General features: G+C 38.2%; 3 protein-coding genes across 10 annotated transcripts; 2 read left to right on the top strand and 1 right to left on the bottom strand.

Moving 5' to 3' along the window:
• Window positions 1-22573: 22573 nt before the first annotated feature.
• LOC116256735 (casein kinase 1-like protein HD16) lies at window positions 22574-32420 on the top strand. 8 transcript variants are annotated; one of them, XR_007573755.1, is made up of 20 exons: window positions 22574-23332; window positions 24080-24211; window positions 24320-24393; window positions 24502-24571; window positions 24672-24727; window positions 24823-24894; window positions 25063-25157; window positions 25267-25333; window positions 25495-25624; window positions 25872-26090; window positions 26187-26329; window positions 26433-26607; window positions 26691-26781; window positions 26877-27034; window positions 27126-27314; window positions 27395-27493; window positions 28610-29380; window positions 30402-30515; window positions 30586-30654; window positions 31561-32420. XR_007573755.1 is itself a non-coding variant. In XM_031633198.2 (17 exons), the coding sequence occupies exons 1-16, from the start codon at window positions 22982-22984 to the stop codon at window positions 27452-27454; spliced, it is 2082 nt and encodes a 693-aa protein (XP_031489058.1). In that variant the 5' UTR covers window positions 22575-22981; the 3' UTR covers window positions 27455-27493; window positions 31561-32420. The 8 variants fall into 8 exon arrangements, 3 of the variants coding, with proteins under 3 accessions (XP_031489059.1, XP_031489058.1, XP_031489056.1); XR_004173189.2 differs by lacking the exon at window positions 28610-29380 and having other exon boundaries at window positions 30402-30480; XR_007573756.1 differs by lacking the exon at window positions 30402-30515.
• A 1991-nt stretch (window positions 32421-34411) lies between these two features.
• Window positions 34412-44856, top strand: LOC116255990 (kinesin-like protein KIN-14C). Its single transcript, XM_050078495.1, has 24 exons — window positions 34412-34808; window positions 35832-35995; window positions 36087-36396; window positions 36522-36694; window positions 36881-37036; window positions 37145-37205; window positions 37295-37474; window positions 37743-37870; window positions 37975-38049; window positions 38161-38238; window positions 38327-38428; window positions 38545-38574; window positions 38939-39280; window positions 39380-39461; window positions 39542-39637; window positions 39723-39902; window positions 40359-40465; window positions 40625-40804; window positions 41430-41593; window positions 41725-41978; window positions 42090-42253; window positions 42541-43088; window positions 44523-44617; window positions 44690-44856. The coding sequence occupies exons 3-24, from the start codon at window positions 36162-36164 to the stop codon at window positions 44755-44757; spliced, it is 3498 nt and encodes a 1165-aa protein (XP_049934452.1). The 5' UTR covers window positions 34412-34808; window positions 35832-35995; window positions 36087-36161; the 3' UTR covers window positions 44758-44856.
• A 12921-nt stretch (window positions 44857-57777) lies between these two features.
• LOC116255559 (heat stress transcription factor C-1-like) lies at window positions 57778-61425 on the bottom strand. The gene is made up of 2 exons (XM_031631424.2): window positions 60980-61425; window positions 57778-59980 (listed from the first exon to the last, which is right to left on the bottom strand). The coding sequence occupies exons 1-2, from the start codon at window positions 61199-61201 to the stop codon at window positions 59132-59134; spliced, it is 1071 nt and encodes a 356-aa protein (XP_031487284.1). The 5' UTR covers window positions 61202-61425; the 3' UTR covers window positions 57778-59131.
• Between the last annotated feature and the right edge of the window lie 10306 nt (window positions 61426-71731).

Here is a 71731-nt window from a genome sequence, read left to right as displayed (position 1 = left end):
GACGATATGAATTTTTGACTTCTTTGAAATTCAATGTTCAATCAATATGTTCAGTTTTTGGAACACATTCATGAAACACTGTGCTATATATGCAGTGTTCATGTTACCAAACGCTCCAAACAAGAACTCGTGAGCTCCACACACATTTTGCAAAACAGATTATCCTCTAATTAAATTAATGGCAGCTCAATAGTTTTAGAACTTTCAAGGAAAGAACATATTTAGACTAGCGGACACCGAGTCGTGCTTTTCAAACAGCCATATTAATGTAAACATATTTATATTGCCAGCTTCCCCATCTTGGATAGCAACTTTTACCTAACTTTCCATGTCCTTCCTAAAAGTACTACAAATGTGTTGCATGGTGTATTTTTTTTATCCTTAATGTTAAAGTTATTTTTCTCTCATCGATTTCCAAGTTTTGTGGGGCAAATGTAGGTCTTCTTTGCATCCCATGTTTGCAGATAGTAATTTTCTCCACAAAGTCTTACTGCAGGGTTAAAGGAAGTCTTGCCGGTTTTACTGCAGCTAGTTCTTTGCATAAGATACTCAAAAATTTCACACTGGGCTCAATCGACGTGGGCAGGGACCGAACCTCGTTATATGCATCATACTGGTCCATAAATTTATATAAAAAAAGAGAAAAATAAAAATAAAAAATAAAAAACCAATAAATGACATTTCTGTTCAAAATTACAAAAAATGTCCCCTCTACTCTTACGGCACATATGGGTTGCATGCAGGATTTGTTTTTTTCCAAATTTACTGGGAACTGACCTTCTCACTTTTGTAACTTCCGCACAGTGAGTAAACCTGCCTCCTCCATTCATCCATCAAAATTTCAATCTTTTTATAACAGTTGCTATAAAGAAAGTGGTTCAGCAACCCATCATACACCTTTTACAATAGTTTTTAACAATACAACATAAAAGATAAATGTCCAACCACAAAGTTATTTCAGTTTTGACAGAAGTCAGATAATATTATTGGATGGTTCAATTTTAAAAACTTATGTGCTAAAAAGTAGTTGATATATTGATAATAACAACTGTTTATGGTGAGACGATAATTTATAGTGTTTTTAGAGATGATTTATTGACCTTTTAGTGATGAATTTTTAGAATTAAGTCATTCGGTAACTATCTGACATCCGGCAACATTAATTTTATATATGTACATACATAGGTGTGTGTTAGGAAAACAATCATTTAAGTTTTATCAAAATATAGTGGCAACATTAACTTTTCATATGTATATATATATGTGTGTGTGTGAGGAAAACAATCATTTAACGTTTATCAAAATATAGTGGTAGTAAATAAAGTTTAAATACATGTGTGTGGGCGCGCTGCATTGGAACACGGCAGATATTATTAGGGTCGTCGTGATATAAATGGCATAGGGACAGGCAGTACGTGGTAGGAATGAAGCCCTAAAATTCAAGGCCATCAATTTTACTTAGTTAGGGACGACTCACGTCTGGCGTGAAATGCATCACAAGTTGGTGAGGCAAATGGAAGGGAACCAAGTGGAAGAAGAGAAGATGGGAGAGACAAAGACAACGACGTTCATAAGTTGGGGGTAAATGGAGGAGGACTCATTAATGGAGATATTGAGAAGTCTCCCTCCGGTCGGCGAAGTCACCGGAGAACCTGCCGGTTCAAATGCGTAAAACTCGTCCCCATCTGGTGCCCACAGGCCACATCCAATCTTCATGCCGTCTCCATATTGGTTACTGGTTAGACATAGAGGGAGGAAAATTCTAAGCCAAAGAAAGAAAGGACAGGATGAGGGCAGGTTGGAACAAGAAAGTTAAGTGCTCCGCGCACGGTATGCAGTTGAGGGAGGAAAAAATATTTTGGTAATTTGTTAACAAAATATGTTTTTTATGGTCTTTTTACTTTTTTTTATTTTTATTTTTACATTTACAAAAAAAATTAATATAAATTAAAAGTATTTTAATATGTCGTATGGATTTTTTTAAATGTGAATTAAAGGTATTTTAGTCATGATGCACTAAAAATTGGTTGCACCATTTTAGGAGTAACTATGGGTTAACTAGAAATTTCTGGTTTTACCACCAGAATAGTAGAGTCGGAAACGGCAAGAGGTCATGACCCAAGAATCTACCCCAATTTTGAAAAAAAAAATACTATATCAAATTTACAAAAACTTAGTCTTTGTAAAATGAGGGGAAAATGATTTTTTTTTTCTTGGTTTAAGCCAGCTGCCGACCCGGGTCTCGTAGAGCTGCTCTATATAACTGGACTCATAACCACTAAAATTAAGCTTTCAGAGAAGGGGGCTTCATGGGCTATATGTTCCATGGAGACCTCATGCATCTCCACCTCTGATTCAATGAATTACTAACCAGGTGGAGGATTAGCCTGGCTTCTTTTTTTTTTCATTTTTAATGGATTCATTATAAACAGAACTAACAAATGTGATGTGACAGATGATGAAGAGAAAATAAATACTCAACAAATTTATTAAACCCTTAACTCGCATAGTAATTAAGAACTTCGTCTTGTAACTTCACTGCCAAATTTAGAGTCCCTTAAATGAAAAACTATGGGATAAAAAGAAAACTTGGTTAATTTTCGAAATCTTTCGCAAGAACATGACACTTTCCGTCCCCTCCTTTGAGTCCTTGACGATCGCTTCTCACCCACTTCGTTTAATCTTGTTGAATTGAATGGCATGATACTCCAGTTCTTTTCTTCAAATGTTACTCCCATTTTTCGTATTTCAGGTTGGTCGTACATTATGTTACATGGGTGCGGGTACGATACGGGTATGGGTACGGCGATATTGAACGGCAATTTTGAAAGTTTTAGATACACTGATAAGGCAAATTTTATATTCTCAAAAATGATAAAATAAAAAAAACATTAAATTAATAGTTCACTCTTACAATATCTTAAAATGAAACGATTGTTCATCGAAATAATATGATGCATCACAAAAAAATAATAAAAATAAAAAACATTAAATTAATAGTTTATTTTTTAGCATGCCCCACCCATGTCCCATATTTGGATCCACGTGTCGAACGGGTGCGTGGGCTAAACCCACGTATCAGTGTGATAGAGGTGGTAGGTATAAAGTCTGTCATCAGTTTGATTCTCATGGGTGTTAAATTTATCGAGTTGACCTGCATCTCCCTCTCTCTCTTTTTTTTCTCTTGACTCTCTCTAACTATTAGGCTACTTAACAAACTTGGACCTTCAATAAGCTGAATGTGCAATAACTCTATCCCCAGCATCAACCCAGTTCTGAACCCAAGAAGCTTCTGCCCTCTAAAAAAAGAACTTACTGCACCAAGGTCTCTCTTTCTCTCTCTCTCTCTCTCCCTCTCTCTGCATAAAAATCACATTAATATTTCAACTTTCACAAGCAAGTTACATAATAGTCCCTATTTATTGCCAGACTATTCCTTTTACCAGCAAAATCTGAGATTATCATGCCCTTATTGACCTTTTCTACACGAGAAAACTACATTCAAGTTAAGAAATTAATTTGATCACTCACCGACAGCATACACACTAAATTTGAAAGAGAAAAAGTTGCGGGAGCCATGCGCACGACATGCAATAAAGGAGAAAAAAATATTTTGGTAATTTGTTAAAAAGAAATATCCCTTATAATCTTTTTACTTTTTTCATTTTTATTTTTGTCTTTACAAAAGGTTTTCTTTAATGTGAACTATAGGTATTTTAGTTATTAACTATATTAGTGCACAAAATTTCATGCAGGCATTTTAGTTATTAACTATATTGGTGCACAAATTTCATGCACTGGATATAACCAGGTTTGATTTTGAAAGTGGTGTAGGCCCATGTTTGAGAAGTCCCATTTTTGAACAATAACTTTGTAACAATCTGATCCACTCTTAGGCTCAGGCCAATGTTAGCTTGCGCCATGAACCGACATAAACAACTTTATATTGACACCGGCTCCGGGCCTAGAAGACTCCTGCACTAAGGGCAAGGAAACTGGAGCAAATGTGTTGTCATGTATGGTCCTGTAATAAAGTTTGCATGAGTCCAATCCCTAGACGAACTTAAGGACCAAATGCAAACCCGTTAGGCTGTGGCTGTCATGGAATTTGACTTTTCATTCCAGCATTATTTTGTTTTCATTGCACTTGTGAGTGAGTGTTGAAAAGCAGGCACTTTCTTGGACAGCAAAGGCACTTTCTTGGACAGCAAACACGGTTTCTGCATGATGAGGGGGCTGAGCCAGGATTTTTTCTAGGGTCAGGTCAAAACGGTTTGCGGGCCGGGCCAGGGTTGGCCCAAGAAGAGCGATGAGGAGCGATCGGTCGGACCAAACTAAAAAAATTTGATTTTTTCAATGTAAAAAAAAAAAATTCTAAGCTCACCCGGGCAGGCCCCCCCTCCCTCCGCCCTGGTGCATCGCAACACATAAACGTGTGTTCCCTTCAAACTCATTGCCAATCAAACCAACCCCCTCCTTGCGGACGCGTTTGTTACATATGTACATCAGCATATATGCTCCTGCATCGCAACAAAGGAACAGGAATGAAACACTCTTCTACTACTCTGACAAGAAATCCTGAGATTCTCTCTCTCTCTCTCGCGTAGGTCTTGGACGGTACATATGATTATTCTTAATAAATAAATATATCTACATTTGTTCGTATATAGTTCCCATTGGTTAAGTGAAACCACCCGCCTGCTGGATCGCCATGCAAATATAGTTGCTATTGGTTAATTGAATCGGCTATTATGGATAGCCGGAACGTATTATTGTGCATTTTTTGAAAAATGAAAAAGAATAAAAATAGTTAAGGTAAAACCATTTGAAAATGTTATAAAATTAATGAATAATAAACAATGTACATATCGCACCCTTGTCTTGTAAATATTGAGTCTAGTTTTGACATAGTAATTACATACGCTTTCTTCTTTTTTTGGACTTTTAGGTCAGATATTTTGGCATAAAATATAAAAAAATTATACTGAATTTTTTAATTGTACTAGCTTATAAAAAAAAATGGGGGCGAGCTGTGGTAAAACTCCCGGTGGAGGCCTTTTGGTTGCAAATTTCAAAAAAAAAAGTTATCCAATATATATGATTGGATTGGAATTCGTATTTAATTAAAATAAATATCCTATTATATATTATCCATTCATTTTCAAAGTCAGTTCTTTCCATTTCCATATTATAATGTGGTTTGGTTTCAGTTTAAAAGTAAGATACAGATTCAGTTGTGGACGTAAAAATTCAGATTGTAAGATTCGGATTCGAATTGGAATATATTCTCGACAGTTGTTCATTGATATTCGAATTCAAATATGTGAACATCCAATAGTTAAGAGGATATCATAAAGTGTACATATGATCCAATTCCGATTCTTTGACATCCCTAACCAAAATCCCCAGCCTTTTGAAATGGGAAGGTTGCTAATTTCTTCTTTCTCAAAACTCCATTTATTTCCCTCCAAAACCCCATATTTAAATTTGCATGTGGCAGAATGCACCGTACATGTTTTGGAATGATCAAGAAAACAAAGCTTTGAATGTGTTGGAAAACAAAATTTCTCGAGCTCATATCAATTTTTCCAGATTTGATGAACAGAATTTTCAATAAAGATATAAAATCACAGCGCAAACATTGTGCAGCTCATGGCAAGTTCTTGCGTGCATGTTAGTGAAATAGATTCAAAATTGATGCTAAAGTATCCAACCAATCTGATGGAAGTCACGTGGTTTCTCTTGTGAACAATGCATTCTTTACTTGTTCTGCCTATTCTATAACAACTCATAGTTTGGTCACATTAGTTGATATTATGCCTTTTATATAGGCCAAGAAAAGTATAGCTCTGGTTGGTTGTCTCTCAAGAATGTATCAACCTGATCGCCCTTAACAAGAAATCCTACCAAAAACTTTTGGGGTCAACGGAGCCCCACTAGAGTATGAGTTAATTTTTCTTGTTTATGTATTAAATACTTTCTAAGCAAACTCTACATTGGATCTCAAATTCATGGGTTTACGCGAGCTTATTCATGTGGTTATGCAGTACTCTTCAAATAAGGTACTCGGTTTTTTTAATGTGTTAAGTTCGGAATCCCTTTGATGTTCACTGACGTGTCTTCCTTTCAAGAAAGTAAATCTATTCCCTTTCTTGAATGATTCATGTCCCTTCTGCTTTTATTCTTATAATCTTCTTTCAAGAATTAGGAACAACACAATAAACTCTCCTCTCACACTCTCAAGAAGGGGTTAGAAGAAACAAGGAAAAAGACAACGATTTACGTGGTTCGGAGCAATAATCTCCTACGTCCACGGTCGCACAGATCTCTTGTATTCTCTCTCTCAGAAGAACACACAGACAGACACACAAACAAGCGGCGGCCATCCTCAAAACATAAGGATTAGGGCAAACCCGTATTTGTACAAAATGACATATATGCCCTTACATAAGGAAAAATTTCCAGTATGGATCAAGTTCCATACACCAACAATCTTCCTTTCAAGAAAGTAAATCTATTCCCTTTCTTGAATGATTCATGTCCCTTCTGCTTTTATTCTTATAATCTTCTTTCAAGAATAAGACTCCGAGAATACCCGCTCTCCACCCAGGTCAGTCCTAAGACTTCAGAAGTAGGTAGTAAGGAAGAGTTCATGTTGAGGCAGTTGATCTTCACCTTCGAAAGTGCACTTAGATACTAATTAAAACTGACCTCTGCTAACAAGTTTTGACTGACAAGATGCATGTAGTATCTCCACTGCAACCCGTCCTCATCTTGCATTTTTCCCGTACACTTGCCGGGACTTGAATTCACGAAGTTCCGTCAACTAGGCAATGTTATGGGCACTGATGTTTTGGTTGGGATCCACCATTTAGCAAATTCGACCTAATTAGACCATCTCTCTGATTGGATTCAGACCCAGACTCGAAATGGAATCTGGAATTTTGTAGTCCAATCAGGATTCAATAAGGGTGAATTTGATTCAGTTTTAGGTTCAGATTCAGTCGTCTCCACTGCATGCATACTGAATCCCCAGCCCCATTTGTATCAGATCTTGGGTCCTAAACAAGTCCATGTTTGTCGGTAATTGAAGAAAATTATATGTTGAAGTGGGATGGGGGGCATTGTTATTAGATATATCACATTAATTTTCATTCTTCTCCAAAAAAAATCAATATGAAACTCCAAGTTTATCATACTGCCTCGTGTATTCAGGCTGTATGATATTCTTTGACCTGAAAAATAAAAAAAATGACCATACACAACATTAAAAAATTGTTTTAGAACGTTATGTGGATATAGAAAGTTGATTTCTCTTGATAAGCGAGACGATGCAAAGAAGTTAATCCAAGGCTTGTTGGAGGTCATAATACTTTTTTAACACGATGCTTTCTTTGTTGGCTAGAGCTTGTCGATTTTATGATATTCTTCCATGAAAGTTGAAATGCGATGAACTGTGCCGATTCGATTCTTGAAGTCTGAAATGCCCGTGTAGAAGTTTATCCTTGCGTTGCCAAATAACATGAAATTGTATCCTGGCCTCTAAAAAAGTACTGCCACATTATTGATCAGGATCACATATTCGGTCCAAAGTTGAGATCTACATTGTAACTATATCGTTCATCTTAAGTGATGAAGTGAATAAATATGATGACCACGCAAATTAATTATAAATCACTCAATCTACCGATTCATGATTCATAAGATATCATATAAATCTACTATAAGATGTCACTGAAATCTACTTTCTCACGTTTAAATACTAATTTGTATATATTTTTTGAAAAAAAAAAAGTAATTTCATTTGTAGCACTTAGTGAATCATAACTCAAGTATATATTAGGCGGAGAATTCAAATGGACCAAGCCTTGCAGCAAGACATGTACTCTTAAGCATGTATTGAAAATGAGTCAAATCAACTGGTTTTACAGGTCTTGTCTCATTCTAAAGGTTTAAAAAAAAGGACTGTGGAGAGAAAAAGTGAACCAAGAGAGAAAGCACGAGCCATAACTCATGAGTACTTATTAACCTTCCAGCTTACCAAAATTTGACTTCTAAGTCGGATATATATACATATAGTCGGATATATATATATATGTGTGTGTGTGTGTGTCCGATTAAGAAACTGGATTGGATTTGGATCAAGAAATGGATATCTAATAAGATTTATTTCCAAGTATTCAGATAGATATCTGATGGGATTCCATTGATTTTGAAATAAAAATCTTATATTCAATATCTATATGTTTTGAAATTTGGGGGGTTCTAGCATTTAATAATGCATGTTGGATTCCGTTGTTTATTTAAAAATCAGATCCTGATTCATATATATGTACAAATAAAAGCTTGGATTTGGAACGGATTCTGATTGTGAATTTAGAATCGGACTTAGATATGGCTTAAGACTTTTTCATTTGCTTCCAAATGTGAATTTAGATTTGAATATGTAAACATTCAGCATATTGGATATGGTAAACGATATGTCCAATTTGGATCCAATCCATTGACATCCCCAGATTTGGGAGGTATTGGATTTAATAACCTGGTAAACAGAAAATAATTTGAAAAAAAAAATCCTTATGTGCATATCCTGACAGTATGATACCCAAGACGTTTTTTAAGTATTTCAACATTTAATCGACCCAAAAGAAAAAAAAAATCAAAATTTGTGAAATTTTTTCTCTTTAGTCTTTTCCAATTTTGTTAATTAAATGTTTATTTTCCCCACATGATGCTCTATTTCATAGTTGGTAATATATGTGCAGGAAGTCAAGCATACTTGCATATGCATTAGACCTAAAGGGGCTTTGGTATAGGCTATAGCAGGTGAATGATTTCTAATCCAAGGGCCAAAACCCACGAAAATCATTTGGTGACAAGAATGATGCATTCTTTGGAATGTAGTATTGGAACAGATCTATGAAATACTATGTTTTCCGGTTATCAAATTTGCCCATCTCATGAAAAACAAAAATTTTTCTTAGATCCATTCAAAAAAAGAACGAACGCAACAAAACAAGCAAATAGAAATGAAGGAAAATACTCTAAATAGGAGAAAATAATAAGGTATCCTAGAAGTACTGTCGATACTCTAACATATTTCCTTACTATAACAACCTAAAGACCCTAGGATCTTAATATTCTATCTTTAACCCTAAAATGCCCAAATATAATAAAAATTTAGGCCAATATGTGAAAATAAATCCAAAAATCAAGAAAAAACTTTTAAAAAGTCTGTTTTTAGTAGAGTAGAAACCAATAGAATTTTGTACTGTTCAGCAGGATTGAACTTTCTATAATTTCAACCAAAATCTTTAGTCATGTACCTGTGAAATACGTTCGCAGCTAAGCCGCTACTACCTCTGCTCTTGGAATTGGCTCTAGCGAGGAACGAGACCGCTAAAAATTGCTACGCCGGTGATCTTTGTCGCCCGTATAGTTTTATATCGGCAGTGCACATCAAAGCTCTCTATTGGTGAATCTTTACCTAGCGAAATATGTATGCTAGTGTTTTTGTCAATGTTATGGCCTTCTTTCTCGTGCAACAAAATCGTCCTGTAGTGAAAAGAACTTTTGTCAGCAACTCAATATGGTGTTGCATTCAATATAATCAGCACATGGATGCATCTGAATTTTGGAACCTTACATTATATACATACAGATCTATATACAAATATACTATTTGAATTGTCATTCAAAGATAAATTTATATTTTACATTTCATTCCATGAAAACTGTAGAAATGGAAAAATAATAATTCAAGGATTTAAGAAACAATGTCATTTTTTTAATCATGTATCATCAAATGTTATCAGTATCGGTTTCTGAATAGAATCAGAAAGCCAAATGATTCAGCAAATTGAATTAAGTCAGAACCAAAATTGTTTATGAATCAGTTGATTAAAACTGCATTTTAAATTTAAAGATTTTGAAAACATTTAAATATATTAAAAAATTCAAAAAAAATATCCCGTGCTAGATCATTGTTTGGCAGATTTTGCCACAATATAGAGTTCAATGTAATATATAAAAGATAATACTTTCCAATTTCTATATAACATAGTGGATGGTGCGCAGTGTTAGAGTATGGAGCCTGATCCATACTTGTAAAGGCATTTATGTAATCTTACATATTGCAGGTTTGCCCTAATCCCCATGTTTGTGAGGGGTGGTTTCTTTGTACTTTTTTTATTCTTTTGTGGTAGTGAAAAAACTTTTGTGCGGCGGCCATGGATATATGATAACTCTATCTCCAAAACATGTAAACATTTGTGTGTTCTTTCTTTTTCTCTTCTTTGATTTTCTCTTCTCTTGGTGTGTTAAGAGAGTGTGAAAGAGCCACGTTCCTAACGGGCACTGGCTTTTCATAAGCAAACACATAGAACACCACACAATATACCAACAAAATTTAAAGTGTATGCATTACTTTCACATGTAGCATACCATCAGCAACAATATTGTATTCACAATGTTCATTCTCAATGGCACCTTCAGTTGTCCACACTGCACTCAATCAAGTGTGAATAAAGAGAGTAAATGGAAATCAAACAAGTAACATGCAATTGAAAAGAGCAAAAATCTCATGTTGTGAAATCAAATAGTGCTCTTTTGACAAACCATTTAGCCTGTAGTCAAATCTATATCTTATGACAAAGCATTTGGCCACTTGACATTGAACAAAGAAAGAAACTAAAGAAAAAAGGCTCAAACGAAATCCATCATTGTGCAATCGAATAAAAAGTAAAAACAATATAATTGAGCACTTTTTGAGAACAGTAAAATAGTAAAAAGAAAGCTTAACCAAAGTTAGAGTTAACAATGAACAAGTTAAATAATAAAATCATGGGAACATGAACAAAAAATGCAAAATGAGAAAAGTGAATGAAAAACCCCATGGGCACATGAATAAAGAAGGAAAAATGAGAAATCCAATGAAAAATCCCATTAGGCACATGAATAAAGAATTGAAATGAGAAATGAAGCGGTTGCCAATGAGCAGTGCTTGTTGGTTGAAAAGAAGAAAAGGGAAAGGGTTTCACCATTAAAGAGAATACAATACCTTTTCTAATGCTGCTATTGGCCAAGTTATTATGCCAGCATGGAACTGTAGGTGGCTACCAAAATTGGAGATGCTTGCCGAATGGGCTGTAGGAACATCGGGCTACTGTTTTGCTTCAGCAAGCTTCAACTTGCAAAACATAAAGTTGCAAAATCAACACAAAGAAAAGTGTTTGAGCTTTCGAAGGAGGAATAAAGACTCTAAGTGAAAAAGGATGCCTCAAGGGGCATAACGCAGCTTGTCAGTTAGGGGCTGTAAATAAGCAGGTCATTAGTTTGATTCCCTTGAGCGTTATGACCTTGCGCTAAAGTTGTGGGGCATGGTAACTAAAGTTGACGGGTGCACCATTGCCATCATCAACATCGATTTTCGCTGTCCCTTGTATCACCCTTCCAAGCGAATTGAGCAAAGGCCGATTTTGTCTGATATTAACGACACTTATGTCATATATATGCATGCATCATTAAAGGAAATCCTAAAAGGCTACTCTTTAGTAGTAAGTATTTACTCCATTGCATTTTTTAAGACTTCCATTATTCAAAAGAGGGTTGAATCCTATAAAAGCAAATTTTTGAGATTTAGATTTCTCAAATCTTACAACTTCCTTTCCCTAGACAGCAAGCCCTTCTTGAATGATTAGCCTCTCAAACATTTAGAAGGGATGTTGATACTTACCATATACAAGCAATTTTAATTTTAAATGGATGCATATGGATGGCACTAGATGCATGTGGATAGTATTGTCAAATAGACAAAATTGGAAGATAGCCATTGATAGACAAATATCAAAAGGAAATTAAATGAAGGAATGATCCTTTATTTTTGTAAAACAATTGATGGTTTTCTTCTTCTTCTTTGTTCTTTGCTTTTTATTATGTAGCAATCAGTGTTAATTGTTGTTACGTTGTTGTTGCCATGCTTTAACTCAAACATTGAAGATGCAAGGAAATAGGTAATAAGGAAGATGGTTGAAAATATGTTGTTTTGTGTACTATATTGTTGTTATGTGTTTCAAATTTGGGATGTATTAATGCACATCATAATGTAAATGTGCAAATATTATTGTACCTTCCCATTGTTAGGAACTAATTAATTTATATAAATGTGAATATACATATGTTGTCGTATGGTCATGTTGGATGTAGTAATTTATATACATAAATGAACTTAGTGTTATATGTTCCCAAAATAGAGATATATGATTTTAAACTTATGTAAAAGAACAGTTATTTGTTGTACCCTGGTCAGTCATGCCACTAAAAAGTTAAAATATTTAGTGATGCATAGCAAAATGTTACTAGAGATCTTCAGTAACATAGCAAAAAATCTCATTGAAATCTTAAGACTACAAGGACCAACAACTCCTTATACAAATATTGGGGCATTGTTCACAAACTTCAATGGTGGTAGAGAACACCAGTGAAAGCACACATATTAACTGATGCACATGTTGCATCGCTAAAAAGGTAATTGTGAATAACAACTTGTAACCTTCTTCAATTTTTTTCCTTTTTGCATTTTTTATAATGTGATTTTCATACCAGTGAATGGCTTCTTCACTAGCGCATGCATTTCTTGCTCTTAAACCATTAGCAGCACCAGTTTATTTGACATCATTTATTTGACATCATTTTTTATGCCACAAGTCATGTTAGTGTTACTTTTCCTAATGTTTTTAAACATCTTTGCCCACGTTTTTGCATGCCAATGAATACATGATTTCTTGCAGTGTATTGATATGTTTTGTATAGCACTTTTAAAATAAGAGATTTATAGCAACACAACCATTTGATCATCACAAAGAAAATGGTGGGTTATGTTTGAGAGACATGTAAGTTAGTTGGTTAACATCATTTTAAGACACTCAACAATGGCCATAATTTCATATTTCCAACTTAGCAAGTGAATGGCAAACATCTACTTGGTTCTTTGTTTCCCAAAATGTTGGAGTTGGTATGTCCCAAAAACATGCAATAACTAATGACTATGCTTTGTGACCTAAGGGGTATAGTGCAGTTGGGTGCCAATGCAGCTCACACTTGAGAGGTCCGAGATTTGAATATTGTGGTTGCCATCATGCTTTAGTATGTTATTCCTTTGGACTGCAAACCATCGCATGCATGACACTCGAGTTGAAAGATGTATTATAGGTTCACCTGAGCCATAAAGCAAACTAGAACCTTGGAGACATAAGGATATGACCTTGAAGGTTTTACGTCGAAAATTATTTCTCCTAAGTAAACATTTTAAAAAATGACTTCATAGTGATAATATACCTTGTCCCAAGTCTACTTTCAAATATGAACCACTTTGAGAGCAGCATAAACATGTACTTGTGTTGCATGAACTGTAATACAATGGCAAACTGATTGTATAATCATGTGATGCTTAAGTAGATTAGCCTCCTAGCTAGACACTGATAGCCACTTGGATCATGCATGAGTTCACCTTGTTCAAGATCTAATCCATTTCTGTCCTTCAGGGGGCGTTTGACGGGCGGCAAAATATTTCCAGCGTAACAAACGGAGAAATATTTTTTCGACCGTTCAGGTCGATTCCGGAAATATGTTTCCACCGGGAGGGGTGGAAACATATTTTCGGAATTTTCTTTTGGCCCATTAGGGCTCGCCCGCTCGCGTTCTCGAGTTCCTCACCCAACCACAGCCGCTGCTCGCTCGCGTTCTGCCTCTTTCCTTCCTGCCGCGAGTTCCTAACCCAGCGGCTCGCTCACGTTCTGCCTCTTCCTTCTTGCCGCGAGTTCCTCACCCAGCTGCAACCACTGCTCGCTCACGTTCTACCCCTTTCTTCCTGCGGCGAGTTCCTCACCCAGCCGCTCGCTCGCGTTCTGCCTCTTCATTCCTGCCGCGAGTTCCTCACCCAGCTGCAGCCGCTGCTCGCTCACGTTCTGCCCCTTTCTTTCTGTCGCGAGTTCCTCACCCAGCCGCTCGCTCGCGTTCTGCCTCTTCCTTTCTGCCACGAGTTCCTCACCCAGCTGCAGCCACTGCTCGCTCACGTTCTGCCCCTTCCTTCCTGCCACGAGTTCCAACCGCTTTCCTTGCTAACCACGTTCGTCCTCGTGGTCTCCCTCACACTCGCCTGCTCCTGCCACTCACCTTCTCCTGCCACTCGCCTGCTCCGGTGCATAAGATCAATACCATAGCGCTTTTGTTTTTCATCTTGTTGATTTAGTCATGGGGCTTGGAAAGCCTTCTGCGCCTTGGCTTGAACGTTTTTGAGAAGATCCTTTCCGTTGTTTCAGCATGGTTTGAAAATTTTAGAGTTCATCATTTCCATTGTTTGAATATGGTTAACATCTTTGACGGTTTGACCCTTTTTCCTGCTATATGGCTCTGTACAATCGTACACAATCATGCGTTTCCTTGATCCTATTTGCTTTTTTGGGTGCTTTTGTGTTGGTTGATTACTGTCACCGGATTGTCCATCGGATTAGGCATGTCATACACAGTGAATTGTGTCTTTCTGGTAATCATGCTTCACCTTTCATTGTCCTTCATAATAAAACGCATCGCTCATATGCAGTTGCGACAGGGGTTTGAATGAGAGGTCGAGTTTCCACTACCCTTCCATTTTCTGATCAGATCCTTGATGTTCACTACTAGAGGCACTTGCTCTTGAAACTTACTGCACCAAAATTTCCATAGTTCCTTAGCTCTAGGATAGAAAAGAAGCAAATGGGAGGACGATTCTAAACCCAATCCACAAGCAGGACACCTACTAGCCAGGAAAATACCAAGCTGTTGGGGTCTAATCTATGTTCCACAGCTAGGAAAAGGAACCAAGAGGCTGAAGGCGAAACATGCCTGGCCCATATGGTGGATCTCCAATCTTCGAAAAGGAAATTTTTTTTCAAATTCAGATTGTTTGTAAAACCCGATCAACAGAGTTTTGAATTAGGCCAAAATCTTAAAACAACATTTCCAGATCAAGTTCCAGGTATGCCACTACTTCTCATCGGGTCTAAAAATTAGTGCATTTCTCAACTTGTTACGAGATAATTATATATCGTCTTACAGTTCAACAGATCGTTGGAAGGGCTCCCGTCCAGCACTACTTTAACTGTATTATTTTCTTTCAGAATATATATTTAATTGGTTGCAGTTTTTCAGTCAACTCCTATTTCCTGTTTGTATTTCTAGTAGCTATAACTGATGTCGTTTGAACAGGACTGAAGATATTTTCTGTACTATACAGAAATGCACCAGAACTGTGAGATGTTTTTTGCTTGACCTCTTTGGTTTTGTGGTCCATTTGGCAAACTGCGTAGAATCTCAAGTACTGCCATGCCTTCCCATGTGGTTTTGGAGGTGTAGTTTGTGGTATGTGAACCAATTGGTTCCTTGGAACTACTACAACCATGATCGGTTACCACAGTTATTTAATGATGATTCCTACAGATCTACTACCTTGTGTGCTACAAGAAATTTCTGTTCCGCAGAATACTTGTGTGTATTTTTTTTTTCATTCCCCTGCAAACAGATATTACTTTATAAATATTGGATCTAATTTACACATACAGGTCTTTCTTCTCTCTTTTTGGTTGCCATGATGAACATCGTGCTATGCAGATAACTAGCGTACTCTACCCATTTTTCCTATGTCTGGATCTAGCCTTCCTTGCTTTGGTTTTCATCATGTCATTTGCATAGCATTTCTACAATTTCTCAAACTGTTGTTGTTCCACTAAAACTGACTACAGAAATAAGTGACATCTTTAATTATGTGTTTTTTTAGTGTTATGGCCTATGGGATCTTCATGAACAAGCAAGCTACTTCTGTTAGAACAAGAATTAATCTGGCAACAAGAAGATGATAACTATATTACCTCTTTAGGTTTTAGCAACTTGTGACAATCGTTTCATTTACTTGATTAGTGATGATTCAGTGCATGTAGATAATGGAGTATAGCTTCCTCATCATTTTCCTGTCTTAAAAGATGTAATGCCACCTACTTGGCACTGACCTCCAAACATTAAATACTACTTCCTTTCTGTTCTTGAAATTCCTATCCACCTGTTGTGTTACTTGTATTTCAAAATGCATGTGTTTCCTATGTGAGACCATGCATGAATATCCATAATTATTAGGCCTTTGTTCAGAGCCTTGACCTACTAAGGAACAGATCAAAAGTGATCCCTACTGGCATTCATGGATATTATAAATTGCTGGCAACATAAAGCCTAGGAACTTATGTGAATTACCAAGCAATGCTTATTGGAAGATGTTGTAGGTGGATGAAGGTATGATTTGGACACATATCGGTGTATGATATGGTGTCAGAACCCTACTGGGATTCACGGCAGTTCACTGAGAAAAATTTTCCCCATGTTTAGATTTCATTGTTTCCCCTCAAATATGAGCTTTTGTGATGCTTCTAAGTCCTAGCAGAGGGTGAGTTCCTAAGATGATGTAGCTATAAAATTTCAAGCACTTTATTCTCAGTTATGCACTCAATGGTGCAGTTTTGAGTATATAGCTTTAGACTTGGTGAAGTATATCATAGTTTCTGCATTGCAGGTTGAGGGTTCGGAAATCTTGGAAGAACAGAACAAGCATTTTATGAACATTTCTTTCTGCATAAACCAAAGCAGGATGGCCTCCAAGCATACAGTTATTCATAAAGTTGCAGCTTTTAAGTTTGTCGACCTTGTTTCTTGAGCATATTCTTTCGTCTAGAACGTAAGTAGAGACATCTCGTTTCACTTGGAAAATGTTGTCGGGTTGTTCTAGTTGAACGGTGGAAGCCTTTAGTCTGTGTTCTATTTACACAAATTCTGGAAATAAGTTTATGATATCAAACTAAGAAATATATTTCTGGAAATCTGGAAATATGTTTCTTAAAAATCAAACACAGAAATATGTTTCTGGAAATATATTTCTTAGTTATCAAACACTCATCAAAATGGGAATCGGAAATATTTTCTCATTCCCTTTTTCCAGGAAATATATTTTCAGAAATATATTTCCAATTCCATAATTCCATGCTATCAAACGGCCCCTCAAGGAAAATCAATGAGTTTGACCTTAAGAAGTTTTGCCTCATTCATGATATCTGAACTACATTTTTGTAAAGAAGGATACATTCCTTTATTTGAACAATGAACCTTAAAACACCTAGATCTCTCATCTAAAACATTTTAAGAAGTATGTCTTCAAAATATTAATTTCACTTGGGTTGCTTCTAGAATTAATTAGATCATCCACATGGGCTAAAATAACTATAAAGATATGACTTGCACAAAAATAAAGAAGGAACAATATGTATTCTTTTATTTGTGCAAGAAATCTTGATACCAAAAGAATACCTCAGAACACCTAGGCTTCTCATGTAAAACTATTTTAAGAAGACTATCTTCAATTTATTATTTGCACTTAGATTTTTGCCAAAAACAATTGGATTATCCACATAATCTAAACTAGCCATGAAGATATAATCAATCTTGAACAAAATTTAAAAAAAAAATATTTATTTTGGATTGCTTAAAGTTGTCTTTTTCAAGAATACCAAAGGATTTGTGTAACTATTTCAGTGTAATTATGTGTTTCAAGCCATAGAATAGTTTATGTAATTTACAAGCATCATTCTATTCATTTTTGGCATATCTGGGAGGAATATGCAGATAAACATTCTCATGTAAATTTCTAGGAAGAAATGTACTTAACACATCAATTTGATAAAGAACACCAATTTGAGGTAGCGGCCACCATAAATAGAATACTTACCTTAACCACTTTAGCAAGTGAAGCAAATGTCTCATTATAATCTAACAGCTCTTGATGTGAATATCCTTTAGGAACAAGCCTCACTTTGTGTCTTTCAATGGGCTCATCAAATTGATATTTCACTTTGTATTTCCACTTACGACCAATAGTTTTCACGATCATGTGAGGTGGGACCATGTCTTGTTTTCTTGCAAGGCCTCTAGTTCACTTTTGGGTTAAATCATTTGTTTGAGAGCATTGATTTGATAGGTAGAAGTAATGGAGGCTAGAAAGCAAAAACATTTACTTGAAAATTTGTTGAAAGAGACAAACCTTGATAATACAAAAGAATACACATCTTGGAAACTTGTGTTAAAGTTAAACCTGAACTTAGTGAAGAATTGATTAATAGCCAATGGAAATCATTTAACCACTAGTTGGGCTTCCTTGGTCGAGTTAACCCTCTGAGATCACCTCCAAAGGACAATATGGGTAAGGAGTTCCATTGGTAGACTTTGATGGTAATATTTCTTATACAAAACGAGACATTGCAATAGTTTTTGAACATCAACATGAACTATAAACATAGGTCATAATGATTACATCTTCATTTTATTTGACAAAATTATAACCAAAACACATTTTCACGAGGGATCACATCTCTAATAGTAAAAATTTGATGACTTATATGTGCCCCTTATCTCTCTAGATACGCAAAGAAAAGATAACAACTGGACAATATAGTTAACAGGAAAAAAATCTCATTGGATGCCCTTTTATGGTAACAAATTTTCCAAAAGCATTTTCCATCAAGTTTAGGTGTTGGTGTTCAATTGATTAAGCAATGATAGAACACATTCACCCCAAAACTTTGTAGGTAAATCTGATTGAAACAGAAATGTTTGAGCCACTTCAAGATTAAGGTGTCGACATTTGTGTTCAATGGATGCATTCTTTAGGGAGTGTGACTTGGTTATCTTTTGTTTTGTTTTTTATTTGGAAAGATGATTTCCATCCTTTTGTAAAAAATATTCTCTTTAAGGCACTACTTTTGTCATGGTTTATTCCATTACTTTTTTTCTCATGTTAGTGGCAAGAGAGTCAAAATAAAGTAGTTGTAATTTCTAATTATCTAAAATTATGAATTGATTGTGTGCTTTTCATTGAAAAAAAAACCATTTTGTTGGCAGCAAGAAAACTCCATTTTTTAAGTTAAATATAACTTTTTAAATCAGTGATAACATTTATTTCAGCAACAATTTTCATCTTATTTTATCAAGCAACATAAAACTTTTTAAGAATTGTTTTCCTCACATCAAATAATGAAAAATTTCTTCATGAAAAACATTGTCGTCCCTTTTTTTCTAGAATAAGTTTCTAAGAAGGTTTCTTCAGGCCCGTTAAGTGACTATTGATATTTATTTAAGCCTATTGACAAGTGAATAGCTCTTTTCCTTGGAATTTTATCAAGAAATGCTCCTCCATTGAACCATATTTTTTCATTAATATTTGAAAATAGGATCTACCCACAAGGACTGCATTTTGAAAAAATGTGATGTGACAAACATTTTTTATTGATGAAGATGATAAATAAAACTTTGTATTTGTAGTGCTACACTTTGATGATATGTTTGTCTCATACTCAAGGAGATCTCATATGAGTATTGTTGCTTGTTAAAAATCATGGAGTTGAGATCTGTAGTGATCTTAGGTCTCTATAGATCTTGGCTCCATGACAAACAAATGTAGCATGAGTTTATGATCTTGTAGGTATCTCCATATACATCATTGGTGGCAGTGTAGACTGTACTACTAGCAATGAATTTAAAATCCAAAATGGTTACCATGTTATTATTATAGTGTACCCAAATTCAGTTGACGATTAAATGATCCTTCTTTGTTTTCGGCAACATAGCCAACATAAACCCAATTTCACTTCTTAGAGACATTCTCAAGACTCTACTCGAAGTAGGGATGTACAACAAGTTGAGGCTCGACTCAAACATACACATGTAAGCTCGACTTAGAACTCGACTTATAAATGAGTCAAGTTCGAGTTACATGAGCTCAATCCATTTAAACTCGACTCGACTTGTGTCTCCCTTGTTTGTTAATCTTCAAGGCCATGTCAATAATTTTTGATGAATTTCAATGCCCTTTGTGTGGTTCTCATTTTCATTTAAGGAAAAGAAATATGAATCAAATGATACAAGCTTAAATGAGTCGAGTTGGAGCTCGGACTCTGTTTACCGACTTGAGTTCGAGCTGGCCTTGGAAAGCTCGACTCAAGCTCGAGCCGAATTCAAACAAAGCAATATGTGATTTGAATTGAGCTTGTGCTGGCCGAGCTTGAACTCCACGTACTCATTGTACATTCCTAACTCCAAGTGCAATAGTTATTGATAGTCGACTGCTAAGAAAACTAAGACATTGCCTAGACTACCAAAATGATAAGTAAACAATGGCTTAAAATATTTTGTTTCAAATTTTGAAGAATTGCATTTCCTTGAGACATTAACATGAAGGACCGAAGTTAGGTAACCCTTAGCATAATTTGCAAGAATCATCTCTCTCTATGCTTTGCCTTGATGATTTTCAAAGAAGATGAGGAACCAAACCATTGTGGGTGGATGTCACAAGGGGATCAAAGAATCAAGTTGTTCTTACCTTGGTTAGCTTGCTAGAGCAAGGTGATTTGATGAACATTCCCCTTGTTCTGGAAGCAACCATGAAGCAGTTTTTGTAGTTAGTGAAGTAAATCCTCTCAACCCAAACGTAAAATGAATCTTTACTCGGGGGGCATAGCATAGCTGGTCAGTCTGGCAAACTAGTGAAAACCTAGTCCCGCTTTCCACCTAGGTTTGAAAGCAGCCATGAACATTGGGAGCAGTGAAAAGGGGAGACACTTCAATATCTTAGGGCTATCTTCAAACAAAAATGAATCTTTTGGTAACATCAATCAACAATCAACAATCTAATAGTGAAACTATAGTCCACTCAAGAGTATTTTTTGTAGTTTCTTTTTAAGATGGCCAACACTGGAAATCAGTTCCTTTTCTTTAAATTCTACCATCTCATGAGAAGAAAATTTGGGATTTATCATAGATAACTAACTTTAGGAGAGTGGGAGGGAGCCCATTGCTTGAGTGAGAGGCTGAAGCTGTCATCCTTCCCCTTGCCCTCGAGGGTCTATAGTTGCTTTAAGATCTGAGTGGTCAAGTATTGCAAATACTAGCATTTGCAATATAAAGGAATAGTACCTACTGAAATCAAACTTACATGTTACAACTGCCACTCAAGCTGACCAAATGTACTATGTGGGGCACAGATAAATAATGAAAGCCATCAAACTTCACCTCAAGTATAACAACCCGACCCACTCCTAGGCTCAGGCCCCTGGTTCGGCAGATCCAACACGCCCCCTAGTAGTTTCGGCTCCAACCTTAAGAAGTTAGAAACCAGGATAATCATCTCATTAATGACCCTCTTTATGAATATTTGAAGATCTCTCACAATCTTCAATACAAGACTAAACTTTTGAAGCATTATACCAAGTGTTTGGAGACCTACATATGCAAAGTGAGAAGACCAAGAATAAAAGCAAGTGGTTCTTTATTGAGGTTCTAACGTTTCTGCTTCTAATAAAAGATATTACAGGTCTCAGTTTGAGACCCTCAAACTAATCTCAACTTTACAATTTGTCACTTCAGTGTCAAAACACTTATTAAAATCTTGACAGAAAAGGTCTTGACCCAACATGCTTGCACTTAATATAATAAAGAACTACTTTATTAGGATAGAAACCAACTCATTGGAACATGCCAACATAAAACTTTTCCTTGATTATCCAAATGATGCCTTTCTTCAATTCCGAGGTCATGTTTGATTTACCGGATAAGATGTCTTGAGAGAGCAGACATATGCACCATGCAACACACTAAAATCATAAATCATGGTTACAAGTTTTCTCAAAGCGTGGTCCGATGCCAGCAAAGAAGGATAACTTTTCCACGTTTGAAAGTTTTTAGGAAAAACAAATCGAATGTTCTGTGGAGACCAAAAAGCGAAAATAGTAAATCTCGTGACGCAGCGAATTTCTCACATTAAAAACAAAACTGTAATTTCTTTATGAGATTTTGTTAAAGAAAATGCCAAACAGATCCCTGTGCTGGCAATAGGAACGTTTTTTTTTTTAAAGCAAGATTATCGTGATTTTCACCTCCTTAAAGCTATCAGCCGATATATTAGCTACTAGGTTAATACAGCAGTGGCCTGGGAGAGCATACGTGGCCCAAATCCGTCCACAGGATCGCCGGGATCCACAATCGACATCACGGCCCTACCCAAGATATGTGGGCACGACGCTCACGCAACCAACTCTCTCGTTTGGGAGCTGCGAGGGCATTTTCGTCCATCGGGGAATGCCAGGTAAGCTATCAAGAGCTAGGGTTTTCATTTTTAAACCTTCCCTGTTTTTGCTAACAATAAAAAAGAATTAAAAAAAAAGGGAAATCTGTAGGCGCTCGATGCGCGGTACGAGTCGATCTAGACCGTCAGATGTGGATTCAATGAACGGTGAGGATTCAGTTTTATTTCTCCGGTCCATACGGAGGGAATACGTAGAGTTCAGTCGGGAAGTAGGGAATGTGCGCGCCCCTTTTGAGGAGACTTGTATTGCTGGTCGTTCATCTCGTCGATCGGACGGCGGAGGATTGTCTTGCGTATGCGAGGAGGGTATGTGGAATGTACGGCCGGGTATAAGGCTAAAAGGAATGGTCGTGGGCAATTTAAACGTGTCCGTCTGCGGAAGCTGCATGAGCAAAGCCAAGCCAAGCCCTTTGCCCTGTTGTCGTCGTCGACACCGTTATCCTCCCCCCTCGCACGAATTTTCCGGCGATCATCCGGCCGATCAGGGTCTCGGCGAAAGGTGCTAAAGTTCTGGGCAGCGATCGGCGCGCGGCTGGTCCCGTGGGTTTCTGAGTTACTGGGTGCGAGGTTCGAGGGGATTCGGTGCCGATCGGCGGCGGGTTCTTCGACGAGGGGCGGGAAGCCGGCTGGGAAAGGTTCTTCGGGCCGGTGCTTCCTTATTTTTGGTGTTTCTTTCTTACCGCTTGGCGCGGGAGGAGAGCGCGGGCGATCGTCAGCGAGAGAGAGGGAGAGAGAGAGAGGGTTCTGAGAAGGATGAGATTGGATGGGTGAACGATGCCGGTTCTGCGCAGTGGAGTGCGCAAGGGCCGTGCACAGCCACGCGCGGATTTGAACGGGAAGGCGGCCGGAGGCGGGGGAGGAGGAAGGAGACGAGGAGGGAAGAACAATGGAGCCGGTGCGAGGTTGAGATCAGGAGCAGCAAGGGGCGGAGGAGCAGCAGCAGGGGGGAGTGGGGAAAGAGAGGTTCTGGAGAACAGCGATCGGGGGGAGAACTTGGGTCTCGAGAACAAAGGGAAAGAATTGGTTGAGGAAGCCAAAATGGAGGATTACGACAGCGGCGGGAGAAGCGCAGATAAGGTTCCTGCTGCAGAAGATGAGGGAAGCACGGCACCCCTTCCTGAGAAGGTTAGGCTTGGTGGTTCTTCTATTTAGCTTCCGATTTTGTTTTCTTTTTGTTTTTTTTTTTCGCAGGGGGAAATGTACATAAGCCCTTTTTTGATGGTTATTTGCGGCCTTTTTTCTTTTCCCTGTTTGTGTCGCTTGAGAATGTCTTTCGTTTTGGCTTTTATGCATTTCTTCATTCAATTCTTTAGTTGTTGGTGGTGAATGGCCTCTTAGCTAGTCATCTGAAGGCTATGATTTTTTGGGATTTTTTCCCACGTCTTTACGAAGAAGATTATGTGCATTGTTTTGTATTCTAGAAACCAGTCTGTTCTGAAAATCTTGTTAAGGGCTGAAGGCGGTTTCTTAGTCGTTGCTTATTGATGTTGCCTTTATTTTAATGCTCAAGTTTCTCATGTTATGATTTTAGGATTGCTGTTAGTACTTTGGATTATTGTCCTTTTTTGATGGCCTCTATAAACTTGAAAACTGTTTGGGGCAACGCTATGGCTTTTATGCATCCTTGAACATGTATGAGGTCTAGTTTATCTCTGGTTTATGCTCATGGTTACTAGAACTAGAAGACTCTCAGAATGGCTGCTTTCTTGTTTAGTCGTTTCTATAGGAGTGTGTGGTTATGACATCGGTTGTGAGATCGTGTCAGAATCCATCACGTCGGACTGTTAAAAACTTTTCGGTGCATTTTTTTTTCTAATTTACTCGAGTAAGATGGCTGATGATAAAATGAAGCTCTTTGTTATCCTATCTCAGGTCCAGGTTGGCGGTTCGCCAGTATATAGAATTGAAAGGAAGTTAGGGAAAGGAGGTTTTGGACAAGTTTATGTTGGTCGCCGTGTATCTACTCCAAATTCGAGTGGGGCAACTGGTTCTGGTGCCATCGAGGTAAGACATTTGTATGACGGTTCCTCCATGCATTATTAGATGCATATTTATTGGTCGAATACTGAATTTATATACTTCGTTTGATTTTCCTTGTTGCTGTTACTATAGGTGGCTCTCAAATTCGAACACAGAAGTAGTAAAGGTTGTAACTACGGGCCTCCTTATGAGTGGCAAGTCTACAAGTAAGTTGTTTGTGTATGTCTTCTCTGCATCATTCCCGATAATTGTTAAGACTTTAGGCATGTTTTCTTTGTTGTTTCACTATATCTTTATCTTCCTTGTTTTTGTAGTGCACTTGGTGGCAGTCATGGCGTTCCTCGGGTTCACTATAAAGGCCGTCAGGGAGATTACTATGTCATGGTATGTGGTCACCACCCTCTGTGTATCTAAATATGCATATTATAAGGTAATGCCCATTATATGGTTACTATGCTAATTTATCTTTGGAAAATATTAATAGGTGATGGATATGCTGGGCCCCAGTCTGTGGGATGTTTGGAACAATAATGCTCATAAGTAAGTATTTAGTTGGTTTGCTCTTTGTTCCATTACTCATGTATATATATTCCTTGTAGTTCACTTCCTTATCCTTAACTTTCCATTCTGTGCAGTATGTCCACTGAAATGGTAGCTTGTATTGCTATAGAGGCGATCTCTATACTGGAGAAGATGCACTCTAGAGGGTCTGATCATCTATCTGTGTGCAGTTCTTTTTATGCATATTTATTCCTAATTTTGTTAAATTCATTAGCAAGTAATTTGTCGTGTCCCTTGTATGTTTTGTATCTTGTGGAAGATATGGTTTTCACGTCATATTTGAGCTCATCATCAGAGCATGCTTGCTTTTGCAGATATGTTCATGGGGATGTAAAGCCTGAAAATTTCCTTCTTGGCCCTCCTGGGACTCCTGAGGAGAAAAAGCTGTTTCTTGTTGATCTTGGATTGGGTAAGTGGCTAATTGCCAATCCTTTTGGTGTTTATAACCAAGGTTGGTGCCTTTGTTTTAGTAGAATGAATTGTCTTTTTTTTTTCTTACATATCTTTTTGAATCCCAGCTACTAGATGGCGCGACAGTTCAACTGGTCAGCATGTTGAATATGACCAAAGACCAGATGTTTTCAGGTAAAATTCGTCCATAGAGAGGTGAAATATGTTATTTTTTGTGGTTTTTGCGATACATTCGTACAACTTCTTGGTAAATTAGCTTTTCTGCAATTCATTTTTCTACTTTGATTTTGAATGAGTTAGTTTGCTACTTCTTTAATTTTTGTGCATCTCTACAGGGGAACAGTTCGGTATGCTAGTGTGCATGCCCATTTGGGAAGAACTGGCAGCAGAAGAGATGACCTGGAATCACTTGCATATACACTTGTCTTTCTTTTGCGTGGTCGTTTGCCTTGGCAGGGTTACCAGGTATTCATGTTTCTTTGCTAATTCTCATGCTTTGTGCTTTATGCCCTTATTCATGGTACACTTTTTAAGTGAAATTTTCGGACACAAGTTTCTTGCGTCTGCTTGAGAAGCTCTTTCTAAGAGCATACATGTTACGCTGAGGACATGTTGCTTTCCTACTTATGTTTACACTTCTATTGATACCATCTCTTGAAGTAAGCTTCTTAGTTTACTAATTTTAATATTTTATTGCTTTTCTGATCTGTAGGGTGAGAATAAAAGTTTCTTGGTTTGTAAGAAGAAGATGGCTACATCACCAGAAGCTCTATGCTGTTTTTGCCCACAGCCATTCAGGCAATTTCTTGAATATGTGGTAAACTTGAAGTTTGATGAGGAACCTAACTATGCGAAGTATGTTTCTTTGTTTGATGGAATAATTGGTCCAAATCCAGCTGGGAGGCCAATAAATACAGATGGAGCTCAGAAGGTATCTTTGTGTCTATGTATCTGCTTGCAAGGTCATTGTCATGTCTATGTATGTTCCATTTGCAAATCATCTAATGACTAATAATATATTATAAAGCTTGTCTATCAGGTTGGGCAAAAAAGAGGGCGGCTAACTATTGACGAAGAAGATGATGAGCAGCCGAAGAAGAAGGTCCGGATGGGGATGCCTGCAACACAATGGATTAGTGTTTACAATGCCCGCCGTCCGATGAAGCAGAGGTATCTTTATCTGTTAATGCTCTATTTCTTTTCAAGTATATTTTATGTGGCTTATCTTTCTTGATTTTGTAGATGACTGAGTCATTTCTAAATGTCTCATTAGGTATCACTACAACGTTGCGGATGCAAGGCTTGTACAGCACATTGAGAAAGGGAATGAAGATGGGCTATTCATCAGTAGTGTAGCATCTTGTACAAATCTGTGGGCCCTTATCATGGATGCTGGAACTGGTTTTTCTTCTCAAGTATATGAATTATCTAGCTCTTTTCTTAACAAGGTACACATTTATGTCTATTTGTGTTTTACTGGATATTTTAAGTTCCTCATGCATTGTATATAAAATTTGTTGGCATTTTGAAGGAATGGATCATGGAGCAATGGGAGAAAAATTATTATATTAGTGCAATAGCAGGAGCAAATAATGGAAATTCTTTGGTGGTAATGTCAAAAGGTAATCTAAGCTTATCTATCACACTATTTTCTTTTGCATACTTTCTTTGGAGTTTGGGCTAATTTAGATTTCTCCTTTTGGACTTTTTCATGCAGGTACACAATATGCCCAGCAATCTTACAAGGTCAGTGATTCCTTTCCTTTCAAATGGATAAACAAGAAGTGGAGGGAAGGTTTCTCTGTCACATCCATGGCCACTGCTGGAAGTAGATGGGCAGTTGTCATGTCTCGAAATGCTGGTTTTTCAGATCAGGTATGTTTGTTTTATGCAGGATCATTTATCTACAATGTGTCTTTGGGAACTAAGGCTAAGAATAATCTGATATGTTGCTTATATTCTTCAGGTTGTTGAGCTTGATTTTCTGTACCCTAGTGAAGGCATACATCGAAGATGGGACAGTGGTTACCGCATAACAGCAACAGCTGCCACATGGGATCAAGCTGCTTTTGTTTTAAGTGTACCCCGAAGAAAACCTACTGATGAAACACAGGAAACCCTTCGCACGTCGGCATTTCCTAGTACACACGTTAAGGTAAGATTTAATTTCTGGTCATTTACTTTTCTGATGATGCCCATCTGTCATAACCGCTTTTGCTTTTCCAATATTTGCAGGAGAAGTGGGCCAAAAATCTCTATATAGCATCTATTTGCTATGGCCGAACTGTTTCTTAAGCATGGAGAATTCTGTTAGGGACTGGGGATGCATATAACGTAAGTGGTGATATTGCTTCCTCGTGCATCCAGCAATTCCCGATCTTTCTGCTTTAGCTGGCAGGCCTGCAAGATCTTGTTTTTCTGCAGCCAATTGAATTTTTGTTGTGCAAGTTACATGTTAATCCAATTGCATCATGCTTGTCTACTTGTGAAGTGTCAAGCACATTTGATGCTTCCATCAATATCAGATGACTGGTCTTCTAATGTTAAGCATGTATAGCATTAAATAAAATTTTTTACTTTGATAAGAACTGTCTTTTGTTTGAATATCATGTTGCGGATTATGTTGTCTCCGAGCTTAAGATGTGTATCACTGTAGCCACACTGACAGTTGGGAAAACCAAATGTTCAACATTTCTTTGCTCAAAAGGCTTCTTATCTCTCTTTTGCTTCTGTGCATTTTTTAGTGTGGAGCCGTATGGTAGAGCACTTTTATGACCACGGTTCCATTTCTAGAATGCTTCTTTTCTTTCTGTTCTGATGGCATATAGGCGCTGTGTTGTCTTTGAAATTTGATGTCTATTTCAGCATATGCCTCTGTTGAGCTACAGAACCAACTGGTTTCGTATTGTTCGGGTGGTTTATGAGTAGATATCATTGAAATATGATTGTTTTCTTCTCTTTAGACATCTTTTCGTTTTTTTTTAAGCTGTTTCCATTTAGTTGTGGAGCTGCATGTTCGATGTGCCAACTGAGCTGGCATTTCAAAGGACAGGGTTCTTCAAAATTTCGGCAACTCAGCAAAAAGATCTTTCTTGGGTAAACTGTTGAACATCTATGTACACTGTCAACATAATGTAAGCTTAAAAGTTTAAGGAACTTCCTGGAAAGACACTCATTGTCTTAATTTGATCAGAACTAGATTGATCTTAAATTGTTCTTAAAGATGGCAGAAAAGAGGACATTGGCCTGTATCATGGTATCATCCAAGTGCCATGTTGGACATGCTGTATACAGTAGTTACGAGAGCTTTTGAACATATCACATTTGATTGTTACTGGGGACTATACCCAATTCTTGACATGGTTATCTTCTGGGAAGGAGAATTTACGGGTGCTGAATCTTCTCTACTGATGCTATTCACTGACACAATCACATCTTTCAAGCTCTCAGCCTATGGAAGATTGCCATGAAGAATCCTTTTGATTTGTTGAAGTGGATCTTTTTGCTCATTTTCTATGGATGAGATGTGATTCAGCCCAAGTTTCATCCACCGAACCAGCTGGTAACCTCTGTCAAGGACGTTTGCCGTCTCCATGGTAGGGGCAGTATGTTGGTTTTGTAAGGCTGTTCAAGTAGAAGGACCTACCACTTCATCGGAGTGGTCTGGGTTGGGTCTTACTGATGTTGGAAGCACGTATGAACCAGTCAGAGTAAGGTTGTTATAAGTGCATGACAACTCGGTTATTCTTTGCTTTCTAGTACAGGTTATATACCATTTATGCGAGTACCTGAGGAATGTCTTTCCTGAAGGCCTTCTATGGGATGCATGTTGTTGAGACACGAGGATGTGTCTATGCAAGGTTGCTAAAAGGCTGCATAGATTAAGTTAATGTGCTAATGCTTATCCTAATTCGGCTCAGTTTTTTGTTCTTACGAGGAGAAGAGTAGTAAGTGGATCATCCAACAATTTTGGATCTGATAGATCTATTTGTCTCTTTCGGGTGGCATCTTGAGCTACAATTGCACTCACAAAGTATAGGGACATCCTAGTGAGGGGACCTTAGGGCATCAAAATGGTGCTGGTTTGTTAGGTGGTGGTGAGATCTTGTCATAATGGTGACTGGTGCTAGGCTTGTTAAGCGTGAAAATGGCTAGCCGCTAGAGTTGGGTAAAGCAGATCAGCTGGAGGAAAGGCTCTTTGATATGGAAAGCCTACCACAGGTAACTTGGTACTTTTGTGGGTATGTTTGTCATAATAAAAATAGTTTATATGCCTTCTTAGCGATATCTACCTCATTAACCTTCTCAGTATTAATCAGTCACTCTTTCTATCTGTTTCGAAACAAAATAATTTGATGAAAGCGTGATTTGTGCTATCTGAGGTAATCATTGAACAACTCGATAAAAGATTTTTTTTCCCATCCTCTTATGCTTTTTGGGATCTGGACACCAGAAAACCCTCACATGAGCACTTGTAATACGAGTCTGTTATGGCTATGTAATGTGCCCTACATTATTTGTTTAGTTAGATGTCCTTACAGCTCGGGGTAATTCTCCTCTAGACAGCTGATTGGAATGTAAGGGCACTCTCTACAAATGTAGGTCATTTTCTTCCATTTATGAAGTATTGTTTTCTTTCCTTCTTTTGTGGTGTTTGTGACATGCACAGATGCAAAACACACACAAACACAAAATCCTGTTATCTTCTGGATGTCAATCATATCAGGCTGCATGCTGCAAATGGATGTGGGGTTTGCAGAACTAATTGGATTGGTCAACAAGGTTCTGGAGCTCCTTAAGGGTCATTTACTGAGCTCATTCCAGGAGATTTATTCTTCAACAATGTTCAATACGGATTGCATTTTTTTTCTGAATAAAAGTGGTTTATCTTTTCCTAAAAAAAATGGGTGTATCACGACTGAAGTTTATTGAGAACTGGTTGTTGTTCTACACTGTTGTTCTTTGGAGTTCTTAGAGATGGAGTTGACAAAGATTTCATTCCTAATCTACACAAATATACTACAATTATTTAATAATTGAACTAGATAAATAAAAAAGAAATAGAGAAAGTTGGGTGTCTGGCTAACACAAGTGAACATGTATTTCATGTATTTTTCTAGTTTCTGTATCATATTCTAATAGTTTAGGTTCTGTTTCTTGGTTAAACTAGAACAAACGAATTGAGGTTGTTTAAACATTGGAATTGGGAAATCCTTTTACTCTGGTAATTCCACCGTGTCAGGATTTTGCAAGAAGGTCAAGAAAAGCTAGGTGACCCATTGACATTCATGCGGCAAATTGGAAAGTAGAAACGCCAGAAGGCATGGTGTTTATAAATTTTGTAGAAGTTCATGATGTATGTTCTTTTTAGCAAGTATTTCTGAATGCTACCGTTTCATTGAACTTTGTTATGATTGATTTTTCAGGTTAGATTGTTTAATGGAGCTTGGTGATTGGAAGGCAAGTCCCAACAGTCACCATAACTTAAGTCGTCTGTAAATATAAATTCTTTTTCCTGTTTAGTGTTGTTCATTTTGTTCTGACGTGACGTGTGCATATCTTATGAAAGTCATTTCCTTCATTGCACATAAGATTTCAAGTTAAAAGACGATGCTTGTAATGCTCAATTTTCTAATTTCGTTTGTTCAGCCTTTGAATTTGATGCTTCAGTTGGCCATGTTTCTATGTAACACATGAGACTGGTTTAGACAGCTTACGTACAGATATGAACATAGGCAAGGTTTTATCTGAAATGTAAGTTGTGATTTTGTCGTATCTAATGATTCTATTCCTGACTAGACAGATAAATTAAACAATAGATTTAAAAAAAAAATCTTCTGAAAAAGCATTGCAGTATGTGGCCCTCTGGGGAAGTATTTTTTCTATAACTAAGTTGATAGTGAAGACTGGTCATTGGCAAGTGTAAATTAACTGCCTTTGAGATATAATAAAATTGGAACAGGTTAATTTGGTCTTTAGAAATGATTGCGTGAAACCTTTTGCTTGTGTGCTCGAATTTCCTTGCATACATGATTACTGTTACGTTCTTGCTTGCTTTCTCTTGTTTGAATGCTGCTATTGGGCTTTGTTCTAGTGGGGATTGCCCCTAAGCTTATATGGGGAAAAGAGAGAAAAAGAAAGGAATCGCCTTAAATGGCTGCGCTGGCTATTTTGTTGCCTGGTGAACTGCGAATGGCTGCTATATCATGTAAATGGGGTGACCAATGCTCCCCTTGGAATGAGCATGCTTATTAACCGCCAGGTTTTTGTGTGTCCGCTCATATGTGTTGAATTCTAAATTCTTGGTCTTCCATTTGGCTATTTCTACCAGATATTTTATCAGTATTACTCCAGTAATGGTCTTTAGAACGGAAACTGAATCTTCTTTATTTCCCTTGCAGTTGTCCGCAATTGGGAAAACGCATGTAGACCTCATGGCGATCCAGTGAGGTTCTCTGGTTCTCCGCGGGAGGAGAGAGATGCCCTCTGGGGTTGGGCTGAAGTTAGAAAAGTTTGATTGCTGGCAGAATTTTTGATTTGGGGACTTGCAAGATCTCGAGCAATATTAGTCAAATTCAGTTGTCATTTTTTGCCATGTGGGTGACGAGGAAAAGAGAATGGAGGTGATTCATGTGATATGGTTTTTAGCAGAATGTCTCAACTTATCACGTTAGCATCTTTTGTATATGGAAAAGAAAACGGAAGTGCCATATATTTGACCTCTGGTGGGTGGTCGGTCGTCTCGTGGGCCACCATGGAAACTCTGGAGGCGTTTTTTGCGCAGGATGAAACTAAAACTATAAAAACGGTAGGTGTGCATCTCAAGGCCGTGGAAGAACGTTCTTGAGTTTAGAGAGGGAAGAATGCTCGAGTTTAGAGTGGAAGCCCATAAGATTATCCATGCTTGGGTTTCATTTGAAGAACTTATCCTAATTACTAGCACAATGGACATGGGGAGCCAACTGCCAGTAATTGAGCTGGATTTAAGAAGCGATGCATTGCCACTGTAAATGGACCATTTGTTTCATTCCGAGCCATTAAGTGGTGGCCATCGTTCGTTGCCTCGGACTCTTTTGAGTTGCAATTGTAGGGCGACCCTGTGGCTGATAACACTATTTGATTCCAGTGAAATATCTGTCACAAGAATCTGATTTTCGAGAGAAAATTAATTATAAGGTGACTCCTAACAGCTAATGTCGGGTCAACTTTTGTTGGATTTATATGGAAACATTAATTATAACTTGCGCACTTTTGCCTGTCAGATTGCCCTAACATGAGTAATTAGATATTGACTTCTAGCAGGACAATCTTGATTATTGTGTTCATCTCTTTATTTATGGGCACTCTTTCTTAGATGCAACGAAACACACAAAGATAAAAACGGAAGGTCTAAGGGTGCGTTTGGATGCACGCCAAAATGACAGTTTGAAGGCAAATTATTTCTCATTCAAGATGCCAATTTCGGCTTGTTTGGGTGTGCTAGGAGGAGTTTCTCTTAAAAAGCTGTTTATATGGTTGAGTCAAAAACCTGGGGGAGTTCAGGTTTTTCATTCAAAAATGAGTTTTCACTTTGGTTTTTTATTTGCTTATTATTAAGAAGATGATTCTTTGTGTAAAATGATTGTTTATTGATGACGCCCTTGAATTTCTTGTAGCAAACAGTCCTCAACTTAGTTGTCAGCAAACAAACAAGCAGTTACTTAACTTTGCCATTAATAAAATTTGTTTTTGCACCTTTATACATTTTAACGTACACAGATAGGCTGCTAATGAAACCCTTAGAACTTGATCGCATTGAGCTAAATTTTGTCTCCCGTATGAGAGAGAGTGAGAGAGAGAAAGGAGATTGGAAACAAGAATTAGTGCACTTAAAGAATCTTATGAAAGAGAGTTATTATTCTCAGGACAATTAATATTTCCCAAAAATCAGTTTTTTCTTTCATAAATAAGGAGATATGTCCATTGCACTTTTGAGTCGTGATTGATTATATATATTCGGATCTGAGATCCGAAGCTGGATTGTAGGGTAAGATCATCTTAAAACTTCGGATTTGAACGGATCACAGATCCGCATGGGAAATTTCGCGGGAAGAACCCGCACTTCTTTCCTCTTCCTCCTTTTCTTCTTCCTCCAAACTGCATGAAGATAAAACAAAAAGGTCATGAGAGAAATCGACAGAGAAATCCATCTTCTATGGGTTTCAGAGAAATCCTCGACAAGGGTCTCTCTGTTCAGGGCTTCAGCGAGGGTTTCAGAGAAACCCTCATCAACGAGGTCTCTCTGTTGAGGGCTTCAGAGAGAGAGAGAGAGAGAGGAACGAGAGATCCTCGTCGATGAGGGTTTCTCTGAAACCCCTTGTTGAGGGCTTCAGAGGAACCCTCATCAATGAGGGTCTATCTGAATCCCTCAACTTGGGTGTCAAAGAAACCTCCTCGTTGATGAGGGTTTCTCTGAAACCCTCAATCGTTGTTGAAACCCTCGTTGAGGTTGAAACCCTCAACGATTGAGGGATGAAACCCTCGTGGTGGTTTAGACAAAGAGAGAGAGAGAGAGAGAGAGCGAGCGAGAGAGAGAGAGAGAGAGAGAGAGAGAGAGAGAGAGAGAGAGAGTCACCATCACGAACGACCGCGCGCCATGGCTTCGATCTCTCCTTCATTCGCTGAAGTCAGAGAGCGAGTGAAGGAGCTTGCTGAAGTCTCTGAGAGAGAGAGAGAGAGACGGCGAGAGCTTGATGATATCAAAGAAGCTTTTAAGATTCGAGGATCTGATATCCTCAAATCTTAAACGAGGGGGCTATCTTTCTACTAATTTTGTCATGTAAATTAATTAATTGTAAATCAACTACATTCAGCTCAAGAATTTTTGAAAGTGCCTCTAAAACCCTTTTCTGCGTACAAAAACCATATTTGAAAAAGCAAAAACCTGGTTTTTAGTATGTTACCCAAACGCAAAATGGTTTTACTAAATCAGGTTATGACAAAAAACCATTTTTTTGTCAAGAGGTTGTCTAAGTTCTATCATTTTTTGCTTCACTCTTTCTTATTCTCACCTATATTTATCTCTCATTTCTATTTTTATCTCTTCCTTGTCAATCACCTCATATTAACTAGAGGGAGGTTCGAGATGAGCTCTTATGATTGTAGAAAATAGTTTTCTAGATTCAGGACGGTTATTTTAATAATTCCTTATTTTTTATTTTTTAAATTAAGATCAGTAAATTAAAACTATTTTATAAGAAGTGAAAACGAGTCTGACATGGGGGGAAGCATGGTCTACCGAGACGGCTTCTGTCGGCTGCCACCTAAGGGGAGATGATGGCGAGTCCAGGTCGCATGGGCTACGTGCGAGGACTCTCTCTCTCTCGAGGTGTGCATGGAAAGAAGGGGACGCCTGAACAGCTCTTCGTTTTGGCGCCCACGTCTTCTCATGTATATGACGTGCTATGCAGATCACCTAGCAGAGAGAGGCAGCCGCACAGGAACTCTCTCTCTGTCTCTGTCTCTCCCTCCTAGGCAGACGGTGGGGCGGGCGGTCGCTGGCTTTCTTCCTCGCCTCTATTTTCCTGGAGGATTCTGAAGCAACTGCCGCATGGGACTCCTACGTGCCGGAGCAGGTCATCCACTTCGACAGGTCTGTTAGTAGGCCATGGTACTTCTTCGAGTCTGTGACTCACACACTCTCTCTCTCATTCATTCTTTGTGATGTTGATGTTCTTCTGCTTTGTAATCGTGCTATATGTCGACTGTTGGGAATTCTCCGTGTTTTGGTTTTCGTTCATCGGGATGTCCACGTTCTCTTTGATGAACACATTGATCTCTTTATATGAATTGATCTTTCGGAGAAGGTGCACGACCGTATGGATTGTAGTAGCGGACTGCAGGCTTGTTTTCCTTTAGTTTTTCTCTTTATGTCAATAAGTTTCTCATCGTTTTTTCTTGGGTTGTTTCGGTATATGGCGATGCTTTTCCCGGTCAATGCTTCAAGATCCTCGGTGCTTCTCTATGAGTTGGTGGAATTACGGGCTTTATTTGCCTTCTGCTTTTCGGTTTTCCGAACATGAAGCCTGTGGAAGATTTATTTCTTTTAGGCTTGTCTTTTTTTTCTCCCGTTGTTGACTCTAGTCGAACTGCACTGAAATATGGGTGAGGTCCTTCGTCTCTTTCTGTTTCATTTTTAAATCTTATTTATTTATTCAAGGAAAATAAGAAGAACGGTCATGAAATCGTTGTCTGAATTATGCCTCCCTTTTTCCGCTCCTGAACAGGAGAAGATGAAATCTCTTTAAAGTGATAAAAGCGATGTCGTCCATGCAACTTTCTTTAACTGCGAATTTGTCCTAATTTATGTATTTCGTGGCTTTAGTATTGGAATTTAACTTTCATTTTCCATTTTTGAAGTCTATTTATTGTTTTGCTACAGTGTGATGGTTTATGATGGAAAAGGGTGAGATGCAATCTTATACGGAATTTTTTAGTCTATTTTTCTAATTGAAAATTGAGATTCCTTTTTTCTCTTTTTTTTGTGCTTTCTGTAAGGATTTGTTGTTCCTCAGATGAAGACCGTTGAGAGCGACCTGCCTGTTTTTTATCATTTAGTTGTCGCTAGCCATTGATCGACTTGTGATTTTTTTAGTTAAAGACGTGGAAGTTTGACTATGGTTGCATCTTTTAGTGGTGTTTCAATGTGTAAGGATCTAAATCATCCGCTAGTTTCCATGGGAAGCAAGAGCATAAAAGTTAGGATTTCAAAGGCAGGTACCTTTCTGTTATTTCACACTTGATGATCTGGAGATCAGTTATAGTGCCATAGACATTGGAAGCCGTAGACAGTCGAAGGTGTGGTTTGAATTTTTTTCTTTTTGTGGCAGAATTCCAATGCATTTTCTGCATGACTCAGGATTTTTTTTTTCTTTTAAATCATGTGTAGGCTTAATCCTTGTCACCTGGGTAATCAATCAGCATCTTTTCAGTTTTGAGATTGGTCTTGCTGATTTAAATTGGAATGATGTTGAGGAGAAATCCGGTATCCATTGAGAATTCCATGCGGCCCCAAGTTAATGCCTCATTTCTTAAGCATCTTAGGACTTCATTGGAAGATGGGGAAATTGGTAGCCCAAGAATTGGCAGCCCCAGAGTGGTTAGCCCAAAGGTTGGTAGTTCAACAATCGGCAGCCCTAGAATGGTCGCTACTAGCTACTTTTCTGAACCAATTGTCCCAAGAAGATATGCCAGCTCAGGTTTGTTTTTACTGTTTGCTATACTTATCTTCTTTTTTAAGTTACCCCTGGTAACCATCTGAAGGCCAATCCATGGTAAGTGAAGCCCTTTCCAACTTGATGTGGAAATTTTCTCAAATGTGCAGTTATTGGTGCTAATGCTAAGCAGAGGGCAGAAGTAGTGGAATGGTTGAACGGAATGTTCCATTCTTTGAGGATTCCATCAGATGCTACTGAAGAAGATCTAAGAAGACGCTTGTTTGATGGGATGGTCTTATGTGGCATTATGAAGAAACTGAAATCTGGCTTCATTCTGGAGGTTGAAGTTGTTCTTATATTTTGCTTGTTCTTTTTCGTACCATGTTCTTTGTGATTCACATTGGATTTGTACTAGTAGCATCTTCCATCACTTAAAATTGGTTTCCACTGGAAAGCTGCCTCATTCTAAATGAAGAAGTCTCCTTGAATTATGTGTATCTGCTTATTAACTTATTTAGTTATGCAGGAAAATGTAAACATGGAACCAGAGTCTCCAAGAAGTCTTGATTCTCCACGATTTGCTGTTCTTTCTGCCAAGAGACGGTCTGAGAATGTCAAGAAATTTCTCTCAGCATTGGATGATCTTGGCTTGCCAACATTTGATCCTTTAGATCTAGAACAGGCATTGTGACTTTTGTCCATTTCTCTTCATAATCCCACTTTGTCCTTGATGATTGTATCATAGATAGCTCTAATTTGCTTTCTCAGTCATTTTACCATCTTCATGCAGGGACCAGTAACAGCTGTTGTGGAGTGCCTTCTGAATCTTAAGAATTACTTCACCTCTGATGGTAATGTATAATCCCTCCTGTCCTTGTAAATTGTATTTGACTGTATGAACTTTGCCTCTTTACTTCTGGTTGTTTGATGCCTGCTTCAGTAAAAGGTGTTGGCGAGTTGCAGAAGAAGCCACAGTCAGATGTAAAAGGTTCCTCTGTTGGAGATTGTGAGCAAGGAGATCAAGCGAATAAACAGACCTCCCCAGCTACTGAAAAAGAAACTCCAAAAAATTGTCCAGATTCAAGATCTCATAATTTTTCAAGTGCCCCTGTTGTATCAGGTATAACGTTGTAACACCCAAAGGTCATCCATCTATTCAATTGATTAAACATGTACTTCTAATGTAATAACCCTTGGTTCCAACTTCCAAGAATGTAATGAGACCTAAATGCTTTAGTTCAAATACTGCTTAGAAGAAGGAAGCAGATCAAGGTTTTGCAATATGTAGAATACAGGGTCCAAGTAAAAAATCCCAGTCAAATTGTCTATGAAACCATCTTAACTCTTGCAGTGTTTGCTATTATGTGTTCTTTTGGAAATTTCTGCAGAACCATATCCTCCATGTTTAAATTTTGTTGGTCAGAAGTTTACTGAGGTTTTTCAACTGAATGAAGAGTCCAATTCAGATCTTCTTGCAATAATGAGCTCTGCAATGGTGAATCCAAATGATCTGGATGTAAGTTTTCCCATTCATTTTTTCCTTTTTGAATAAGCATGAAGTTAGACCATATCTCTAGCATGATGCTCTTTCTCTTTGGTTATGGTTCTGCCCCTTCACAGAATGCTCCAACTCAGTCTCTTTTATACATTTTATATGTATTTCTTGGAGATAAGCGAAGTGGGGAAGTTTCTTCGGTATGCTTTTCATCCCATGAAAGCAATGCTCTTCTGTTGTAATATTGATTATCTTATGCTATATTTCTTTTGAATATACACTGGATTCTAAATATACTGTTTGTGGTTCAGCAGTTGGAAGTTTTGTTTAGAAAAATTATGCAGGAGATTGAAAGGCGGTTGTCAACTCAAGGGGAGCAAATAAGAAAAGTAAAGTTTCCAACTATACGTTGCTGAATCTAAGATAATTTTGACCATCACAGATTTGGTTATTCTTTTGTCTTCCACTTTTCTGCAGCTAAAACTGGCTCTTAAAGAGGTTCTTGCACGAGAAGAAAGATTGGTTTCCAGAGCTGGCATGCTTGAGACTCTTGCCACTGGGACAAGTGAGGAAATTAAAGTATATATTGAGTGTCGGCAGATGCAATCTGCTTTTTTCGTTATGTTATTTTGCTTCTAAATAGTTCGTTTATACTGTATCTAGTGTTCTGGAAAGTGATTGTGTTTCATTTTCAGGTTGTGACGGGTAAGCTTCAGAAGTTAAAGGTGTAGATTCTGTTCCTTTAATTATGCAAGACAAAGTTTTTCATGTTTCTTTTTTCAGCTGGTGCCAGTTTTAGTTTCCACTGGAAGACGTTTAGGAGATCTTGTTCTTACTTTTGGTATTCTCAATACTGTTATTGCAGAGATTGCATTTTAATATTTGTAAGCTCGGTTGCTCGTGTATCATTAATAAACTTAAGCAGAAAAACTTCCTAGATATGGTGGTGCAACTCTCTAATACCCTCCTAGACATCTTTGGGCAATAATATTGCTAATTGCTTTAGTGTTAGAAGGATGCAGTTAATAGTCACAGTATTTGAATTTGGGAATTGTTTTGATGCTAGATAAATGAATTTGAAATTTTCAGATAGAGAAAAGTGATACAGAGATGAAGAGGAAACTTGAGGAGCAGCACGTGCTTAGTCTGATGAAGGAGAAAGAACAAATGGAACTTGAAGTTTCCTCTTTGAGTCAAGAACTTGAAACAGCCAAAAGGACATACGAGCAGCACTGCTTGGATTTAGAAACACAAGGCAAAGAGGCTGCATATGAATTGAAGAAGAAGATCGAGCAACTTGAATTCTTCCTAGAAGAGTCTAAGCGGAAAATCAAAGAGCTTGAGACAGTTTCTGAATCAAGATCTCAGAAATGGAAATTGAAAGAAGTTGGCTTTAAAAGGTTAATTGACAGCCATCTCCAGGATATTGGGGTAAAACTTGCTGCCCATCCTTACAAATTCGCATCTTTCAATATGTATATTCTGGAGTTCAGTGGTAAGTACAACATAGTAACTGCCTGATTTATGCAGGATCTAAGATTGGCTTCTCAAGCTGCAAAGAAGGAAGTTCTTGATATGCAGAGAGGATGGTTGGAAGAGATTAGTAACCTAAGTATACTATTGTCTGCATGGCTCTTTGTCGGATAAGAAGTTCAATGGTAGTCTGAAATTTCAGTTCTGATCTTTGTGCAGGTGTAAGTTTCAAAAGATTGGCAGATGCAGCAGAGAAATATCACATGGTTCTTGATGAGAATAGAAAGCTATACAACGAAGTTCAGGACCTAAAAGGTTGTTAGCTTTTCTGCCATAATCATGTTAAACTGCAGTTTGTATTTTTTATGTTTCTAATGCTAACATACATCTTTACAAATAGGAAATATTAGGGTGTACTGCAGAATAAGGCCATTCCTTCCTGGTGAGGCTGGAGATAAGAGCATCATAGACTATATTGGGGATGATGGTGATTTGCTTGTGTCAAATCCTTCCAAGCCAGGGAGAGATGGTCAGCATATGTTCAAGTTCAGCAAAGTTTTTGGTCCAAGAGCTACTCAAGGTTTGTGCTACTGATATCCATAATAGGATCATGTTATTGTAGTGGGTACTGGGTAGCTCATACATTATGGTATTTACCTTGTAAAGCTTTTCTCTTTCTATTTTTCTTTAAAGTGTGTTGAAATATCAAAACTCCCTCTTCGTATGGGATTCTTTTCATTTTGGCAAAATGTCTGTACATTATTTGCTTTTCATTTTATGTAAACTATTTTTAAATGTCTCAGGAGAATCCTTGTCAGTTAGTTATGGTCAATTGTTTCCAACTAATAAACAAGAACCAATATTGGCAGCTGATAATGTAAACAACACAGGCTTCTGCTTTGTTTTAGTAGCCCAAACTGGGGCTGGACAGCCACCAACTTCATTGGGATGTGAAATAAAAATATAAAAAACATTCTTCTTGTTTTTTGTGTCTTTAAGATCTATTTGGTTAGTAACTCCATGTGGTGTTTCACAGAGGAGGTATTTATGGACACACAACCGCTTATACGATCTGTTCTTGATGGTTTCAATGTCTGCATCTTTGCCTATGGTCAAACTGGTTCAGGGAAGACATTTACAATGGTATGCATGCTTTAATGCATTTATGATTATCTTTATGATTCCATTACAGCATTTATTGTCCTTTAATCTGTTATGAAAATTTATTGTTATATAATAGATCAAAAACCTGTTGTTGGATTCTATTTGCTTGATTGCTCTTCTTGTGCTTTTCAAAATCAGACTGGACCAGAGCCACCCTCAGAGGAGACATGGGGAGTCAATTACCGAGCACTGAATGATCTTTTCCTCATTTCTCAGAAAAGAAGCACTACTTGTGCATATGAAGTTGAAGTTCAGATGGTTGAAATATACAATGAACAAGTGCATGATCTACTTACAATTGATGGCCTTCAGAAGAAATATCCTCCTTTAGATCTATATGATAATACTGTTTTGTCTCCTAGGCATGTCTTAGTTTTATCAGGAAATCAGTATTTGAATATTCATTTTTATTTTGTTGACTTGATCAAGTTTCTATTACATCTATGCTATGTCACATGGATGCTGCTCATACGCTTCCACATCTGAAGTTGGATGCTTGCAGATGTGCGTCGCAGCTGTTAGTAACTTTTTATTACGTACTTTATATTGCAATTTAAATGCATTATATATATATATTGTAACATCCCGATCCACTTCTGGGATATATATATATATATATATATATATATAAACCATCACCATACCATACACTATTGCTAATTTGCTAGTGCTTCCGTTGCATGGTAACAACAACAGTTTTTAAGTATTTTGTCATCCAGCAACATCCAGCAGTAGGTTGATTTCAATTTCTCTCTCTGTATCTGTCTCTCTCTCTCTCTCTCTCAAGGTTTTTCTGAGCTCACCTGAATCCCGCACTCGCACTCATGTGACACACTATTTATGTTTAGAAGCTTTTGCCCTAACCACACTTATAATTCAAATAATTTGCTAGGCTCCTTTTAGTTTCCATGTCATCAGAAGTGTCTTCTTTAACTTGCATACACTTGGGATTTGGAGCGCTTCACAGCACAATGGATTAAGCATCCCTGATGCAAGTATGCATCATGTGAGTTCGACTGCTGATGTTCTTGCATTGATGCAGACAGGCCACATGAACAGGGCTATAGGTGCCACTGCTATGAATGAGAGAAGTAGCCGCTCACACAGGTTTCACCTCTGGCCTGTGTCTGAGTGGTTGGCCATGTAGTTTTTTCATTTTTGATATGGGAAGGAGATAACAGTTTGTCTTATTTGACAAGCTTTTGTGATATATTTATATATTTGGAATATTGTTGCAGTATTCTCACAGTGCATGTACGAGGTACGAACTTGCAGCCAGGTACCACATTACGAGGGTCACTCCATTTGGTAGATCTTGCAGGGAGTGAAAGAGTTGATCGGTCTGAAGCTACCGGCAACAGGCTCAGGGAAGCACAACATATCAACAAATCCCTGTCTGCTCTTGGAGACGTTATTTATGCTCTAGCTCAAAAGAGCCCTCATATACCATACCGGAACAGCAAGCTCACTCAGATCCTGCAGGGTTCTCTAGGTGTTTTTTTAAGTTCTGTTTGTTGTGAGCTTTGGGTAGTCTTTATGTTGAACTATGATTGCGTGCTATTATCTGAATCACATTGGATTTTATGTTATTTTTCTTTTGTAGGTGGTCAAGCAAAGACACTCATGTTTGTACAGATTAATCCTGATATTGAATCATATTCCGAGTCCCTAAGTACTTTAAAATTTGCTGAAAGGGTGTCAGGAGTTGAGTTAGGAGCTGCAAAGATCAATAAAGAGAGCAAAGAAATTAGAGATTTAACGGAGCAGGTTTTCCTCTTTTGCTTTTATTTTCTTCTTTCCAGGAAAACGTTTTCCTTTTTTTATCAGCCTTTTTTACAACAACGAATTCTAATTTAATCACAGGAATGTACGTAGCATTTGATATTTGATGATTCTTTCATCTTCACTACAATAGTCAACATTACACTGAACATTGTTATTCCAAGAATGTCAATTGCCAATGAAAATCATTCTTAAAGCAGATGAAATCTTCCGTTAGGCTTGAGAACACCACTGTCTTACATTTGTAACTGATTTACAAATGTGCCTGGCAGGTGGCACAACTGAAGGAGCTGGCCTTAAGGAAGGATGCTGAAATTCAACGGTTACAGTTGCTCCTAGATCGAGCTGCCTCAGAAAGGCGAAGTACAAACTTGACAAAGTGTGCTTCATCTTTGTCTCCCAAGAGGCCATCTCAAAGAGGCTTTGTCAATCACAATCGCAGATCTTCCTGTGGTGAAACAAGCAAACTTCTGTCAAGTACCTCCTCATGTGACGCAGGGCACAGAAGAACTGTTTCTGATGTCTGCAATTATTCTGAGTACATTGACAGGCGATCAGACTCCAGTTCAGAGAAGTCCGTTAATGACTTAAGAAGTCCGAAGGAACACAATCAACAGCCAAAACTTAGTGCAGATCGAAGCCAAAATGCTCAAGCAGCTGATGTTGAACTTCTGGGATTTGGAGATGCAGAAGAGAGGTTGAGTGACATATCTGATAGTGGTCTCTCCATGGGTGCGGACACTGATGATGCAATGTCTAGCATGGTCGAATTAAACCTTCTTCCAGAAGCTGCTAAAGATTTAAGTAATGCAAAGAAGCGGTAAGATATATGTTGTTTTAGGTTCGTAATAGCAGCAACATCCTTTTGAATAAGAAACCTATTTGTTCTACAGATCAACCTGTGTAAACAGACGTGATATTTTCCACTGACATTCATCAAGCATCCTATGCATGTCTTTAGCTGAACAATAGCAATTCAGAACATATTTTTCCACATCCTGTAGGCTTAAATCACGTTGGATATTAGTTTCACTTTCTTTTAGTCTCTCCTCTGAAATTGACTTTGCATGTTCGGGTTTGAATGAGCCATGTATATGCTCTTTATTGCTTATGAAATAATTGTTATTGAAAATACAAAAGTGCATGCAACTTTTGGTGGTGTAACAAAAAACGTAGTATATTATGTCTGAATTTCATTAATTTAACTGCCTCTTTTGTAGGTAATTTGGGCGATTAAATGTAACCATTTAAACCTTTGTCACATGAGTATTGCTGTAAAGGCAGTGTACTCGTACTGGTCAGGTACGACACTGGTACTTGTACTGTCTCGAGTACCTGTTGGGTACTGGTCAAACAGTACCGAATACGGTCAACGTACCCAAGACCATATCCATCCGATTTAGGGCTTGATCAAAGTTGACTCAGCCCTTTCCTATTTTCAGTTTTGTCGGCTAAGTATCCTATGCAAGATATGGTCATATTTAGATTTTGGACTGGGTAGAACATTTGGTGGACATTATATAAATAAAATGATCAGTTCTACATAAATTACAAAAAGATTAATTTAGTTAAAAATTATCATTATTCTCTCTATGAGCCAATAAAAAACGACTAAGAACTTTCTGTAAACATGACAATTGAGGACCTACCCTTTTAACAGATCCGAAAATTTCTATTGTAATTCCATATGAATGATTAGAAAGCACGAATTATGATTTCTTAATTTTTGGCTGTAGTGCCTTTTCTTTACACCATTTACACCCAGGAAACACATATAGAGCTGCATTTTCATATTTTGTTCAATAGTTTTTTCTTTAAAAACTATACATTTTGAATCATGATTGTGTTATTTTGTTTGAATTCTTGTTTTATGTTATATATATATATATATATATATATATATATATATATATATATAGCCGTACCTCCGTACCCAAGTTTTTTTAAAAATAGTCTGTACCCGTACCGATGTGACAGATTTAAACTGAGCAATTTTTATTGCTGGTTAAAAAGTTCATGTCCTCCTGTCAGACAAGACATGACCCTTTGCTCAAACGTGGGACATCTGACTGAAAATTGATGAGAACAGGGTTATCTCCTATCTTGGTTGTCTTTAACAAGCCTTTTCATTAATGGACAGGGCTTTTAACAACCTTTTTTTGGGTTGAAGACTTTAAGAAACTTTTATTTGAAGTATTATTTTCTCCTTTTTTCAATGTGAACTTTTTATTTGAGTTTTCTATTTCATTTGCAGGTCAGAAGCCCCATCATGGATTCCTCGTCCGCCTCCAAGGTCACATGCTGCTCGGCCACAATCTCGAATCAAGGATCCTTTCAAGCCATCAATCGGTATGTTCCAACTGCACTTGAAATTATAGCTTCTTACTTCTTTTCATGCATATGTTGTTGTCTCTTTTCCAGGTTTACAAAGACCAATTGTGCCGCAACCAACCGTATCAACAATAAAGCCTCCTAAAAGATGGCAATGATGGGTGATATCTTAATTTCCTCATAAGACCAAATTTTGTAATCAGCGGTACGTCCTATTTTCTATCTGTTTCTTATATAACCTGTGGTTTTGCAAAATTAGCAGTTGTTTGAGGGTATAATATTTATCAGATGTGAACAGAACACATCTGTCTGGTGCTTCTTCTGTCTAGCCAATTTGATCAGTATTGATTAGTTTCGTAATACATTACAAAATGCCTCCAATAAACAAACGATTAACAAGCTCAACAATTGAACAATAATAAAGCACCACTTTATTTCAGAAATGATGAGTGAATGTACCAAAAAGTTCTTCCCATATTCAGTAAAACACCAAAATGCTTTGATTCGACTCTCCCGCCGACCTCTCTTTCCGATAGGGATCTCAATATATCCGATTTGAATCGGATATTCGACCAATCCGACCGAAAAAATTGGATATGGATAAAAATTTAATATATCATTAAAAAATCGGATCGGTTTCGGATTTAATAAATGACATCCATCGGATTCGGATATACATAATATCCGATCGAATTCGGATTGGATTCATTTTTAAACAAATATCATGTATCTAATGCTTAAAACTTGATGGTTCAAAATTCGGATTCGGGTATAAATATTAAAATGAGATTCGGATTTGCTTTATTCGAACTCAAATCCGAATTCGAATCGGAATATATGAATATCCAAAAAGCGGATATGATTAAAGATGTATGTAATCCGAATCCGATCCATTGACTTGCATCATTTTTTTTCTTTTCAAAATTCAAAATCATTTGAGCATGTAAAGAGAAGGAGGCTTCATTCACGATGTTTCTGTGCTCGTCTGTAACCTTTCTAAATCCAATCCGAGTAACAAATACTCAAACGAGGAATAAAACAAGAGAAAAAAAATGGAGGGATTCAAGTTTTCTTCGTTAGGCTTCTCATCCCTCAATCAATAAAAACAAAGGAAAAAGAATTGGGATGTTGGTTTTCTTATATTTTGTCCCATTCTCTGCAAAAAACCGTAGTTGCATAACAGAGAACGTACGACCTGTATGTTATTTGTCAAGAGTTGATGGTGAATAACACGATGCTGAGGTCGTGACTGTTGATTCATGTACCTTGCAGGCTGCAGATGTCAGCTTGAATTTGGCTTCTTCTTCCTTCTTGTTGCGAGGTTCTTGTTGAGATGTTAATAAGAGCACTAATTGCACTCGACTCGGTATGCGGATTAAGTGGACTGAATTTCAAACCTACCTGATTACATGTGAAAGCCAGATCAGGATCTGACTTTAGAGATTCAATTCTGAGAATGAACCTGAATCTGATCTGGGGAGATCCCATTAGGTAAGATCTAGTAAATGATGAACATAACCAGGTTTGAACCATTTTCATGCCAATATGAACACATCGTGACTATGCACACAACATAATTATGAATTCTTACATGACAATTTTGATTATTTTTTCACACTTGGAACGGTAATTTTTAAAGTTGAGTTCTTTTAACCCTCGCCTTTATAGGCAGCTTTGCTGCTTCATTCCGTGCTTCGAATTTATCCCTTATGTTTCCCGTTGTGGGCCACAAGAAATCGTTGTTGAATATTTGGGGACTTCCATACTGTATAGATTTATCTAACTTCATATTTGAGGATGTAAATGGATGTACATACCCTTTAGTTCTAGATATCCTTTGTTTGAAAGAAGGCCAGGATGACAGGGATGTTGATAGTTTGGATTTGAATCTACTAGCTACTTGAGGAATCAAATCCACATTGAGCTTGTACATTTGAAAAACAAAACCTTAAACCAGATCTGAACGTTTATAACCATGAAGATTGATGCTGTGAACTAAGAGGAGAAATTGATAATGCAAAATCATTCAAGGGGTCCTTGCCTTTTATTAATAACAAATTTGGGGGAATTTACAACAAAAATGGGGATCATCAATAGATAGATCCTGCCTCAATCTTGGGGTTCCAGGAAAGGACTCCAGTCTCCTTTTGGGCATTCTCAATATTTACAAAATTTAGTCTTCGGAAAGCAAAAAAGAAGATGGGCAGCCTCAAGGACAGGCCAGCCTTTAACAACAGAAATATTAGGCTCTGAGCATTGATCCTGAGCATTGTCTTCTGCGTATAATTTGCCATTTTTCACAATGTGTTGCAAAGTGTTGATGATTACGTTAATCTTGACTGAATGAGCCTGTCGAATAACACCCAAACAGAACAAAACTGCTTCCATGCTTGAATTGTAATAGCCTGTCCTCTCCCACCTCACCATCGCTTCCATGGAACCTTGAAGAGTAGGTTTCGCCACTCCAGTTCGACTATCTTTAAACGGCACAGCCACAAGTATGTTGAGTTGTGCTTCATCTTTCCACCACCAATCCCCTCACAACATTTTCAGCCAGTTGTTAATAATATGTGTGTCTGGCTCATGCCATTGTCTATTCATGAAACACTCATTGCAGTGTTTTTAGGCCTTCTCCCCAGTAGCCCCCATCTAAGTTCTGCCTCCATATTTCATGTCGCATCTCATTCTCTAAAGGAACCAATTGATAACATGAAAACAAGTTTCCAGCATTTGAACAGGGTTTTGTTCTTGAATTTACGTTTAAACCACCATGCTAATGCGTCATGAATGGCTTGTGGGATTTTGATCTTGATCTCAAACTTCCCCAGGATGTATTTCCAGATATCCTCTGCAACACTGCAATGAAAAAAAGGCAGTTTTCGCTTTGAATTCCTCTTTTGTAGTTGTAACATTGAGAAGCTAGCTGCATTCCTTTCTTTTGGGATCTATCATGTATTGGGAGCCTTCCTTTTTCAGCCGCATATATTGTTCAACAAGATCTTGGGGTCGCACCACTATGCCAAATGTTCATTTTCCATGGATGGCTCTGCTCTTTGATTCTAACCGAATTACTCAAGGCTTTTCTAGTGATGTCCTCGTTGGTGCTACTCATCTAGACCAGCTTATCATCTCTTTCAAAACTGGCCACTGGAATTCTCGACATTATTCCCAATCTATTTGTCATCTCAAAGGGATGGGCGTCATCACCTCGCATCAGTTCTTGGACAGAACAATTCAACATGGCTTCTATAAGGTGATAATGGGAGCTTGGAATTTCAGCGGCCAGGGTTTTTCCTTGCGAATTGTCCTCCTAAAATTTAACCTTGTTCTGTTTCCCAATCTTCCATTCAAAGTTGTCTTTGACCAAAGTCCACGCTCTAACAATTTGCCTCCACACGAAGGAGCAACGACCTGGGGTTCTATTATCCCACATATTGCAATTGCGAAGAGCAGTTTCTACACACTGCATTGACGTCCAATAGCCGGCGGATCCCAATTCCACCTTCCAGCTTAGGACGACACAAATCCTTCTAGCTGATGAGATGGTTGATCTTTTTCTATTCACTATCTCCTCAAATAAAACTTGCACACAGAGCTGTTCTATGTGCTTGTGAATGTTCGATAGAGTTTCAAAGTCATGCACCAGTAGAGGGGATTGGCTGACGATGCAGGATATCGGTCTCATTTTCCATCCTACCAACTTCTTATCTATCTTTGTAATTAGGGTCGCACACTGGGCTTCGGTGAGCTTCCCAACATGGAGGCCGACACCAAGATATTCTACGAGGAGGTTGGTCTGCTGCCAACCAAACTCCACTTGAACAACCTCCAATGCACCTTTGTCCATGTTAAAACCGAATAAAGTGCTCTTGGTTATGTTCACTTTGAGGCCTGAGCATTCTTCCATCAGTCGCCAGTAGTCCTAGAGTTCCCAGATACCTTTTTGTTTGCCTTGTATGAAGAGAAGCACATCATTTGGTATAAGGCTGGGATGTAGATGTTATGCTTGCCTCTAACTTGAGGGCTTTTAATCAGACCATGTTCAATTCTCCCTCGCACCAAGCCAGTGAAAATTGTCATTATTACTAAAAACAAGGAGACGGAGAGTCTCCTCTCTGGAACCCTCTCTTCCGTTTAAACCATGTGCCCTCTCGGCCATTTATGAGGAGAGCCGAGCTTATCATGGTTACTAAAGTCATGGTTCTATTGATCCATCTTTCACCGAATTCCAAGAATCTTAAAACTTGCTCCAGAAAGCTCCAACCCACGCGATCATAAGCTTTGCTCAAGTCTAGCTCAATACCAAGCACTCTCTACTTCTTGCCATTCAAAATGCTTACCATCTCTTGCCCTAGAAAGATGCTGTCATGTATACTCCTTCGATGTAGGAAGGCATTTTTATTTTTTGATATGATCATGCTGAAAAAGGGCCGTTGATGTCTAACCATAATCATGAAGATACATTTTAAGATGCTGTTGCAGAGCGAAATGGGTCTGAATCTATCCATTTAGTTAGCTCCTACACCTTTAGGAATTAAAACATCTGTGCAGTTGATACTCTTCACCAATTCCCACTTTCAAATTAGCCCTTTATCCCATTGCTAACTATGTCTTTTATGAGGTCCCAATGGTGACGATAAAAGTCATTGTTAAAACTATTCGAGCCTGCCGCAGTCTTTTTCTAGGACTGCAAAACCGCGCAAGAGATCACTTCATCTGACACATTGCTATTAACCTTATCATTTGTAGCTTGGTTGACGATGAGACCCCCATGGACACCTTCAGGAAGTTTTCCCGTGGCACTGTCCTTGCATAGAAGGCTGGTGAAATAAGCACTACTAGCTTTAAATATTTCAGCCAATTCAAAGTACAACTGATCACTATCTTTAAGCCTGCTGATCTTGTTCCTTCGATGCATTCCTTTCACCATAACATGGTAAAATTTGGTATTTGAATCTCCATCCCGAAGCCCAGTGATCCTTGATTTTTGACGCCTCATGCTCTCTTCACACCTGAGCAAGTGCCTCAGTTCTAGTTTCAAGGCTAGCAACCTATCTAAAGCACCATTACACCCCCCCTCCGCTTCTGCTTGTACGTGACTCAACCTCTCTTGAAGGTCGACTATTATGCTGCTATGTCTTTCGGACCATCTTTGCTCCGTTCTTTCAGACCTGTCTTGATTGCCTCTAGCTTGTCAAGGAGCTTGATCATAGGGCATCCTCGGACCTCCTTACTCCACCCCTGCATAATGGTTTCTGTGTACCTGCCATGTTATTCCTGTAATTAAAATGACTAAAAACAAATTTATCACTTCTGCAGCCGGTGCTTTTGTTGCATTCAGAGATAATCAGGTTGTGATCAGATGTGGTGCAACGAACCACAGACAGATTTAGAGCTAGTTGCTGATCCTCTGCCCATTCCGCGGAGATGAAGCATCTATCGATTTTGCTTTGAACATTAGCGTCCCATGTTCTGTGATTTTTCTGTGTGTAACTGACGTTAGCATGAGATATTTTTTGCAATTCCACCCTTTGAATGAAGTTGGAAAACACAAGGCATGCTGCTAACGCTGGTACTCTGCCTGATTTCTTTTGAGGCCTGCAGATGATGTTAAGGTCTCCAATGCATATTAGCGGGCCATTGAGTGTATCGTTGTTGACACACAACAAACTGCAAACTCATGGAATATGTCCTTTCGAATCCTAAAGTCCGGATCAACATATGTGCCGATCACCCAGAAAGTTCTACCCATACCGGCGTGTTCTACCTTGATAGTGATCCAATACTTGAACATCTTTACCTTCAATTTCGTCATCTCTCCAAAGCACCCAAATCCTAGCCCAAGCGTCAGTGATGGGCAGATTAGAAACCAAGGCATATCGAGTGAACTGAAAACGAACATTTCTTAGATAATCGATTGTCAACTTTGTGTCAATAAGAACTGCTATATCTAGCTTCTGTATATTGAAAAGCCTCGTAGCCTCCTCTTGAGTTGGTTTTCCCGCCAACTCTAAGGTATTTGAGGCTGCTATCTTTATTGGACTACTGGGGGGTGCCGCCCCCTCTCCTCTTTGTCCTCTTCCATTGGAGCATCTCGCTCATTTTCCTTATTAACGTATTCCTCCATCAAGCTTGCAGTTTGTTGTGTGTCAACAACGATACCATCCTCTGGGTTATGATCAGCACGTGTGTCGTCAGCTCTCTATTAGGGAGTCCTATGCCCTGAAATCCTCATCTCCTCTAGCCAACTAGAGCCCAGCCGATTGTCTCTCGCCATTTTAATGGCACTGTCAGTTTTATCAATATTAGTGTTGAGTTCATTGAGTACAGATTGCCGTTTCAGGAGGCTACCTTGTCTTTTTTTTGAAAAGGCTAACTTCTTTACTCTTAAGAGGATGTTTTTTTCTTTCCTTCACTTGAGAATCTCTTGCCACTACCCACACTGCTCGAGGGGAGCTTGCTTCTGCCACTCTCAGGAGCAGCTCATGCAGTAGCAGTCTCCTTAGTTGTGTCATCAGCTTGATCACCGAGACTGACGTCTTACATCACCTGACCAGTTGGAGCAGCTCGTTCATGCCTTGCTTTCTTTGTCAACGGCTGACCCTTGTTGGTTGCCTCAGTTTCTATCCACTTCCTCTGTCAAAATGTCTGCTTCTTCCATTGTTAAAGTCTGATATCTATTACATGTTGGATAATTAGTCCCATTTTTCTTTGTCTGCTGCATGTGGGCATTCTGACTGTTTGCCATTCTTGACCTTCCAGGTTTTGGGTTTGGCCGTCCATTGTCTGCTTGCCCTTACCTTCATTGCATGCACACATGAAGTGGCTAGTCGACCCACACCGAGTGCAACATCTAATTTTTAGATTCATACTCAATAAACTGCACGCGAGGAAGACCTTCTTCAAAGGCCAATTTCACCTCTGAGACTGGGCGAAAGTTCAGAGGTGCTTCAATGAGCAAGCTAGCGTATCCCGCGCTGGCCACCTCCTTAGTGAAGAAGGTATCAGCGCCAATGAGGGATGCACCTATTAGGAATTTTGGGTTGAGGGGCACTAATTAAAAAGACCCTTAGATCCTAAGGGGCACGTTTGTGTATAAATGAGCAATTTTTTCAAAAGCACCAATATAAAAGTAAAAACTTTTTGTGATGCTAGTGTGGGCAACTGCCCACACCTGCCTATATGTGGATCTGCCACTTAGTTGAAGGAGGTCAAAAGCTCCATAGCCAGGCCTCCCTTGGAAAGTTCTGTTTCAGTCCAAGTTGCCAATATAATGCAAACAAAAGATGTATTGATCACCAACACCGATCGATGATAATTTAGGAAGGGTGGAAGTTTGAAACATCTCATCTCAAAACGACATTATCTGATCAACATTCCGAATGTTAAGATATCAACGGAAACCATCGTGATACTACAATAATGGCATCAAGACATTTTCCTTTTGCTCATTTGTTTAAAATAACCTGGGCTGACCATGTTATTCAATGTTTTTTTAAATTGACTTTAAAAAAAAAACTCGGTTTTGGTTGCATCCAAACACTTCAAAGCTGTTTTGGAGGGAAAAGGCTGTTTTACTTTCAAAAATTTGTTTTGGAGTGTCATCCAAACACTGCCTTAACTTGAACCCCAAAAAGTCAAAAATAAAATCTTAAAAACTTTCAAAAAGGACCTCAAAACGTTGTCCAGCCGATAAGATATTTGTGACTAAAATTCAAATGGACAAATTTTACCACTTAACCCTTTGTTTGGATGGAGGGAAGTGGAAGGAAAGGGAGGGGTGAAAAGGAAAGGAAAGGAAAGGAAATGGAATGAGAAAGGAACATAAAGGAAAAGAAAGAAAAAAAACCTATGTGATTATAAAACTTATTTGAATAGAAAGAAAATAATTGTTAAAATTCATGTTTGTTTGGACTACATAAAAGAAAAGAAATGATAAAATTTATATTACTTTGTAATAATACCTCTAACATTCAATTTTAGAGATGTACTGGAACACAATGAACAACGACATCCCACTGTCCAACGACGGCGATGGTCGGTATAGTCTGAACGGGGAATATTACCATCTAAGTCTCGAGCAATGGCAAGAAGGGAGAGAGAGAGACAGACCCGATGCCCGTTGGATTCTTGACCAGTGGTGAGGAGGGAGAGAAAGAGCCACACAAGGTCAAGAGTATACATAGTAGAAAAGGATAGTCTTTTCGTTTCATTTTCAATCTATGAATTTACATTAGAGCACTATTTTCATACATTCCATTTTCTTTCCCTTCTTTTGCAACCAAACAAATTTTTTACTCCTTTCATTTCATTTCTTTTTAATTAATCAACCAAACAAAACAAAAGATTAATTGTTCAATCCCTCTTTTTCCGTCCATCCAAACAGAGTGTAAGGGCAAAACAAAGTATCTATGTGTAATTGTTTCTTGGTCTAAGTCAGCAAAACATTGAACAAAGGTGCGTGAACGTTGGGCTAGCTCCATTTGAAGTCAGGGCTGAACATTGGGCTAGCCCGATTTGAAGTCAAGCCCGGGCCCCATTTTGGCAGCCCGGACGAAGGCCATTGTCATGGCCTAGTTGGGGTTCTCAAGGCTCAACGGGTCGCCGGACTAGTGCTCATTGTTAATTGAATTCTAAAGAAACTAAGAGTGAGAATTAATCAGAAAATAGCTGACAGCCGTTGTAAAGCCTGAGATTAACACATCTACACGTAACCGAACAAAGATAAGAACTCGCAGGCTAACCTTTCCTGGTAGAGCATAAATTTAGTCAAGGGCAAGACGCATCAGAGGAGCTTTTGGGCATATATGCACTAGCAAGGATCTACCTTATAAACCCTAATACTTAAAAGTAAGATGAGAAGAAAAGCACTTTTCACAAGACGGATATGAACTGATCAGTTATGCCCAATTTCCACATTTCACTGAAAGCAGCGGCAGTTCGATCATCCGTCAGGAATGAAATGAAGCTCATATCATATGTACATGAAATGTCGATACATCTCTGAACTGAAAAGTGCGGGCCGGAGCGCCGGCAAGGTTAGCCAGATGTTGGGAAAGAGATCCTCGAGCTGAAGGCGCACCACGTTAAGAGACTCTTGTGCCTGGACAAGGAAGGAAGGAACGTAGCGACATGGAGGAATGAAGAGCGTCAAGGGGACGACGGCGATCCCGAGCCCAAGTAACAGTGGCATCATTCTCTCTGCTTCAACGGTTTGTGGGAGAAGGAGAGAGAGAAAAGAGCAGAAATGTCAGTGCCCCTCGTAGGTGAACTCTGGTTCGCTTTATCTTTCAATGCCAACCACTTTATTTGGTGGTCTGTTGACTGCAGGAGGCATGACCGGTGGTTGGAACATGGGAATCCTCCACGACTTTCGACTCAACTACCGAAATGTGACAGAGGGGCGCGGTCGCCGGCAAATATTTTCAGGCCAACTACTTAGAAAAATCTGAGACCGGTGACAGGAATTGACAGGTCGCAGCAGGAGATCGTGTGGTTGACTTGTAATGAACTGACAGGGAGGCTCGCGCAACGTTCTGGGATCTTTAAATTTTTGTGCTGGACACCGTCCGTCGGGCTGATGCAGCAATGTTAAATAGTTATAAAAAATTCCCCGGCTTTGAAACTGCGAGTAGAACGGGACGAGAATGAAAGACAAAGAAAAAAATAAAAAATATACGGTAACAATTAAAAAAACCAAAAACGAGAGAAAATAAAATAAATGAAAAACTAATAATTATTCAACAGTTTGGCATTAAAAACATGAAAAAATAAATAAGATGAAAAACAAGGCAAAAAAAATGCGTATTTTTCACTTTTTGTCAAAAAATGACGTTTGTTTAAAGTTTTAAACGGTAAATTTATTTATCGTGTTTTTCAGTTTTTTTTTAAAAAAAGCATTTTTTGTGACTGCGTGTCAAAGTAAGTTTTATATTAGAAAATTAAAACCTGTCTGCTGGGAAGGTCACCGTGTGGAGACATGTTTGCCTGAAACTCTCGGCAAGTTGGAGACTAGGTTTGAATATCAAACTAGCAAGATTAGTGGAGTAGTCTTTCAGTCGTTATGCAAAAGAATTTCAGAAAATGACTGATGTAGGGATGCTAATATAGTTGATTTTCGAACCCTTAAAAAAAAATCGCCACTGAAGAAAAAAATTAACAAGAATCCGATGTCCGATCAGATTCAAATTCAGAGATACATAAATAGTCTATCAGATATGGATTTAAATTGAATTCAGTTTTAAAAAAATGTCTTATATTTAGTGCTCTTACATGTTAGAACTTGGCCAGATTAGATTCAAAATGCGGATTCGGATTCATATATAAATGCGAAATTATATTCAGATTGGATTTGGATTGTGAAATCATATTTTAGATTTGGATCCGAATGTAACTTTTTCTTTTTGTTCATATGTGAGCCTGAATTCAAATCTAAATATGTGAATATCTGAAAAAAGTAGATACAATTAAGGACAAATGCAAGAAACTGAAACCTCTAGGGCTGGTCTCCATGAATTTTCTGCATCAACCTCCAAATGTAAGGCTACTGATATGTGTTGTATCTATAAGCGAGAACTTGGACAAAATATTTTCCCCCTCTTCAAGCTCATTAAATGTCACGTAAAAAAATGCGTTTGATTGTGTTTGACTCTCATTCTAGTGAATCTGAACCTGAACCACATTACAACATGCTACGAATAGACTTTCAAAATGAATAGAAATTTGTTATAGACAATTCATTTAAAACTTATAAATCTAATCCAACTTGGATCGGATATTTATTTAAATCTGAATTTGAATTCAATTGGATGTCATTTATTAAATCCAAATCTGATTTTGTGTCTTAATTGAATTTTAAATTTTCTTCTGTATCTATTTTTTTTAAATAGTTTGATTGAATATCATGTCCAACTCAGATTCACTGACAGTCCTACTGGTAGGGATGTCAATGGATTGGACTGGTTTTAAGTAAATATGTGATCATATTCGTATTCAAGCTTGAATTTAGTCCCAAATAAACATCTTTTATATTAAATATCCATTCACTTTTGAAGTAGATGCTTATCATATAATAATGAGACGCAGATTCAGTTGTGTATTTAAAAAGGCATATTTAGATTCAGTTGTGAATTTAAAAGCCAGAGTCGAACTTTGAGTTTAGAATTCAGATTTGGATATAGTACAAACTTTTTCGTCGCTTGCATTTGAAATGTAATTTGAATATGTAAACTGACTTATAAATCAAATATAGCAAATGATACATCTGATTCGATTTTGATCAATTGACGTCCCTGCAAGATCGAAATTTGCCCAAACACTAAAACATGAAGTCTTAATTGAACCGTGTTAGATCAACTTAGGGATGTCAACAGATCGGAATTGAGTTGGATATACCCTTTTGTTTTGAATATTCACATATTCTAATTCGGATTCAAATACAAATAAAAAAGTCATATCCGAATCTAAAATTTGATTTTACAATATGAACCCGATTTTTATATTCATATCGGAATCCAGATTTTGAACCAAGTGTTACCAATTTTCAAAATATAAGAACATTAGATATAAGATATTAGTCTAGAAATAAATCTGATCTAAATCCTATCAGATATTTATGTATATCTGAATCCGACAAGATGTCATTTTTAAAATCCGAATCTGATCTGATTTCTTAATCAGATATGAAATTTTTTTTCATATCCGATTTTTTGGATCGATTCAGTAAGATATCTGATCCAAATCGGATATATTGACATCCCTGGATCTGCCCTACCCTATTTAACTGCTCTTTGCCAGTGCAGACACTATTGGTGTCCTATTCCAACTATCATAATAAAATTAGGGCATAGATGGCTTGATTAGCAAAGATGTGGTTGCATGTATGTCAATTTTGCCCAACCGTGGCTGGAAACTAAATATTGTTCTTTGGCGGGTTCATAATATGTTTCACTAGCAGCATGTATTTTTGGCCCTTTTAGGTGAGCTTGGGAGACTCACGGAAAGTCAAATATCCTATCCATCACTTCATTTTCATAAGATACATGATCTGCTTTTGGTGCGTTGGGATGTCACCCCTACTATGTTCCAATGTGCACATAAAAGACTTCCTTTTGCAACTCGAAAAGTTGATGCTCGAGGGATTCAAAACGAAAGCTAACAACATACCATTCCTCAGCATGTCCATTGCATCAACCCCTTTAGGAACATACATTTTTGGCCCTTACCAATTTACTTCCCAGTCTTCAACTGAAGCAGACTGACTTTATGTTTGCATAGAACACAAATATTAGATCGTTTGGCTGCTTGACAAGACCAGCATCCTCTTATGAAAGGTTTCCAATAGAACACAAAAATAGTGATAGCAGAATCGACAAAGAAACAATGACTTCCCTCCATAAACAAAATATTGGAAAACCTAATTCATTAGAAGGAAATCAGGAAAGAGTTTAGCTCGGAACGGACACAACAATCTTCTCTTCGGATTTTTTTTTGTGTTATCGATTGCATTTGTCTCACCGTAGATTTGGGATTTGTGGTCTATGAATTTGAGATTAAACCCTCATTTAATCTTAAATCCACGGTTTTTAACATGTAACACGGATTATAATATTTCAAAACACAGTTTTTATGCTGACTCCAATTTAAGATCCGAGACCATCAAACACAACCTTATAAAATGATCCAAAGTTGCGAACTCTCGCCCAACGATACTTTTTCTCTTCTTAAATAATCTAAAGTTGCAGACTCCGACCACCACATAATCTCCGGCAAAATTTTCTTCTTTTACCCGTTTGTTTTCGATAACAGATCACCATAAGCCTCTTGTCTCCGCCGGTTTTCTTAATGTTTTTAGAATTCCGTGTTAAGGACGTTGTGGTCTTTTCCGTTAACACTTTCATTGTGTAATCCGTCACAAACTGTCAACTATCCTTCACCATTAATTCTAAAAAGTAACTTTACCACTATATAAGTCAATCTAATCGGATTTATTCAATTCAGTCATTCTTAAGTGTTATTATCCAGCTTTTTAGAAATGACCTTAAAGGGGCGTTTGATAGCATCAAATTTAAAATCCATAAATTTAGATCTGTGATTTGTCATGCTTCTGTTGATGTGAAAAAAAAAATTATGAGACATCTATGGTTCATGAAATTAAAAATTTAAAATCGGACCTAAGATTCACATTTAGGATCCTTACTTCATCTTTTTATTAAAAAAAATATGATAGAAAATGTCATCTCGGCTCCGTTGTCGTCCCTGCTGCTCGCCACTTCTCCGGCTCGTCTTTGCACGACATGCCACCTCGTAAGACTGCTGTGACGGCCAGCCGTCATATTGTGCTCGACCGCCATGAGCCAAGGCCGAGTTCTCCATATATATCTTCAGAGGCCTATGGTGATGGAGTGGCTCAAGAAGTCCTTTGGGGGTTGCTGGTGTTCAAGAAGGCCAATTGCATGACCATGGAAGCACACAAGGATGGCGCCTGAACCCCCCGCCTCACCAAGGCCTAAACAAGCCGATCGAACCCTATAGGTTGGCCAGCCGCTGTGGAGATGGTGATGCCTAATTCTGATCATGGCTACCTCCATTCGGTCGGCTTGCATCAGGGACCTCATCTAACTGTGGAGAGGTCAGTCACCCACCTATCCTCCGACGCCGGAAAGTTGTGATTCTAGGGATGCTTCTGACTGGTTGGAGTTTTGATTGTTTGATGGTTGAAGATAAAATGATTCCTGAAGGAGTGAAGATGCCGCCCATGGAGATGGACTGTCTTGTTATCGCACAGGCGGTGGCTTTTTGAATTCCCATCGATAAATGTGATAAGGAGATGAACCTTTTTGGTCTCGCTGTGCGGGCAAATGGGTGTTGAGCCTTCTGGTTTAACGCAGCCTTGGATTTGGTGGCTCCAAACCATAGATATACTCTGCAATGGTGCTGAATGAAGGAGCAACTACGGCGGAGGAAGAGTTTCTGCACTTCTGCAAGAGAAACTTGGCGAGATTTCAAGATGTTAGTACCAGCAAAGTTCCAGCGGAGTTTAGGAGCAGAACTCTTGGCCAGCGTTGACATTTTCATTTTCAGTATTTTTATGCGCTTTCGTCAAACACCTAAAAACAAATTGAAGAATAATTTTCTTCACTCATCAAACAATGGATAACCTACTTTTTTTTTTCTGAATAACTTTTTCACACATCCCTTCTTAAACCAGGTAAAATTTTCTTAGAAAAAAATTCTAGAAGTTCTTCGAGCCACCAAACAACGATGAATTTATCTCCAAACGCACAGGGTTTCCTTAACAAAAGGGGAAAGAAATGTACAACCTTCTTTTTTCATCAGTTTAGCAAAAGCTGCGTTCTCTTCTCTACTGCTCTTTTCACCATCCTCTGCAGCTAAACTTCCTACATTAGAGCTTGACATAACACATATACAGGAGAAACGGACAGAGGAGGAGATGACTAATTAGTTAGGCGCTCTACTGACGCGCACTCATTCGATTTCCATGAGTGAACTCCTAGTTTCAACTACTTGGAATTAGAAGCGAGTCCCCAAGAAAGCACCAGGGAGGTGCCGAGCTGGTCCCTCTAATCCGTAGTCTGTAAGGAGTTGCCTGCACTCATATACATACTCAGGTAGCTGTATGTCCTCAATCAAGAGAGGCCCTTCCTCGTCTTCTTCCTCTTCCTTCTCCTGATCCTCGTCTCCTTCTCCCTGCATCACGGGTTCCTGATAATCTTCCAGTGCCACTTGCTCAGCCATCATCTGCATCCTGACTTCATCATTTCCCACAGTGGAGCACATCCCACCAGATTTTGACGAAGATGGCGACTCAACACTCAACTCAATCTCGTCACCGGCACCACTCCCGGCCACCACCTCAATCTGTGAGCCACCAAATAGGCGAGAAGCAGCAGCTGCCGGCGGAGGCGCCGGCGTCTCTTCCCCCTTTACTGCGATCATCTTCCGCCTCTTGTCTGCGATCCGGTCTTCCCTCTGTTGCTTGAACCCTTTGCTGATGCGGAAGAGGATGGCGGGGTTCCCCACCACTTTGGAAAGGAAGGCCATCATCTGCTGGGGCCGCCTCTCCGTCACCTGCAGGCGCCTGTTCATCACGCGCACCTCCTCGTCCATGGCCTTCTGGCCCTCCTTCAGCTTCGCCAGGTCCATGGCCATGGCGTGGCGTTCGTGCATCAGCCTATCCACCTCGCTGGTGAGCTCCATCTCCACCGGGCCGCCCCTGCGGCCACCAACATCACCACAACCGCCGACACCGGCATTCGGGTTGTTCCTCCTCCTCACGATGTTCTTCAGCAAGTGTTTCTGTCCGCGCAAGAAATGCTCGTTTGCGAACTCCCATCTATCAGGATCGACCTTCCTGAACCCCTGAGCGTACAAATTAAACACCAGCAGCTAAATTTGAGAACAGAGATTGTGCGATCTAATTGTATATGAGATGAGTGATTACAGTCTTCAAATTTCTTAGTTTGTTTCTGGCCTTATAGACGTGATCTCTATTTCGCTTCTCAGCCGTAAGGAAGGGAGTTTGATGGTGTATAATAATATGACGATAATAATGAAAACTTTGACACCGGTAAGCAAAATAAGTTATATCGAAAAAATTGCTCAACAGAAACACGCTGAGTTGATTTCATGACATTTTACAACTCGAAGGTTCGAAATCCTACTCCCTCGCCAGGTGAACCAAATTCCTGTTGACAACCATTAAAAATTCTCAGAAAGGCGTCTACAGCCATAGATGTTTAGGAAAGCTCCAAGTATTGAGATTTAAAGATGAAAAAGGAAAATCTTACGTTGGTAGAAATACTTTCTTTTTCAAAGTTCTTTCTGGAACAGAAGAATGCATGGCACCTGTTCCTGTAGTATAATAATGCTGTGATTTTCTGGCTTTATTCTAAAGAAAAAGGTTCATACAGAAGCCAAATCAAGTCATCGATATTGTCATCTCATTTCAAATCTTTCTTTCTATCTTTCTAAAGCGAGAAAAGCCTTTCGATCTCTTGTTGTTTCAGATATTGCTAACTATGTTTAAATGTCATTTCATGGATAGGAACAGCAGAAGGAGCAGTAAATCGAGCAACCGAAGACATACAAAAGAACGGTCATCTTGCTAATTGGAAATTCAAATTAAAAAGAGAAGTACTCGTTAAGACCATCACCACGTTGATGTCACCAACTCAAAAGTAAATTTCCTCTTCCCCAACAGCTTTTACTATAGGACTGCAGTTGAGTTTGTCCTTTAACACGAAAAACGATTTCGAAAATAACAAAAGTTGAAGAAAAATTGCTCATTAAAAAGAGAAAATTTGAAGCAGAAGGGGAAGGGAGATCATTAGGGCGATGAAAATGGCAAGAGAGAGAGACATAGGTGTTGAGCTGACGGACGAAGCTGGAGAAGTTGTTGTGCTTGAAGAACTTGGGGAGGAGCTGCTGGGAGAAGTGGAAGAGGTTGAGCACCACGAAGCTGTTGTTGCCGCCTCCCCAGGAGACCAGTCCGTCCGTCGCCGGGTCGCTCACCATATCGTACGTCTTCCTCACGAACGGAGCCGCCATCACCTCTTGCTCTTCCATCCACACCATCCCCATCTTCCTCCTGATCTTCCCTCGTCCTATATGTTTCCTCCTCGTCCTCCTCTTCTTCTTCTTCTTCCCCTTTCACTCTCTCCTTCTTCTTCTTTCGCTGGGCTTCTTGCTTACGGCCTTTTCTCGCCTCCCAATGTGCTCCATTTCCTTCCTTTCATTCATCTGATCTGATCCTTTTCCGGTGAGCTGCTGCCTGGCACCTGGCTGCTCGTTTCTCGAAGGGTTGCACAGGTGTCACTATCGCGTCCGTTCCCATTTTGCTGCGTGGCATTTTGACGCCTTTTGCGCAGCGCTCGAAGCGCCAGCATCTCCATAGATTCTCTCTCTAAAAAAGGAACAAAAGTATCTGCGCCACGTAGCGTGTTTTCAGGTTTTTCAGCGTTTGATATTCGAGGAAAAAATTCAGGAGAAAGATTGTCTGCGACTGTTGGTGGCGAGAGGTGCAGAAGGCAAGATCCGATTGGGTACCAGTTTTCCGAAAACAGGGAGCGCGGCCCCTACCTTTTTGTCTTGAAACGCAACGAGGAGCGTGTCCTCGTATTTACGTTTTTTCCCACTTTATGATAAAAAAAAATAATTTAATTTATATTTTAATTCATCATTTCTTTTTTAGGAACATCAAATCCGTCGGATGCCAAAGTTGTTGGATAATTAGAAATTAAAAATAATTTCTCATACGAATATCAGTTTAAGTTTTATAATGCAATAACAATTTGTGATGTTTTGCCAGTGGTATATGATGTTTTTAAATTTTAGTTACATAACAAAATTCTACATCCAGTAGCTCTAAATCATTGTATTTTGCCCTTAATTTAATGAGAAGAAAAAGAAAAACAAAAGCACGAGCAAAATAAATGAGATCATTTGTCTCTCTTCTAGTTCCAAACATGAGAATCACCCATTGTTGAACGTTAATTGGTTGAAACAGAAAGTTTAGGATTTAAGATTAATTTGCTTGTAAGTACTTCTTGAATTTCTTTTTTCATAACAAATAAGAAGTTGGTGCATTGGGGATTATTTTCACTTTCAAAAGAGAAATTATTTGGTGAAAGGTTCCGTTTTATATAATCAATCACAAGCAAAAGGAGTTGATGCAGTGACATCAATGTCACCAGGGTGCAGCAACCCTGGTGAGGCACCCGCGTCGACGCGATGCGGGTGCTGGTGTGGGTGCGACCCATATTCGCACCCAACCCGCATCCGATTGATTTCATTTTTTTAGTTTTTTTATCAAATTTGATATTATTAATATATTATATTAATAAATTAATAATAATAATAAATATCATCACCGCACCCGCACCCCGCATTCTGGTGACATAGAGTGACATCATTAGGTTTGTTAGATGAGTAAGAAGAATATTTTATCTTACCATCAAACAAAAGAGGTCAAAGCCCTCACCCTTTGCCTTATCTCTTTAAGTATCAGACATGCTTTTAGTGCATCAAAGTGATGACCTCATTATGTTTTATTCTATCTCTTTAGATATTCAACCTACTTTCAGTGCATCAAAGTGATGTCCTCACTATGTTTTAACTTGCATATGGATGCCCACTTCCCCTTTATTTTTGCAGTATAAAAAGTTAACACTATGAGTATTTGAAATAGAGACTGGTTGCTTATCAACTCCTTGGATCATAAGCTTTAATTGTGGGACTGACTAACTAGTTTTATTCTATGTTATATTCTCATCTTATTTCACTTTGCATACTTGAGAAGAAGCTAGAGTTTGTAGATTGCGAACAATGTGTCTAATCTTATTGCTCTTTCTAGCTAAGAAGGATTTTTTGCTTTTAACTATTGAAAATAATGTGGGTAAGTGTAAGCCAGCTTGAACTTGTTTCGACGATTAAAAGGGGTTGAACTTGGGTCAAGCTCGAGAGCTCAAGCTTAATTTCTTCGATGTTTTTGCAAACAATTTGCTTAATGTTTGAAAAATTATAAATAGCTGCTTTAATTTTGTAAGTATACATTTTATCAATGGAAAATACTAAGTAAAGTTGTCCATAACTAAAACCATTTTGAGTGGTAAGAAGATTTTTAAGTAGGGTTTTCATCATTTGCAAGTGTTTCCTTTTTATAAACTTTCCTTTAAAATTAAAATGTCCTTTGACAAGCCTCAAAGGGCAAAAGGGCATAAGGCAGCTGGTTGGTTCGGGGCGCGCATACACGCTAACTGCATATTGCCAGGTCAATCATGCGCCTCCTAAGGGTAGAACATGATACTAAGTTGAAGGTACACTAACTCTTTTTCACAAACCATGTGCCAAAACCTTGGGCATGAGGGAGATTCTCCATGACCTAGGGGCGACAGAATAACCTTCCATTCACCCAAAAATGAAAAATTGAGTTAGAAAATGTGTCTTATTAAATTTTTTTATTTAAAAAATTTTTATTTGTAACAATTTTTATTGATAAAAGCATGTATTGGCAAATTGTTTTATCAATTTAGAGGGACCTAGTTCCATGTTAGGTAGCTAACATAGAACCATGCTCTATCTTTCATTAGAGAGATATGTTTCTTTTTCTATAAATTATTTTTTTTTTCTAATTTCATATTTCTCCTCATATAACAAGAGCAAAGAAGAGGGGACTCTTCCAGTTTACCATTAAAAGTATTTTTATCATTTCCGGCCCTCGTGTTAAAGGCCTAAGTGACCATTCAAAGCAGTTGTTTATAACATTGATAACCCAAAACAGAAGGTTCTCCATTGGGTACAAAATTACATTTAAGATTTTTAGTTACAGTAAGGTAAAAATTATGAAAAATATTGTTCGACTTTGTATTGAAAATATTGTTTGGTCCCTCTAAAAAAAAAAAAAAAAAATTCTAGTTCCACCCCTTACACTAAACGACTAATACACTACGCCAATTCATTTCAAGTGAGGATTCTGTGTGTTGTCTAGTAAGTGAAGAAAGCGAAGAGTGACGCACCACCGCTTGCATGCTGTGTCCTTATCGCGTTTGTCGCCATGCTGCAACTGGACTTGGTTTTCTTCATCCGCTCGCCTTTGGAATAAAGGTAGCGAATAATCATATATCACGTCCCTAAACCTGCCAACTATTTATTATGTAACTTTTATTCATTCAATATAATATAATTTAATCGGATTAAGAGTGGACTTTGTTTTTTTTTTTTTTCATTTTATTTTTTCAGCATTTTGCTCCTTTTAAAGCAGAAAAGAAAAGGGCATATTGGGTCGAGGATGAGCTGTGAAAATGGGTTTGAGTTAGCTAGACAAATTTTTTGGATGTGCCCGATTAGGCTCCATTAAATATATGTTTATCAATTAAATTCATATATTTTAAATATTTTTAATATAATTTGATCAAATTTATATATTTTAAATATTTTTTAATATAATTTGATTAAGCCTTGATGGTTGGGCCCGGGTTGTGGGCACACCAAACTCACCATTGAATCAGGCAGCCCTATGTTCTTATGTTGTCTCTCTTCTTTTCCCTTTTGTCTCTCAATCTCTCTTTTAGGGCTAAAGTCTATCTCTTTTTCTTTCTCTCAACTTCTCTTTTAGAGCTAAAGTCTATCTTTTTTCTTTCTCTTTCTCTGTCCCTCCAAAACCCAAAGACTCTATCCCCCTTTCTCTTTCTCGAGAGGAGGTTGGTGCTGGACTAATCAACTACAATCTAAATCTTTGATTTAATTTAAATAAACAGTTGAGGTGAAAAGGGTAGAAAGCGGTGCAACCAGAGGCCCTGTCATTAATCAACATGACATTATCTTTGAAACTTCTTTACATCAAAATCGATCAATACATAATGCCCATGGAAATCGAATCTAAGGTGTACCCATTGGGAATTCAACTAGATACTCTATAGGTCTTCCTAGAATTTAGATGGACAATTGGAAGAAAAATGAGATGTAATATTTTAATTAGATATGATGTTTTTTAATGGTTTAATATATAGGTAATAACTTTTTTTTTCAACCGTCGGTTCAAAAAAAAAAAAAAAAAAACAAAACCCTGGGTTGTTGTTGATGAATGATGGGTCTAGCACTTATGACTTAATCATTTGGTATAACAATAATCGAACGAGCAGAACAACTTTTTCGATTTCTTTGTTGGTACACTTTATAATAAGATAATAATATTTAATACAGAAAGAGATAAAAGAGAGTTCTCCACAAATAAGGTTGTCACGTTTTGCATGAGCAATTGCAATCAATAATTTTAGTTGCCTTAAAAAGGTCTTTATATCTTCTTTTCAAAAGCAAAAGCAGTGGAGTATTTTAAGCGGTCATTCATGAATCGAATGGTTCTGATTATAGATTACTTTAAAAATACACTCATCATTATATATATAAACAGTTCCAATTCCAATAAGTAGGACAATTTTTTTTCTTATCAAAATGTTTCCAAATGAATACACAGAAACGCGTGTAGATAATCTAATTACATTCTGTTACATGGTAACTTTATCGTCAATCCTTCATAATTGAGTCTGCATAGAAAGTTGCAGGTCCAGGATAAGCTTATGTGTTAAGAGAATTTTGATAAGAAAAAGTCATGTTATTGGAACACATATTCTATATTCTCATAATTGGAGGGAATATAGTGTTATTATAGTTAGTATTTGATTGTTGGATCTAAAATCAACATCTACAACCACAACACATTTTCTAAAAGAAAAAAGTAAAATATTCAAAATACTCTTCTTATGGAACTGTATAAATGAAGAAATATTGTACTCGGGATGAAATTCAATTGCCCATGTCAATTGATCAGAATACAAGTAATGAAATGAGAGATGGTTCGGTGCATCGTGCACAGCCCGCGGTGCATGACATTTGGATCCTTGCCCACTTTTACGATGCCCTGACCCACTTTTAAAAGTATGTCTTATGTACATAGATCTGTTCACTTTTGTATTGTGCACAGGCTTCGGCAATAAGCAGGTTTGCTCTTTACAAACTAGTTTGAGTTCAGATTGGTAATCAAATGAACATCAGATCCATGTGAAAAACTATGAGCAGATAGACAGTTTAGAGAAAATTTGAGCATTCTACAAAATTCATTAAACAAAAAACTGTTACAGTTTCTTCCTTTTCACATGTGAGACATGGAGAAACATTTCTCCTTTTTAAATGTTTCCTGCCGAGCCAAAAATTTGCCCGTCGGTGACGTGCTTTGTCAAATGATGCTCCTACACCAACTAAAAAAGTCTTCTTATTCCATGGAAGGAGACTCCACTAACATCGGAAGCATTCATTCACCTTCTTCAACTTGAAGGTTTTAAGCTGCACAACCAAGTCGGCGGAGCCGCCTCGACCGAGCACAAAACTGGCCGGCAACACTGGAGTCTCGGAAATTCAATACATATTTTTCTTGACAAGCTTAAAATTCATAATCTTTCTTTGAACTATACAACCAAAAGGGCTCCCAAGACTTTCATACTCATGCTAACTCACCTATCTTCTTCTTTTTGGGGGAGGACCGGCTCACCTGCCGGAATATTCAGCACCATTGAAGTATATAATATATATCCAGACTCACCACCAACAAGTCCAAACAGCTGGTACCAAGCCAAGCAACATAGATTTAGAAATGAAAATAAGATTCTGCCATGGGAATTAGTTTCCACTGCCATCTTACAATGCAATAATATTCCAAACTGCATTTGATGGTCTTAACTGATCGATGCCAGGCTGAAGAACCTTTCCGGCAGCAACCCCCGAATCTCCGCCGCAACATTGGCGGCCGACGACGAGCTTCGGAGTGATAAAGCTGGAAGTGCTTTGGCTAGAGGATTTCCATGTTGAGAAGGAAGACGGTAAGAGACGAGAGGGCCTTCCTGAGGAAAGAAGGGAAGTACCTGCATGGAGGAATGTAGAGAGTTAGAGGAATCAAGGTGGCGCCAAGAGCCAGGAAAATCTGCAGCATTTGTCCTCTACAATTTGGCCAGGAAAGGGAGACGGTAAGAGTGCTGGTCTGTGTCTCCAGCCCCTTCTATTTTAGGTTCTCCCTCGAAGGGACGCCATGACGGGTAGGTAGGTTGCGACTGGTAGCAGAGGCATTAATCCCCGGTTTTGGGAAAGGAAGTTTGAAAAGTTCATCACCATTCGCATCTCAAAGTCAGACGCATCGCAACCACTTTTCCTGCGATGAAACTTAATTTTCACCAACATCAACTGCTCAAAGTCAATATGCTTGGAGAATGAGATCTGTTATTTCAACCAACATCTATCACCAGTAATTCATTCTTGAAGTGTGCCTGTCTATTTCCCTTATAAATAAACAGGAAAAATCTTTAAAGTATCTAGTTAGAAAATATCAATTGCTTGTTCATTAGTACCACATGCGCATGCTTAATTTAAGTAATTCAAGTCATTTTCATGAAAAATATTGGTTTTCTTCACTATAAAAAATGTTAATGCTATAAGAATAGCTATTTCTTCTTATGGTTATAAAACGCATTTAAACTCTGAAAAATATCAATTAATTTTGCATATGTTTTCCATCAAATTACTCTTGAGACCATATCTATAAGGTTGAATTACACCGAAGAGTATTTTGATATAAGATCGAAGAAGAAGTCTGGGTGCCGAACCTTCGTGAGTCCTTGTTCCCAAGAAAATTTCACTTAATATATGCTAAGAGTAGGATTAATGTACAATGAGCAAGCTCGACCTCGGCTCGAGTAACATACTGCTTGGCTCGAACTCGACTTAGCAAAGCTCATGACACTTGATTCATATTTTTTTTAAATGAAAATGAAAACTACAAAAAGAGTGTTAAAATTCATCAAAAATTACCAACATGCCCTTGTAGATTAACACACATCCATGGAAGACACAAGCCTAGCTCGTGTACCTCGAACTTGACTCGTTTATAACTTGAGTTTTGAATAAAACTTGAGGACGAACCAATCTAGTTGAGAGCTGTCACGATCCATGGGACTAATGGCCAAATCAAATTGAGCAATTTCCATTCACTTCATGAGTGCCTGCTCAGTTACGACAGGAGCTCAGACGATTTTGAGTTTTCTTATGCTTCAATTATTTTCATAATGCGTTTGCCCAAATTAAGCGATCAAAGAAATAAGGACAAAAGAGAGAGGAGAACACAAAAAATTAATTAAGGTTTTCATTGAACTGATGGCTGATTACGAAAATGAGGCCTGGTACTCTTTATAAAGAACAAAAAGTGGATCCAGGATCTGGATCTAAAATAAAGAACAATAAATAAAAACTCAAAATCTTGGAACTAGATCTCCTGCCTTCCCTCTGGTAATGTTTATTTCACCGCGGATCTGACGTGGTAATTTAAGATGCTAGGATCTTAGATTCATGGATTTAAGGTCAGACCTCCCCCTAGTCTGATCTTAAATTCATGGTTTTTAACATGCAGCATGAATTTAAAATTCATGCTACTAAGATTCTCAGTTTGTTTAAACTAGGGATCTCTCAAAACTCACCCTTTTATGCAGCCTCGGATTTAAGAAATGAGACTATCAAGCTCAACTTCGGTGTCACACTGCAGCCACATTATCCCTGACTACTTCGAACAAACCGGAGTTAAAAGGTATCAGCTCCTAAAAGAAGATAGATGCTGACTCTATTCAACATTCCAATTACACAATATCATGATCGACTAAGCATTTTAGTTCCATACCAATCGGATGAAAGAATAGGATCTAACAATTTCCTTCTTAAAATGATTTCAGAGATGATCTCCAAAATTCTTTAAATGATCTTATCAAATCTTGATGAACCATTTGATTTCTTAACCATTACAGCTTCCAAATAGTCACACTTAAACAAACAAAACCAGCAAACCGGAATCTCCTTACAAGCCCAGTCCACCTTTGAAATTCATAACTTCTACAAAGCACAAACCTAGAAGCTAATGAAAAGCTTATAAGCTGCAATCTTACTTCAGAGGGCAATCTTCCGTAGCTCGCAATATGTGGGAACACCAACGGGCCCTGGGACCAATTTTACAGACCATAATAACTTCCTCCATTTAGCCATTTCCCCTCTTAGTCTAATTTTCACTCTTTTCTGACTTCTGGGCACAACAGGCTTAGATCAACAATCCAAATTCGTTCATCCCTACCATGTTTTCAAAGAACCTTACTACAATCGTTAATCACGGGGAACTCAGCCCATCTAGAGACATTTCCATTACATGCTGAGAAAGCCTGCTCCAGTCAAAGAAAAATTTAACTCAATCAATGCAAAATACACCCCATGAAACACCTTATTCAATATCAATATCAGTGGTGGGGCAAGAAAATTTTGGCTGAGGAGCACTAATGGATCTCTCACTTATAAGAATGAGTGATTGTAGGGCCTTGACTCAAGTTTGGTCTAGGCACCGCATGCGGATGGACTTAGCTGAACCTAAGTCCAACTTAATCACAATGCAAGATTTCATGGGCTGGCATGGGCAGTCACACAGTAGCTCCGCTACTGTTCAATATCCATCCACACCAAGGTTGATTAAGGACCTAAGTCACATGGGTACATGTTTTTCGCCCAAGTTCCGAGGTCATTACGTAGGTATGTGGGTACAGTTGTATTTGAAAACTTAAAAGTTTGTGTTTTCAAAATTTTTTTTTTTAATTTTGATTTTCCTTTCACCTAGATTCTATTATTTCCTCTCATTTTTCTTTAATTTTGAGATTTTTTTTTGGATTATGATATATATAATGTATATATTTACATATACATTTTACTATATACCTAGATTTTCTAAATAGTTGTATCTACATATACACTATACGGTTAAAAACTCCTTTCGTACACAAAATTATGTCATTTGAATGAACTCAAAAATTTTATTTTCCCAAAGCAATTGCGCAAAAACTAGCAATATAAATAGATTCTCTCTTCTCATGAATTAATAAAAAATGAATATGGTCTTACCCAGGGGTGGAGCCAATGTAGGGCCAGCAAGGGCCCTGGCTCCACCTCAAAAAAAAAGAAAAGAAAAATTTACATGTAAATTTTAAAAAAGTTCACTTGTTCCAGTAAAAGTTTTTGAAAAATGATATTTCGGCTTGTCAAAATTTAAAAACTTTAATTCAGCCCCACCATGAAAAATTTCTGGCTTTGCGCCTGATCTTACCAATACTCACTACAAGAAATGTGGGTTTTAGGCACGATAGCTAATCCATGCCTGAAGCTCAAACCACGTACGCTACTCACACGGTGGATGAATGCATCGCCGGATGCTATCGGGACATGTCAACTAAGTCAAAACTAGCTGAAACCAATGGGAAGCTGATCTATGTTACTTAACAAGGTTCTGCAACTTCCTTGCAGCTGGGTTGAATGTTTATCATTGTTGGTGGCTGCTTGTGCTCTTCTTAGCATGAACAAAGTAATGTGTCTCTTTGTGAAGACCTTGGAGGTTGTTTTTAGTAATAGTTCAATCTTGTTTTCAATTTTCTTTGCTTGAGAGAACTGTGACTATCATCTGTTCTTAGCAACAGTTAGTAATGAGCTACAGTTCTGGAGTATGGCAAGTTTCAGCAGAACTGGATATCTAAATGCTAGGCCATCACCTTTCATGCGGTTTGCTGAAGGCTGTGGTGGTTCAGAAATGTTATGATGCATGAGGAGGGGAAGGCAGGGATTGGGAGTAAAATGGTAATGCTGGTATGGCAATGGTGTAAGGCCGTTTATAATATAGTCACAAAAAACTTTCAAGTGCTTCAAACGAGCAAGGTTTTTATCAGGTATAATGCTTCAAACTTAAAAAAAAAAGGAAAAATATGTTGATTTTTTTAAAAAAATTAAAAAAAACTAAAAATGAGGGATAGATAAAAGAAACTAATAAAAAGGTAGGTGAAGGTTCTGGTATTGTGGCTGTTATATCTAATAGCAAGTGCTGGCAGATAAGGGTGGGCATCGTGCTGGACTGCACCTGGGCCAGCCCGATTCGGGATCGAGTCCAGGCCGGCCTGGGCTGGTTCACCCGCGAAAAGGCATAAGAAGCTGGAATGGTCTGATTCAGATGATTGAGTCGGATAGTGGGGAGAAATGCCTGGAAGCCAATAGCTGTTATGGAATGGGTCCCAAGCAATCTTTTCATTGGACAATGATTTGTTCTTACTGTATGAAGGAGAACCAGCTTGGTATTAAGGGCGCTGAATTTGCTATCAACCCTGTTATGGATCTGCAAACAAGTTCCAAAATATTTAACATGACATTCAAAGATCCATTTACTCATACTTCACAAACTATGCTTGCAATGATCCTCAAGCATCAAGGTATACAGGCCCTATATCTAAGGAGACAAGGAGTTGGATGAGATCTTCAGCTCTCTACTGATGGTGGTTTTCCCTACCTACTTGGACTGATAGGACGGATCCTGAAACATGTGCCATACAATAAAGTGGCACTCGTTTATGTCTTCATGATGATTGCGTGAATATATATCAAAGTTGAATGATAGATGTACCGAGTTTTTACCTTATATGGCTCGAGACCATCTGCCCTCATTGATGGGCTTTAGGGTATAATCCATCAGACGTTTTGACTACTTAATAGGTACCTAAGAGGTCG

This window comes from Nymphaea colorata, chromosome 6, assembly GCF_008831285.2.
Source record: "Nymphaea colorata isolate Beijing-Zhang1983 chromosome 6, ASM883128v2, whole genome shotgun sequence".
NCBI classification, from domain to species: Eukaryota; Viridiplantae; Streptophyta; class Magnoliopsida; order Nymphaeales; family Nymphaeaceae; genus Nymphaea; species Nymphaea colorata.
Note: the sequence above shows the minus strand (reverse complement) of the source record. Positions and strands in the feature narration are given on the sequence as shown.

What these genes read in the sequence shown, in the direction of transcription:
- LOC116256735 (XM_031633198.2), top strand. Translation starts at nt 22,982, where the DNA reads ATGCCGGTTCTGCGCAGTGGAGTGCGCAAGGGCCGTGCACAGCCACGC. An exon ending in CAAAGACCAGATGTTTTCAG is followed by an intron (nt 25,334 to 25,494) that starts GTAAAATTCGTC and finishes GCATCTCTACAG; the next exon opens with GGGAACAGTTCGGTATGCTA. An exon ending in TGCCTTGGCAGGGTTACCAG is followed by an intron (nt 25,625 to 25,871) that starts GTATTCATGTTT and finishes TCTGATCTGTAG; the next exon opens with GGTGAGAATAAAAGTTTCTT.
- LOC116255990 (XM_050078495.1), top strand. Translation starts at nt 36,162, where the DNA reads ATGATGTTGAGGAGAAATCCGGTATCCATTGAGAATTCCATGCGGCCC. An exon ending in AAGTGCCCCTGTTGTATCAG is followed by an intron (nt 37,475 to 37,742) that starts GTATAACGTTGT and finishes AAATTTCTGCAG; the next exon opens with AACCATATCCTCCATGTTTA. An exon ending in GATCCTGCAGGGTTCTCTAG is followed by an intron (nt 41,979 to 42,089) that starts GTGTTTTTTTAA and finishes TTTCTTTTGTAG; the next exon opens with GTGGTCAAGCAAAGACACTC.
- LOC116255559 (XM_031631424.2), bottom strand. Translation starts at nt 61,201, where the DNA reads ATGGGGATGGTGTGGATGGAAGAGCAAGAGGTGATGGCGGCTCCGTTC. An exon ending in TCCGTCAGCTCAACACCTAT is followed by an intron (nt 59,981 to 60,979) that starts GTCTCTCTCTCT and finishes TTGTACGCTCAG; the next exon opens with GGGTTCAGGAAGGTCGATCC.